This window comes from Scleropages formosus, chromosome 1, assembly GCF_900964775.1.
Source record: "Scleropages formosus chromosome 1, fSclFor1.1, whole genome shotgun sequence".
Lineage (NCBI taxonomy): Eukaryota > Metazoa > Chordata > Actinopteri > Osteoglossiformes > Osteoglossidae > Scleropages > Scleropages formosus.
This window is the reverse complement of record NC_041806.1, coordinates 13,778,424-13,849,417: the sequence shown is the minus strand read 5'-3', so window position 1 is coordinate 13,849,417 and position 70,994 is coordinate 13,778,424. Positions and strand designations below refer to the sequence as shown.

The 70,994-nt window shown below is 44.6% G+C and overlaps 4 protein-coding genes across 6 annotated transcripts; all 4 read left to right on the top strand.

Moving 5' to 3' along the window:
- Positions 1–20,753: 20,753 nt before the first annotated feature.
- On the top strand, positions 20,754–40,705 carry LOC108937945 (adhesion G-protein coupled receptor G5-like). 3 transcript variants are annotated; one of them, XM_018758186.1, is made up of 15 exons: positions 20,754–20,946; positions 26,934–27,016; positions 27,519–27,596; positions 27,731–28,177; positions 29,099–29,147; positions 30,305–30,419; positions 30,730–30,864; positions 31,064–31,189; positions 32,252–32,294; positions 32,773–32,876; positions 33,717–33,835; positions 34,440–34,705; positions 35,209–35,308; positions 36,795–37,066; positions 39,860–40,705. In XM_018758186.1, the coding sequence occupies exons 2-15, from the start codon at positions 26,986–26,988 to the stop codon at positions 39,982–39,984; spliced, it is 2,010 nt and encodes a 669-aa protein (XP_018613702.1). In that variant the 5' UTR covers positions 20,754–20,946; positions 26,934–26,985; the 3' UTR covers positions 39,985–40,705. The 3 variants fall into 3 exon arrangements, with proteins under 3 accessions (XP_018613702.1, XP_018613701.1, XP_018613700.1); XM_018758185.1 differs by having other exon boundaries at positions 20,755–20,879; positions 31,061–31,189; XM_018758184.1 differs by having other exon boundaries at positions 20,755–20,946; positions 31,061–31,189.
- Positions 40,706–47,465: 6,760 nt separating this feature from the next.
- On the top strand, positions 47,466–57,420 carry LOC108937842 (receptor-interacting serine/threonine-protein kinase 2). The gene is made up of 8 exons (XM_029257099.1): positions 47,466–47,991; positions 48,970–49,123; positions 49,845–49,994; positions 50,263–50,405; positions 50,703–50,752; positions 52,415–52,552; positions 56,143–56,334; positions 56,671–57,420. Exons 1-8 carry the CDS (start codon positions 47,567–47,569, stop codon positions 56,973–56,975), a joined length of 1,557 nt encoding a protein of 518 aa, XP_029112932.1. The 5' UTR covers positions 47,466–47,566; the 3' UTR covers positions 56,976–57,420.
- A 2,034-nt stretch (positions 57,421–59,454) lies between these two features.
- LOC108937843 (uncharacterized) lies at positions 59,455–63,343 on the top strand. Its single transcript, XM_018758016.2, has 2 exons — positions 59,455–59,739; positions 62,925–63,343. Exons 1-2 carry the CDS (start codon positions 59,502–59,504, stop codon positions 63,341–63,343), a joined length of 657 nt encoding a protein of 218 aa, XP_018613532.1. The 5' UTR covers positions 59,455–59,501.
- Positions 63,344–63,681: 338 nt separating this feature from the next.
- LOC108937915 (serine/threonine-protein kinase pim-1-like) lies at positions 63,682–66,717 on the top strand. Its single transcript, XM_018758136.2, has 7 exons — positions 63,682–63,790; positions 63,933–64,244; positions 64,354–64,448; positions 64,669–64,719; positions 65,154–65,517; positions 66,261–66,434; positions 66,534–66,717. Exons 1-7 carry the CDS (start codon positions 63,685–63,687, stop codon positions 66,623–66,625), a joined length of 1,194 nt encoding a protein of 397 aa, XP_018613652.2. The 5' UTR covers positions 63,682–63,684; the 3' UTR covers positions 66,626–66,717.
- Positions 66,718–70,994: the final 4,277 nt, after the last annotated feature.

Genomic DNA, 70,994 nt, shown 5'->3' with positions numbered 1-70,994 from the left:
GGTGATGCTCATCTGTAAAGAAGAAGAACTTGGCCCATTGCCAAACAAAAAGGCCATACAGTCGACTGCAAGGCAGTGTATCACATGTACAGCCTCCCACCTCAGACTATGAGAAGTGGCACAAGTGATGAGGGAAGTGGTGAAAAGTGGCAGCTATCAGATTAGCAAGAGCGGAAAGAGTCAGCTGATTTTTTGCTTTCTGTGCCATTTATGACCATCCATGTTTCCACCTTCTATTCTGATAAAGGAATTGAAGATGAAACTGTAAACTTTCCTAGATCCATCGGGGGACTAGGGGCATAGTGACACACCAGTCGAGTCAAATGCAAGAGCACAGCGCCAAAGGGTGGGAGCCTTCCCAGAGTGCTGTGCTGCACTGCAAAACCTGCCTTTTTACCCTTATTTTTTACTCTTGACATAACACGCAAAAACACTGGTAACTTGCAGAATGTTTGGCACTGACACAACAGTAACAGCAGTCGTATTCTGCCCAATCCTCTCAGATTAACTTCCCGGAGCAAACAATAGACAAGGCATGAAAACCGAGCAAAAAAGGAAAGAAACAGAACATACTGTGAAAGAAGCATTTGAGAGGCGATTTTGTCGGATGTGGACATTTGCATCAGCTGCCCTGTAACAAGCCACAGCAGCCTGGGGAAACATAAAGGGGAAGGAGTCTCATAATGGCATCAGCGACCAGATAGATCGAAATTAATTTGGTCCCAGAGGAAAGGAACAAAAAAAAAAGTAACAGTAAAATGTTAATTAAAAGCAGAATTTAAAAAGCATTTTTGAAGCAGCTTCTTAAAGGTATCCACAGAACGTCCCTCTCTAATATGCAGTGGGATTTTGTTCCATAATTTCAGTGTAACCGAAAGCTGTCTCTATAGTGCCATCCAGGGCTGTTTATCAAATTCAGTTCAATTCAGTTTTAATTCATTTACATTTACATTTATTCATTTAGCAGACGCTTTTCTCCAAAGTGACGTACTTCTCATAGAAAATACAATTTGTGCATTACCTTAGAAAAAAAAGACATAGCTGCAGATGTGTGACTCGTAAGTATAGTTAGTTTGTTTCCTTCACCATATGCACTGACGTTCATCACACAAGGAGATGCATAAAACTTAACCAGAATATTGCCAATTCCAAATCACTTTCCCAGAAGTGTTTTTTTTTTGAGATACATATAAACATTTATGTTACGTGGCAAGAGTGGCTCTGTAAAGGATTGATCTGTGCATGATCATGAACAATTATACCTTACATGAACTTAATAGAGCAGGGGGTGCAGTGGCGCAGTGGCGCAGTGGGTTGGACCACAGTCCTGCTCTCCAGTGGGCCTGGGGTTCGAATCCCGCTTGGGGTGCCTTGTGGTGGACTGGCATCCCGTCCTGGGTGTGTCCCCTCCGGCCTTACGCCCTGTGTTGCCGGGTAGGCTCCGGTTCCCCGTGACCCCGTATGGGACAAGCGGTTCTGAAAATGTGTGTGTGTGTGTGTGAACGTAATAGGTGAAGTGAACCCGGAAGAGAGGACTTTTAAGAACCTTTTTAAACGTGGACAGAGATTCAGCAGTTCTGCGAGAGGGGTTGGTCATTCCAGCACAACAGAGCCAGAACCGAGAACCTCCATGCTTTACCTTTTGTGCATGGGACCACCAAGCGGTCAAATGTGGAAGAGTGTAGCAGTCTGGTTTGGCATGTAGCAAATGATCAAGTTTTGTAAATAGCTGGGAGCAGTTCTTTTGATGCATTTGTAGGCCATAACCAGGGTCCTAAATTTGATCCGGGCAGCTATGGGAAGCCATTGCAGAAAAACGAGTAAGGGAGATACATGGGAAGATGACTTGGGCAGCAGTGATCTGTATCAGCTGTAGAGGTTTGATGGCAGTAGCAGCAAGACCAGACAAGAGGGAGTTGCAGTAGTCCAGACAGGATGTCACTGTGGCCTGGACAAGTAGTTGGGCAGAGTCTATATGAGGTAAGGATGGATCCTGTGGATGTTATGCAGGATGTATCTGCAGGTCGGGGTTGTGACTTCAGTGTGCTGAGAAAAAGACTTGAGTCAATCATCACTCCCAGACTCGTAACCGAGGAGGTAGGGAAAATGAGAGAATTGTCCAGTTTGATCGAGAGATCATAACAGAAAGACAGGCCAGTTGGAAGGTGTAGCATCTCTGTTTTAGAGAGATTGAGTTGATCAGATATAAATGCAGAGATGTCTGACAGACAGGCAGCAATGCTTTCCGAAGTGTCTGATGCTCTAGGTGGAAAGGAGAGGAAGAGCTGGGTATCATCAGCATAGCAGTAGTATTTGAATCCATGGGAGGTAATGACAAGGCCAAGGGAGGAGGTGTAGATCGAGAAGAGTAGAGGATCCAGTACCAAGCCCTGCGGGACACCGGTTGAGACAGACAGAGGAGAAGAATGGGAGCTCTGCCAGACCACTTGATAGGATCTGTCAGATAGGTAGGACTCAAACCATCTTAGTGCCGTTCCTTTGATCGTAAGCTGATTAAAAGAGCAGAGTAGAATCTGGTGGTTGACAGTATCAAATGCTGCAGACAGGTTGAGAAGGATGAGGACTGAGGAGAGGGAGGCTGCTCTAGCCTACTGGAAAGCATCAGATACTGCCAGCAGCGCTGTCTCCATGGAGTGACCAACTTTGAATCCAGACTGATCCATCAGGGAGGTAGTTCCAGGTGAAGAAATTCAATTCAGTTTATTCTTACTGAGCTCTTGTTCTCACACAGTGACATAGAAACTCCCAATCAAAAGGCAAGAGAGAAAAAAGAACCTCTGGGGATCCAAGCGCATTTGATTGCACACCCTTCCTGGGCATTCTAGATTAAAAAAAAAAACACTTAAGTGAATTTACAGCTATTTATAACATTATAGTTAAGTGCTAATAACTTGATGTCCCAGTTCACATAAGCATGTCTCATCCACGATGGCATACAGTCATCAGCTTCTGTCAACTTAGAGTGTTAGTATAACAGCAAGCCTGCTGAGGTCTCATCATGGGGAAACAATGTTTTACAAGTAAGAAAGGGTTAGTAACATGATGACGTAATGAGATTAGAGAGTTCTGTGGTGTTAAATTTGACCTCTCTCTCGGCATGGCTTTGCGAACCAAGATTCAAACATAATCTAAACATATGCTTCGATTATACCTGTTTAAAAATTTAAGTATACACTTAGAATGCGTTGTGACTTAACTAAGAAACAAGCTTGTTGTGACACCCAGAAGTGACCAAACATGTGCAGGGCGAGGTGGTGCCTGTATGTGTAAGATATGAAATGAAATGAGGTCAATAGGTCAGCAAGTGGTGGGGTGTTAATTGCTTCTGCTTCTACAGAAAGAGAAGAAATCTATTAAGAAGAAAAGTTCAGAGAACCAAGAAGTGGAAAATTACTAATATGCCTAATTGTTACACCCTGAAGTGAATTATGTATGAGCTTGGCAAATAAAAGCAGGCAATCAAGACTGAGACACCCAAGATCTGGGGCTCTCCCATCGGCCAATGTTGTGAAAAGTCTTAGTGTATCTGAGTATTTCTTTCAGTATCTCCTACGGCTGAACAGCAAGGAGAAAATTTCTTTCACAGTTTTGTTGCCCCGTGTGAGGATGTTAACTTCTACCGTCTGTGGCCTGCTGCTAGAGGAATCCCAAAGAGGAGCTGGTGTCCTATAGGAGAACTAGAGAAACTGATCCTGGGTCAAAGCTAAGGATGGCTTGTTTGCTAGAGTTGTGTGCTACATGGAATGGGTTGGGACTGAACGTGACAGATTTGTATGAAATATTAAGCGCCTATGTACACACACACACACACACATTTACAGAACCGCTTGCCCCATACGGGGTCGCGGGGAACCGGAGCCTACCTGGTAACACAGGGCGTAAGGCCGGAGGGGGAGGGGACACACCCAGGACGGGACGCCAGTCCATCGCAAGGCACCCCCAGCAGGACTCAAACCCCAGACCCACCGGAGAGCAGGACTGTGGTCCAACCCACTGCGCCACCACACCCCCAGCGCCTATGTAGTTTGTAATAATATTATATTTGCAAAAATAAAAATAAGTCAAATTGCTGAATTCGGTTAAGACTCTAACAGGAAAGGAAACTGAAATTGGCAAAAAGTGAAGGAAATGAAAGTTGTTGTCTTGCAATAAGATGCCTTCATAGAGTTAATGACAGGCCTAGCGACGGGTGGGCTGTGCATTGTATTGTCTTGAGTGCATTGAAAGTTGATAAGCCTTGTTGATAAACTTGTACTAGCTCTGGAAAGTCTACAGTCCCACTAGGGCGAAGGGCTCCATGTGCAGGGTTGTTTCTGTAAAGTAGGGGTTTGAGTCCTGCTAGTGAGAAGAGAATTGTGGGGGTTCAAGTCCTGCCACTGAGGTGTCCCGAGGTTTGTATTCTGCGGGTGAAAAGAGGCTCCAGATAGACATGTTTGAGTCCTGTCTAGTGTCTACTCTAGTATGGGTTTGAGTCCCACTACTGAGAAGTGTATAGTGGGGGTTCGAGTCCCCCCCACTGTTTTGAGAACGGGGATCATGCTGAGGTTCAAGTCCTTACTAACTCCGGAGTAGGGGAGCCAGGTTGTCTTTGTTTTTTTTGTGTTTTGTGTCTCTGTGTTTCATGTAATGTTCTACTATGCTGTGTGTCTGGAAAGTGCATGCTATAGGACTTCCATGGGGCAAGAATAAGAACAGGAACTTAATCATTTGATGTACAAGTCACTCTGATTATAAAGACAGATCTGATATTTTATTTTATTGCTGTTTGTAATTGGGTATGCATCTGTGTATTGCAGAACAATTCAGTCCTCTACCCGGGGTGAATACTTGTTTACAAAGTTTAGGATAATAAATTGGATCTTTATTCTACTATGAATTTATTGACACTTCATGCATATTCTTACAAGGAATACTGTAGGTACTGCATGGTGCTGCAAGAGGTATTGGATGAAATGGTATTGTGATCCATTCATCTGAATGTGCAAATGGCAGGAGAATGAATTCTATTGTGCTTGGGCTTTCCTGCTTTGTGTTTCAAGGCTATTCTGCTCTGAAATTAAAAAAACACTCTGCACTAACTGCTGTCGCAATGAAGAATTGCTTTGCTCTTTCTAATGTTTCAGAGGTGTTTGGGTAAACCAGAAATGGTGAGCAGTAAAGAATGCTCCCTGAGAGCACAGGTAATTATTGAAAACTAAAGTATAACAAATTGTACGTGCTAAATTAGCCAAACTCAGACCAAGTATCTAAAGTTTTGATAGAAGAGAAAGAAAAAAAAAATTAGGGGGTTCGTTGTTTGGATCACACAGCCAAAATCACGAAAATAAATGAGTCAGGATCGCTTCAAATTGTCCTGACCAGATCCGGCTTACGATCTGGATGGAATGACAGAGTTTGAAAAACAACTGAGAAATAAAGATGGACATAAACCCAAAGTGGGTTCTGAAGCAGAAAGAGGAATACTAAAATTAACCCCTAATCAAATAGTAGAGAGCTTCATGGGTGAAAATATGGGGAAGCAAGTGGAATAAAACTGGGGGGTGTGGCCGAAAGGAAGGAGTTTCAACCCACAGAAAGCAGAGGTAATGAGGAACAAATTACAAGAGAAGCGGGGAGGTTGTTGCTGTTGCGGCAGTGGTTGCAGCAGAGGACAGATGTTATAAAAGTTAGGAGAATGGTAAATTTTGGGTAGGAAAAGAGCATTGGAGGCTGCACGAAAGTGCGCAAATGACCTGATGGTACTTTTGAAAACCGAGAAAGCAAAAATTGAAGCCCTAGCCAGTGCACTAAGCATGCTCGCTCAAGTGCCTAATACAGGAGAAGAAAAAGGAGATGCCTCTGTATCCAGCGATGCTGCAACCCCCTCCCTACAATCCTGACCACTGAGCTGTGGGTGGTGGAGAGGATGGAGACCTAGTACGGGGAACATTGTTCTCACCCAGCACCACCAGAAGTGGGTGAGAGGATTGACTGGTAGGCCTTCCCCCTCCTTCACTGTATCCCTCACATCACTAGATTCCACTGATTCAGATGCCTGACCCCCCCTAGGCCCTGATCAAGATGGGAGCTCCTGGGTGGTCTTGGTGCAGAGGAACTGATCATCTGCAGTAGCCCCCCTGACCCCACAGGAGTGGGAGAACAGTGTTTCTGGGAAGCTATAAAAGATCTGGACAACATCAATCAACCCAGTGGTGGTGAGTGATCCCAAGTTCTGAGATGTAAGCTCAGGAGCAACTGGAACAGCGTGTGAGAGAAGTGAGCTAGCTTGAATTGAGACACAAGTGGCATCAGCAGAAAGAGTAACACTGACGGAGACCATTGACATGGGCAGAACTGAGGTCAAGGGAACCCTGGAGGAGGCAGAGGATGATCTGGGAGGTGCCTATCTTGAGGCAACGGCGGTAGGTATTTCTGTTGTGGAAAGCCAGGGTACTGAAGCAGAGAGTGCTCCAACAACCAGTGGACTGACCAGAAAGATTGTACATGCCCTGGGCCCCCGCTGAGGTGAGTGACGGCATTTGACCACAGCACCTAGAATGAGACAGGGACGGACAGTGAAGAAACAGGTCAGTTTGCTGCTCTAACCTGGTGCCCCACATCAGACCCAATGACACAGCTGATGGTCTCACATTGACTCGTTTCCTTCCTGGTGGACACAGGGATAACAAGATCCACCATCAGGACACAGGAGGTGCTAGGGGTCCACACAAATGGAAACCAGATCCACATCAGGAATAATGCAAAGCCTCAAGGAAACTGAACAATTTCTTACTAGGTGAAGACTTCCTTGCAAAGCTTGGTGTGACTGTCTCAGTAACTAAAGAAGGTAACATCATGTCTCCAATATTGACATTTATTCATTTAGCTGACACATTCCTCCAAAGCAACTTACTGTGTTAACATTACAATTCCCTCCGCGAACCGCCACCTTACCGAGGTGGAGGGGTTTGAGTGCCTGAATGATCTCAGGAGCTATGTTGCCTGGGGCAAACAGGTCCTGGGTGACAGACGAGACAAAGCGCGGTTTAAAATCCCCTTATGACTATTAAATCAAGGATCTCGTTTACCCCGCCCGGTATGGGGTCACCGGGGCCCCACCCTGGAGCCAGGCCTGGGGGGGGGGGGGGGGGGGGGCTCGCATGCGAGCGCCTGGTGGCCAGATCTATGCCCACGGGGCCTGGCCGGGCTTAGCCCGAAGCCAAGACGTGGAGCCGCTCTTCGGTGGGCTCACCACCTGCCGGAGAGGACATAAGGGGCCGGTGCGTTGTGATTTGGGCGGTGGTCCCAAGGGAGACTGGGGACATTGAGTCCGAATGGACTATGTTACACACCTCCATTGTCGGGGCGGCGGTTCGGAGCTGCGGCTATAAAGTCTCCGGCGCCTGTCGCGGCGGCAATCCTTGAACACGGTTGTGGACACCGGAGGTAAGGGATGCCGTCAAGCTGAAGAAGGAGTTCTATCGGACCTGGTTGGCTTATGGGACTCCTGAAGCAGCTGACGGGTACCGGCGGGCCAGATGGAGCGCGGCTCTGGCAGTCACCACGGCAAAAACTTGAGCCTGGGAGGAGTTCGGTGAGGCCATGGAGGAAGACTTTCGGTCGGCCTCAAAGAGATTCTGGCAAACCGTCCGCCGACTCAGAGGGGGGAAGCAGTGTTCCACCAACACTGTTTACAGTGGAAGTGGTGCGCTGCTGACCTCAACTGAGGATGTCCTCGGGCAGTGGAAGGAGTAGTTTGAGGATCTCCTCAATCCCTCTGACACGCCTTCCGTAGAGGAAGCTGAGGCCGGGGACTCGGAGGGGGACTCGTCCATTACCCTGGCTGAAGTTGCTGAGGTAGTCAAAAAACTCCTCGGTGGCAAGGCTCCGGGGGTGGATGAGATCCGCCCCGAGTTTCTCAAGTCTCTTGATGTTGTGGGGCTGTCTTGGCTGACACCCCTCTGCAGCATCTCGTGGAGTTCGGGGACGGTGCCTCTGGACTGGCAGACCGGGGTGGTGGTCCCTCTTTTTAGGAAAGGGGACTGCAGATTGTGTTCCAACTATAGGGGGAATCACACTCCTTAGGCTCCCTGGGAAAGTCTATGCCGGGGTACTGGAGAGGAGAATCCGACCGATAGTCGAACCTCGGTTCCAGGATGAGCAATGCGGTTTTCGCCCTGACCGTGAAACACTGGACCAGCTCTATACCCTCACTAGGGTGTTGGAGGGTTCATGGGAGTTTGCCCAACCAGTCCATATGTGCTTTGTGGACCTGGAGAAGGCATTCGACCGTGTCCCTCGTGGCATCCTATGGGGGGTACTTCGGGATTATGGGGTTCGGGGCTTGATGCTACGGGCTGTTCGTTCCCTGTATGACCGGAGCAGGAGCTTGGTTCGCATTGCCCGCAGTAAGTCAGACCTGTTCCCGGTGCATGTTGGACTCCGCCAGGGCTGCCCCTTGTCACCGATTCTGTTCATTATCTTTATGGACAGAATTTCTAGGCGCAGCCAGGGAACGGAGGGTGTCAGTTTTGGTGGCCGCGAGATCTCGTCTCTGCTTTTTGCGGACGATGTGGTCCTGTTGGCTTTATCGAATCAAGACTTACAGTGTGCACTGGAGAGGTTTGCAGCCGAGTGCGAAGCAGCGGGGATGAGAATCAGCACCTCCAAATCCGAGACCATGGTCCTCAGTGGGAAAAAGGTGGATTGCTCCCTCCGGGTTAGGGGGGAGCTCCTCCCTCAAGTGGAGGAGTTTAAGTATCTCGGGGTCTTGTTCACGAGTGAGGGAAAAATGGAGCGGCAGGTTGACAGACGGATCGGTGCGGCATCCGCAGTAATGCGGTCATTGTACCAGTCTGTTGTGGTGAAGAAGGAGCTGAGTCGTAAGGCAAAGCTCTCAATTTACCGGTCGATCTACGTTCCTACCCTCACCTATGGTCATGAACTCTGGATCATGACCGAAAGAATGAGATCGCGGATACAAGCGGCAGAAATGAGTTTCCTCCGCAGAGTGGCTGGGCGCACCCTTAGGGATAGGGTGAGGAGCTCAGAGTAGAGCCGCTGCTCCTCCGCATCAAGAGGAGCCAGTTGAGGTGGCTCGGGCATCTGTTTCGGATGCCTCCTGGACGCCTCCCTGGGGAGGTGTTCCAGGCATGTCCCACTGGGAGGAGGCCTCGGGGCAGACCCAGGACACATTGGAGAGACTATGTCTCCCAGCTAACCTGGGAATGCCTTAGGGTTCCCCCAGAGGAGCTGGAGGAGTTTTGCAGGGAGAGGGAAGTCTGAGGGGCTCTGCTTAGACTACTGCCCCTGCAACCCAGTCCCAGATAAGTGGAGGAAGATAGATGGATGGACATTACAATTATTTACCAAATTACACAGCTGGGTAGTTTTACTAGAGCAACTTAGGGTTAGTACCTTGTGTAAGGGTACTACAGTCAGAGGTGAGGCTCAAACCTGCAACCTTTGGATCCAAAGACAGTAGTACTAACCACTACTCTACCAGCTATCCCCTATGTTATCAGCTGTCTGATCCCAACAGTCCCAGTATTGGGATTGTTTCCCAGCAGATGTTATCGCAATACACCGCTTGGTTGCTGGATGATGACACAGTGTTGCAAAGTAAAGTGCCTCCTAGTTTGACACAGCCTACATGGTTGTACTGCATATTTCTTTGCTGAGGAAGCTGCATAGTATCGACAACAACTAGAGTTTATGACAAACAAACTGGAGAAAGAGACAATCATTCTGTCTGATCTGTTCACAGCAAAACATTATATTGCAGAATCTGTTGTTCTGACTCTGGCCCAAAGTAAGTGGTACACAGAGGATTCAGTTCCACACATATCACTGGGGAAGACAGGAAACTTAGAATGTTAAGATTTAGGGCCATAGGTACAAATATCTTGTGTGGGGAAAGACTGGGTCCACGTAAAAGAAGGTAGATAGGTAGCTCCACACGAGGAGATGGAGAGGAACAAAGTTCAGACTGAGGCTGGAGTGAGTACGAAATAGTAGAATGGTATGCGGAAGTAGGGAAAGAATTAGAGGAGGTGACAGGAAAAAAAAAGCAGCTTACTTGGTAAACATTCAAAATCTAGTTTTTCACATAGTACCTAAGGGCGGTGAATCAAACAATACATCTAAGAGCTCCAGTTGGTTTGAATCGAGCTACCATTTTGTCCTCCAGTCACAGTTTCAACAGAATTGAAAAATACAGCAAACCAGAACTAAACTGGTCAAGGGTACACTAGTGTGAACATATAAGGCTGAGACTGATGGGGCATTCCTGACAATAACAGGCAGACTATTGCAAAGTTTAGGTATTCTATGGCTAAAGGCACACTCTCCAGCTGAGATCTTATTGATCACAGGTACTTTAAGGAAAAGCATATTCAATGATCGGAGACAACATTCTGAAACACAAGAATAAGTATTCAAACTAAGGTAAGCCAGAGCAATGCTATGTATTGCCTCATAGGTCAACAGTAAGGTTTTATAAAAAACTGTAAACTTAACTGGAAGCCAATGCAGCGATTTAAGTACCGGTGTTATATGGTTATACTTCCTAGTTTTTAAGTGTACTCGAAATAAAAGCATGAACCAGTTTCTCAGTGTCCTGCTTTCATAAAAATCACCTTAATTTAGTTATATTTCTCAACTGAAGGAAGCAGACCTAATCAGTGTAGCAACATGAAACACAAAGGATCAGTTTCCATCCAGCTAAACACCCAAGTCCTTAACACATTCTGAATGCATGAAGCTTAAACCATGGGTGGTAAAGATTACCATGACTATGTCTAAAGTTTCAATACCACCACCCACCATTGTTTTATTGGCCTAAATTGGCATTGTAATGACCACATCCGCACCTCAACCAACAGCACCTGGCATTAATTGGAGCACTCAGCTACAAAAACACCTCTTAGGCTCTTTGCAGTTGTGAAATGTCATTGAGACAACCATTCCCTCTGCATCAACAATACATCCCACATCCCACATCCCACATCCCACATCCCACATCCCACATCCCACATCCCACATCCCACATCCCACATCCCACATCCCACATCCCACATCCAAGTCCCCTTCGTCTTCGTATCCTGTTTTTTGTTCCCTGGCCCCTGACCATTTGCTTCACCTCGCATCCCGACTTCAACTATGGATTTTTGCTCTTTCCCTGACCCCCGATGAACCGACTTTTCACCAGTCCCCAACAACGAGAACACGTCTGATCCTTTGGTTCTAAATAAACAATCCTGCACTTGACTCCAGCCTCCCCCATGTTTTCTGTTCTCCATGACACAGAAATAAAAAATACTTTTCCATAATTTTCTATTAGTAAAACAATTTACTAAAGACACAGTATTTGACAGTTCATCAGACTTAAATGAAACATATAAATGAGTGTCATCAGCAGATGAGTAAAAACTTACATTACGCTTACAAATACTATCATCCAATGGTAACATACACTGATCAGCCACAATTGTCAGGTTTAACAGAGGACCCAGGAAGGCAGGACCCAGGAAGGCAGGATCGTTTATTCGGAACGGAAGGATCAGACTGGTACTCGTTGTCAGCGAAGGGCAAATGCTAGGTCAATTGGCAGTCAAGGTGAAAGTGAAGTTCCATGGATGAGGTAGGGAGATGAGACGAATGGTCAGGAGCCAGGGAACAAAGATCAGGATATGAGGATGAAGGGGAACAGGACATGGAATGTGATGAGTGCTGTAGTGCAGAGAGGACGGTTGTCTCAATGAGATTCTGCTAGTGAGAAAGGGCTGAGGCATGTCTTTTAAAGCTGAGTACTCCTCTCCTACAGACCATTTTCCCGGAACTCTCTACCTTCATCTCTAAGTGTGGCACGCCGGGGCAGATGGAGAGGGGAGAGGGGAGAGGGAAGGATTTGCCACACCTGGGCCTAATAACAAACCCTATTTCTACTCCTGTGCACGACAGTGAAGAGAGGAGACGGAGAAGGAGACCCAGAGCAGGTACACCGAGCATGAGACAACGACAACCTCGTCCAGCCCCGACCAAACCCGAAGACCCCTCCTTGTCATACCAGTTCCCAGTTCCCCCTTTTCCTCCCCTTCCTTCCAATGCACTGTTGGCCTGACTCCGGGGACCAATAAAAGAACACAAGAACACACACCTAGTCTCTGGCATCTTGTGTTACAGTGGTACCAAAACCCAGAATCTCTTGCACCGATGGACGGCAACCACATGGAACATGTCCTGCAGCACATGCAGCTACAGCAGCAGGAGTCACTGGACGCCCTGGTAACAGCCAAATTGGCAGAACGCCACGCTCTGGTGAAAGCCCTGGCAGTGCTCGCGGACCGCCCCGCTCAGCAGGTGACCGCCCCGATCCATTTGCTGAAGGTGGCTCCACAGGATGACCCGGAGACCTTCCACAAAGTCTTTGAGCATGCCACCCGGGCTTGCCAGTGGGCCCCTTAGGAGTGGGCCTTGCAGCTCACACCTCTCCTTACTGGCGAGGCTCTGATGGTGGCCCAACAGGTTCCTGTTGTAGTGGCAGCCGACTACGAGGCCCTCCAGAAGGCCATCATGGATCGGGTAGGGTTTATGTCGGAAGGGCACCATCAACGCTTACGCAGTCTCCGATGGGGATAGACGGCCCGGCTCTTCCTTTTCACCCAGCAGGTCTTCAACTCTGTCTGGAGGTTGCTGCAATCGGACCGCCAAGACTTAGAGAGGATCGTGTAGTAGGTGGCCCTGGAGCAGTTTATGGCAGCCATGCCGGCTGCCACCGCCAACTGGCTCCAGTGCCACAAACCAGAGACCCTCGAGGAAGCCATCCGGCTGGCCAAGAACCATTTGGCCACAACCCTCGTCACCCCTTTGCTGTCAAGACCCATGCTCGGACACTGACACCGCCCGAGTCCTGGCATGCGACCCATCCTGCCCACACCGCCCCTTCCTCTGCCCACCCCTCCACTGTCTCTACCTCTTTACCTTGGAAGTCCCCCATCCTCTCTCCCTTTAACTCCTTCCTTCTCCTCCCTGCAGCGGCTTCCCCGGGCCAGCAGAATACAGGGACCAGACTGCTGGCAGTGTGGTGAACAAGGTCACCTTCAACAGGAGTGACCCGTCATGTATGTAGGGGCTGTGGGGCCCGTAGAAAATGCCGCCAACATGACCGTTCTCGGTTCAGAACCACAATACTAGGTTCTGGTGAGGTTCCAAGGGGGTATCTGCTGGACTTTTGTCCACTCTGGGTGCCAGCAAATGATGGTCCAACAAAGCCTAGTTCCTCCGAGGGCATGGCATAGACGTTGCACGGTGAAGGTTTAGTGTGTTCACAGGGATGCGTACAGCTATCCAACCCCAAGGATTTAGTTTCATATAAGGGGCTGGAAACAGTGTGCTGGCAACAGTGCTCCCCAGCCTCCCTTCCTGCTAATTTTGGGTGCCGACTGGGAGGGCTTCGACAGGGGTCTCGCGCAGGCTGAAGCAGAATGGAAGCACACAGAAGAAGAGGTCCGGTGTCTCCTGGCAACGATGGGGACCGATAGCCCAGACGTCGGTGCGTCAGACTCCCCACCTGGCGTCACGGGCAGCCAATCACCTACCCATACCTCTGCGTTGTGGATGACCGATATTACAGAGCGCACTGCAACCTGGACACTATGGAAGAAACACTCTAATTGTTAATGCCGCAGGGCTGCTGGGAGTTGTTGTTCCATGCAGCCTATTCACACCCTATGGCAGGACACCTCGGGCATGATAAAACACTGTGGCGGATACAGGCATGGTTTTATTGGCTGAGGGTGTGGGACCGGCAGTGGGGGACTGTGGCATGCTGGGGGGGATCAGCGGGGGCGAGAGTGGGGGATTTGGTGGAGGGAAAGATTCTCCACATCTGGGCCCAATAACGAACCCTATTTCCACTCCTGTCCCCCGACAGTGAAGAGAGGAGACAGAGAAGGAGACCCAGAGCACGTACACTGAGCACGAGACAACAACCTTTCTCAGCCCGGATCAAACCCGAAGACCTCTCCTCGCCGTACCAGTTTCCAGTTCTCCCCTTTCCTCCCCTTCTTTCCCTGTGATCCAGTGCACTGTTAGCTGTATTCCAGGACCAATAAAATAACACAAGAGCAAGCACCTGGTCTCTGGCATCTTGTGTTACACTAAGATGATCAACTCTTCGCTCTCCTCTGGCTGCTTCTCTTCGATGGATATCAATCTGGATTCAAAATTGGTCACTCCACAGAGACAGCGCTCCTGGCACTGTCTGATACTCTCCAGTCGGCCAGAATGACCTCCCTCTCCTCAGTCCTCATCTTCCTCAACCTGCCTGCAGCATTCAATATTGTCAGCCACCAGATTCTACTCTGCTCTCTTAGTCAGCTTGCATGTTCCCGGTTAATGAGCAATTAGTTCAGGATCCAAAATGTCACAAGCGCTCACCCATGATTGTTCCTCCGGGCTGTAGCCCTTCCAGTTGACCAGGTACTGAAGCCCCCTTCACCATCTTCGGGAGTCCAGCAACGCTTTCACCATGTATGCCGGTTCCTCATCTACTTACAATGGAGAGGGAGGAGTGCTTATGGCAGAAGGTTGATGGAGCGATGTTCCACAGGGCTTCAGCAGGAACTCGTGGAATGTGGGGTGGATCCACAACCCCGGAAGTAATTGAAGCCTGTAAGTCACAGGGGTCACCCAATGGAGCACCTTGTAAAGCCTGATGTATTGTGGGCTGAACTTCTTGGAGGGCAGGTGTAACAGGAGGTCCCGGGTGGAAAGCCAGACATGCTGTCAGGGCACAAAGGACAGGGTCCGCCGTGTCGATTGGCCTGTAGTTTGTACTGTGCCATGCTTTTCCCGAGATGTTCCCGGACCAACCACCACGTGTCGCCACTCTCCCACTGCCAGTCCTCCACCACCAGCACTTGAATAGGAGGGTTCTGCCAAGGAAATAAGGAGGGTTGATACCCCAAGACACATTGAAAGGGCGACAAATCTGCGGCGGTATGGGATAGCGCATTGTGAGCATATTCGGTCCAGGGGAGGAACTGGGTCCACTGATGCTGTTTCTGGGCGCAGTAGGGTCACAGGTATTGGAATATTTCCTGTTGTGGGTGTTCGGTCTGACTGTTAGCTTGAGGATGGTATCCTGATGTAAGGCTTACCTTGACCCCCAGCCTGTCCCAGAAAGCCCTCCACAACCTGGACGTGAACTGGAGCCCTGGTCTTAGATTATTTCCTCTTGCAGGCCAAACAGCCAGAACACATGGTTGAACAGGATCTCGGCCATCTCCAAGCCGGTTGGCAACTTGAGAGAGAGTCAGGCGACAAGCCTTCAAAAAAAACGGTCAAATAAGGTAAGTATCATGGTCTTACTGTCTGACACTGAGAGGTCAACTAGGAAGTTGATTGCCACATGGGACCAGGGATGAGTATTGGCAGCGGTTCCAGCAGGCCTGTGAACTTCAGTGTTGGAGTCCTTGCCTGGGAGTACACGGCACAGGCTTCTATGTAGTCCTGGAAGTCATTCGACGCGGAAGGCCACCAGAAGCATCCCTTTAAGAGGGAGAGAGTCCGTCGGAGACCAGAATGGCCTGAGGCAGGGGAGTCATGTGTCCACCGTAACAGAGAGCTTCTCATACAGGTAGGTACATAATCCTTCCCCTCGGGTTTTCCGGGGGAGGGCAGCCTCGGATGCCTGAGCCTCCTGAAGTTTCCGGAAGAGCTGCCATCGTATGAGAGCAGTCAAGCATCCTTTGGGGAGGAATGGCTCCCAAACCTTATTTAACACCTCTTAGAGGTCCTCATATTTGTGCACAATGTCCACCGAGGGGGCCCCAGCCACCCCCTCAATCAAGGTGGTGCAGCACGAAAGGTGTAAGCAGGAGTGTATACCCCACTCTCCCCAGGAGATCAAATTCTCTGTACTCCACTGGAATACTGGGTCATGCCACACCCACCACGGGAACCCTAGAATGACCAGGGTATTTGGGGCTTTAATAAGAAAGAACACAAAGTTCCCTCCATAGCACACATAGAATGAAGGCAGATACATATATTAATTCACTTAGCAGACAGTTTTCTCCAAAGCAACTTACAATGGATGCTATGTAGTGTTACTAGCCCACACACCTTATTCACCAAAGTGACTTACACTGCTAGATACACTATTTACAATGGGTCACTCCTCTATACATCAGTGAAACTGACTCTCTCTGTGCCATTCACACACTATGGGTGAACCTGAACAGCATATCTTTGGAGTGTGAGAGAAAACCCACACAGACACAACATGCAAACTCCACACAGCCTGAGTGGGGATAGAACCCATGTTCTTTCATTACCCAGGTGCTGTGAGACAGCAGCACTACTCACTGTGCCACAATGCCACCACATAACACTATGAATATAAATGATAAGAACACTGAAAAACCTGAACCGAAGCCCAGGGTCCAAAAGCAGATCTCACCCCCTCCGACTTAGGTCCCTCCTTGTACTCATATTACACTATTTATTTATTGTACTCTTATTGCCAATTTGTACTGTTAACTGCACTTTAATAGTTATCATTTGCTGTCAGTTGGCACATTATTTTGCACTTTATATGCTCATTACTTCAGCTGTAAATATTTGTCTTACTGAAAATTTTATCATTCTATTGTCTTTCTCTTGTACTTTTGTATTGTATTGTCCTGTACTATTTGTCGAGTACTGTTGTTGTTTGTTTTTATGTTTTTTCACTGCCCTCCTTTGTAATCCCACACCCCAATGTATATTATTTTGGTAAGAGAGGATTGTAGCACAGGAGCTTCATTGTGTTCATCAAATACATACGACATATAAATGGTGTGTTTTTAATTTGGTCCCAAAGCCGAGATAGCATGGGGGTTGTGGATGCTGTGGGTTTTTTTGGGGCTTTCGGCATTCTTCTGGCAATAACTCAGGTACACAGAATAATCCTACATGTCCCAACATGTGTGTGTGCATATGGATGCATGCGTGTGTGCGTCCATCTACATTCCTTTCAATCACAGGAGCAAAGACCACTTCAGTCTGGAAAAAGATGATTGAATAAGAGGTATACATGGGTTTGGAGTGTTTGGGCTCCATGAGGAAAAGGCTCCTTAAATACACTATACCAAAGTGTTACCGTGGGATTGTGTTTGGATGTAATTAGGAATCACTTCAGTACTTCCCATTGTCTGTGTCCTTCCAGTAGGAAATTTTTGAATTTTTCATTGTGCATCATTTGAAACATGTAAGTTAGAAACAAAGTCAGTGTTACATATTTGACCCAGGTTAAATATGAAAGATGCTGTTCCTGCTGCCCCCAGTGGTGTTTTTTGCAGGACTGCAGTGCGCTGTTAGTGCCAATCCAACAGGTGGCATCTCAAATCCCACTTTTGGGAATATTCATTGTTTAGGGCATACCTGTTAAACTACTGCAGGGAGCCGCTACTCTACCAGGGCAGAGCCCCAGAGCACAATACATAAAAATGGAGTAGGGCCTCTGATGTGATGGCTCTGCAAAAAAGCATCTCATTGAGGAGACCGGCCCACACACACCCATCAGAAATGTCCATGATTCGAGAGGACGTCCAGAACGCACCAAAATGTCCTGTTCAGTGGGCAGAAAGCAGAAGCAGCTACATGATGTCTTATCCCAGGCAGAAACAAAACATTTGAGGGAATTCCTTGAGGCCTGGTACTCTTCAGTCAATTCCATAAACAAACATTTTGATCTGGACCCCATCTACAAGCCAATACATTGCAAGGACCAACAAGGGTCTAACTAGTATTGAACCGGTTCCGGTTTGAAACTGGCAACCGACCAATCAGAAATCAGAAGAACCGCTCGTGCTCAAAGTCACATGAAACCAACCAATCACTGCCAAACTTCAGGCAATCCCACCCATCAAACTATATATAAAGGAGGAAGTATCCAACACAAACCACCTAACTTGTGCACTGCTAATGTCATCCTGACTGGTGATAAAATGTTTGCAACCTAAATGCCAAGCTCAGCGAACAACCGAACACTTCAACCATCAACCCTAGCTATGAAGACCACCAATATTCTCTTTAATCTACATGTCACATTTCACACACATCGTGGGCTGTAGCTGGATACGTGGTGGCCAGAAACACCTGTATTTGTTCGGGGCAAGCACTGAGTGTGTAGTGACCAGTGAGAAAAAGATACTATGCAGTGTATGGCGGGGCAAGGGAAGGAAGGAGGATGGTACCCTATTCTTTGTTCCATATTTGTCAGTGCTTATGCAGTATTGATGTGGTACACACTGAATAGAGGTGTAGATGTGTGTTTCCACTATTTTTAAAGTCTCTGTTGGGGCTCAGATTGACCTGTGGTCAATTTGTCTGAGTTTGTCCACCCAGTAGTTTCCACAGGTCCAAAAAGGTAGAGGAAGACGAGCCCTAGATTCTCCTGGAAGAATGGCATCATTAACGGGTGAATCCCAGCTCCAGTGAACAGCCTGGTTTTCAGCACCACTGCTCTTCTGGACACTCTACTGACCTGGAACATATGAACCTGGTTCCAGTTACTATAATGATAACTAGTACGGCGGTGCAAATGACTTCCTGTTTCTGCCTGTATCAAGTTCAACATTCTGGTTACAGTCTACAAGTTGGGCAATGGATCTATTCCCCAATACTTAAAGAACCTGATCACTCCCTACAGCCTAGTGAGAGCACTGAGCACCTCCATCTCTGGACACCTGGTGTCCCTCATAGCTGATGAATCCTTCCCACATTCAAGAGATGTCTCAAACCCATTTCTTTCATAGCCATTTATGTCTTGCTTTCCTGACAGCTGCTGTACGTAAATGAGTCCAACACCATCTGCTACGATTATCTATGTATTTATTATTTGAATAATCTAAATAATCTAAATTTCTAGTTTCTGGTTTGTAAACAAATGACATTTCACACTTAATAATCCACACAGAGCTTTCTCTACCTTCTCATTCTTATCCTGCCCTCTTCCTCCTCATCCATCCTCTCTCACCGCCTGATTTTGCCTGTTTTTCAGAGACAAAGTCAATTCCATGATGGGCAAGTTCTTGGCATCCACCTGCCACAATCATTTCTGCAAAGTCACGTTCCCCGTATTTAATCCACTGTCAGAAATTGAAATCTCTGCCTTCCTGCTGTCATGCAGAGCCACCACCTGCTCCATCGATCTGATCCCTTTGCCTCTCCTACAGGACATTTCCCTGCAATTTTTCAGTTTTATCTTTCAAGATCCTCAGCTCCTTGCTTTTCTAAGGCTTCTTCGCACTTGCCTTCAAAACTGTCCTAATTTCATTGCTGTTAAAGCACCCCTTTCAGGATACAGACTCAGTCCAGAACTATAGGCCAGTGTCCCTTCTCTGCGCACTGGCTTCGTATAGCTGCCCAGATCAAATTCAACATTCTGGTTATGGCTACAAGATCATCAATGGATCTGCTCCCTGATATCTACAACAACTGATCACTACCTACAGCCCAGCAAGAGCACTATGCTCTTCCACCTCTGTCTGCCTGGTGGTCCCACATGCAAGAGATCCAAAAGCCTGAAGGTTTTTGGTTCTTGCTCCGACATGGTGGAATGACTTTCCCCTTTCACTCAGAACTGCTGAATCTCTCTGCAGTTTTCTTTACTCTGAGTGGTACGTTACTGTGGAGAAAAGTATCTCACAGATAAAAGAACAAATGTAAATATAAGGACACGTGTGGACACATATAGTCATTTAGCACTTTCACATGGTGTGAACATGGCTCCCCTATTTACATACAAACCAGTTCCAGTGAGTCCAGGCATGGGCAGGCTGCCATATGCATTGTCTCTTCTTTCACTCATTCTTTTGGACTTCCCCATCCTGCTGGTGCCAAGGCAGGGGCAAGGGGGTTAACTCTGTCGGGTTGCCAAATGTGCTCAGGGTAAATCGGTGTAAGTCTGAGTGCACAGTTCACAATTCTGTTCTCAGCCAGCTTTGTTATTATGATGGCACTCGGGGCTCCTGAGGACTGACAAAATAAGCAGGGGTACAGTGGTGACACATTGAGGGAGGGGGGCCTTTCTGACATTGCATAAAAGACAGACCCCCCTCAGTGTAATCCTCTCTCCCATGAGCTCCTTAACACCATGTGGGGGGAACTGGAGCCCTGGGGTGCCACTGTGGGCAACTGTGCTCAACAGCAGTGCCCATTGTACCCCTCCCACTATTGGAGCTGCCAGGTGGTGGATGGGATGTGCCCCACCCCCACGTGTGCATATCCGCTTGGCCGAACAGTGCCGCGCCGGGCCGCAGGGCCTGAATATGAACACATTCCATCTCCATGGAAACCGCCTTTGTAACAAAGGCCCTGTTCTGGAAGTCACACTCTAACAAAGACTGTGTGTCTTTGTGTGTGTATGTGTGGAATGAATTGAGCTGAAGGGCTGTGTGATAAGAACAGTCAGTTCACTTTGTGCAATAAGGAAAAGAACTGGCTCATGACCTTGAAGTGTGTCTAGCACAGTTATTGTGTCCTGGTCTGTGTGCGTGTGGACAAACACACATCATTAACCCATTATTACAACGTTTAACGCATTGTGTGTCTGGGACAGCAGTTGTTAATCACTCGCTATGTTATTACGTTTTCATTTCCACCCAGCACACACGGCGGAGGGCACTTCGCGTGGCTACGGGTGATGTGTAATGCTGAGAGCAGGAGGAGTGGGAGGAGTAATACATAACGCGTCCACGAGTCACTGCCAATAATTACAGAGTTCCGAAAGCGAGCGTGAACGTGTGTGTGTGTGTGTGTGTGTGTGTGAGAGAGAGAGAGGGAGAGAGAGAGGTGTGACGAGGGAGCGTGAGTACGAGACGCACCGCGAGGTAAGCGCAGCGCGCGACCCCTTTTCACTCTTTATTCCACTGAATCAGCCAGAACTGAGCAACGAAGGTAAGAAACCTTATAAACTTTAACGTGTTTCCAAACCCTTGAGTTCAGTAGCCCCACTGACTGAAGGACTTACTACTGTACGCGCTACTGCGCATTTGATTGTTTCCTTTTGCTGTCAAATAACTGTCCATGTTCTTATTATTTATTCACTGTTGCTACACATATTACAATATTATTACTGTACACCTTGTAGACATTACTGACGGCATTTGTTCACCTATGGCACACTGTTGCTCTGTACACCCTCATTTAATTCTACAGCCTTCATAATATACATTACATAAACGTCATCGTTCACCTCACTGCAGACTTTACTGCTATGTGTACTTCATTGTTTACTACTTGTATAGTTATTTATTCCTTTTATTTATAGTGAGCTCTCAAATTCACTGTAACAGACACTGGGTGGTGTGTGTGTGTTTGTGTGTGTGTACGTGTACGCCTGTGGGCGTGTGTACCTGTATGCACTTTCTGTGGGTTTCTTTCCACACAAAGGCATTTTCTGCTACTTGTTTGTTGCTGGATGTTAAAGTGAGAGGTCCCAGGTGGGCATGAGTGCACGACCTGCTGTGGACAAACAGCACAGTCATTTCACTGTGGACAGAGACTATCTGTGCAGTGTGTGCAGCTCGTACCTGTTCAGATAGGTACTGGGGGCCCTTCACACAGCACCGGGATTCAGAGCAACAAGACTACTGTAAAAATACTAGATACCATGTGGGGTGGAGGGGGGTCATAATGTCTTCAGTGTGCAAAACACAGGAAGAACAGGTGAGCCCATCCTCCACAGATGCACCAGGTATCTGCATCAGGGGAGCAACAAACAAATACCATGGCTTTTACTTCTCTTTTACCACAATTCTCTGAGCATTCAGCTGAGTCTTCATCACGTTGCCCCCCCGAACATTGAAATGTTAATGTAGCTGGGTTGTGTTCATTTGTGCTGTGTGACCTCAATAGGTACTGCACTGCTCTATTTCTGTTATACTGTGTGCGCATGCATACACACATGCAGACACACATATACACACACACACACACACACACACACACACACACACACCAATTCTATATAAAGCACTTGAGGGTTCATGATTAAGAAACCAGACTGGAAACTAGACAGGGTTCAAGAGCCTTTAACACTCTCACATGAAACAGTTGTGCAGTTGATGTCAACTACCAAACTCTGAAATAACCCAGAACTTTGGGGTAGCACGTTGTGCTCAGACTTTGATGTAACATGAATGTTGCTTGTTCAAGTTCCTGGAGGAGCCCTGGTCTACTTCTCATTTGCTAAACTGAAAATAAAACTGGCAAAATGTTCCTTCCTTTGTAAAATGCCCATATTATACAGGGAAGTCCCACAGTACATCAGTTCAGTCTTGAGTATCTCCAAAGGGTTGAGACCTGTGTTCCAACAGAACTCAACCCCTGGAGTGCTCCAGCTCCACTTTGCGCCTGTGTTGTTGTCAGTAAGTGTACATGAACATTCACGTTGCTGTCTCTAAATAGACTTGGCCTGCAGCCATGGAGGTATCATACCCAGCGGGCTCTGTGACACAGTGTGTTTTGCTCTTGCCCACTTAAGCTTCTGCTGCATAAAGTGTTCCTTCTGGCCATGTCAGAAAATGTGTGTTTGTGTCTGTTGTTGATTTTAGTCCATTTTCCCAAAGGGGTGTATGGAAATGTACCTGTACCCTGTACCCCCCATTCCCCCTCCTCCTGAACCCCAGCTCAAGGGGGTGTTTCCTGCTCAGACATCTGCAGGTGTTGGTGTCTGTTAGAGCTGCAGGTCCTTGGCAGTGTGGTTACATGAGTCTGGTTTTCCTGTCTGGGTGGCACTTTTCCATCAGACCACCTCTGCCAAACACACACACTGGTCTGTCCTTCTGTCCAGCTTAATATCTGTGCACATCAGCTGCAAAGCTCTTCCATTAGTGTGAGATGTGTATCTAGTGGTGGTGTGTGTGTGTGTGTATGTGTGTAAGCTGCACACAGCCAATCAGAATCAGTAAAGGGAGACTGAAGAACATCTACTCATTTAGCTGATGCTTTTTAGCAAAGCAACTTACAATGTTAGTCTACCAACAATTATTTACCGATTAATACAGCTTGGTGATGTTACTGGAGCAATTTTAGGATAAGTACCTTGCTTAGACGTATTATAGCCAGAGGTGGCAATTGAATCTGCATCCTTTGGGTCTACAGGTAACAGCGCTAACCACTACGCAACCAGCTGTCACCCCTAAGAACAGACCTTCAGAAGATTAACAGGGGGGGAAGTGAATGTGTCTGTCAGTCTTTGGGCCCTCTGGTTTCTTAGTTCGAGTAGTTGGGTAGCGACCTGCAACTGTGCGACTGAACTTGTGTCTGCAACTGCATGACTGTACCTGTGACTATGATTGCATCACTCATGGCTTTTTCTGCATGGTTTGGTGACAGAACCGTGGTAACACCTGGTTGCTGCATCAGTACATCTTGGCCTGGCTCTTGCACAGGCGGTAAAAGCAGGTCAGTCGCCCCCATGCACATTTACCATCTGAGCCACAAGGGGATGGTGCTGGGGAGCGCCCTGTCATCATCCGCACAGGAAACCTTGTTCTGGGTGTGAGGTCATGCAACCATAAATTACCCCAAAGGCGAGAAGATTATGTCCACATGTCAGTGCCAAGGGTGCTGTGTCGGGAGTGCCATGACACCCCTTTTTTTGTGCTCCCACCTCACAAGCCTGCAGCAGTGCCTTGAACTCTCCACAGCACCACCTCTCTGGCCTTTGCCAAGCTCTTTTACTCCCTGCCATACTCCTAGTGGGCAACTTAGCTAAACAGCTTAGTCTAACCTACCCATAGTCTGTGTGAACTGAATGAATCCATACATTCTGGGCAGTTTTACCTTCCCTTATGTAACACTTTTCTCAAAAACAACTTGCACTCATGTACTATTTCATACAACAGAGTAATTTTTGTCCAGTTCAGAGTAAACACTACAACAGGAGGTTGGATTCAAACTTGTATCCTTTGGCTTTAAAGGCTGCAGCACTAGCCACTGTCCCACCTGTGTAGTATATATTTATAGAGCAATACTGCATTAAACACTAAGTGATAATATGGGATAAAAATGACAGCTGAACACTTTGACACAGCAGATGCAACAGAAACTAATGCATATTAATAAACATTAATGATATTACCAGAGTATAAGAATACAGGTTGTGTGCATGCATTTACATTTACATTTACATTTATTCATTTAGCAGACGCTTTTATCCAAAGCAATGTACATCTCATAGAAAATACAATTTGTGGATTACCTTAGAAGAAAGAACTGTAGCTGTAGACTCTTAAGTACAGTTAGTTTACTTCACCATATGCACCAAAGTTCATCACAGAAGTAGCTGCATAAAACTTTACAAGAATATTGCCGATTCCTAATCACCTTCCTAGTATTTTTTTAAGATACATATAAACATTTACGTTACATTGCAGGAGTGGAACTGTAAAGGATTGATCCGAGCATGATCATGAACATTTATACCTTACATGAACTTAAGAGATCATTTGCAAAGTGAGTCTGAAAGAGATGAGTTTTAAGACCTTTTTTAAATGTGGACAAAGATTTGAGTTTTAAGACCTTTTTTAAATGTGGACAAAGATTCACATGCGAACACTTTGGCAAGTCAAACACAACTCGGGCAGCAGCGTTCTGTATCAACTGCAGAGGTTTGATGGCAGTAGCAGGAAGGCCAGACAAGAGAGAGTTGCAGTAGTCCAGACGGGATGTCACCATGGCCTGGACAAGTAGTTGCACAGAGTCAGTTGTGAGGTAAGGACGGGTCCTGCGGTTGTTAGGCAGGATGTATCTGCAAGGCCGGGTTGTGGCTTCAATGTGCTGAGAGAAAGATAGACTTGAGTCAATAATCACTCCCAGACTCTTAGCTGAGGAGGTAGACGAAATAAGGTGAGTATGTGTGTGCATGTAATTTATTATATACATAGATAATTTCTTTGCATGTCTGGTTTGTTCTGCCATTAGAAGAGATGATTTGATACTGAAAGCTCCTTTGGAAAAAGTTCAGTATGAGAGCTGAAACTGCGAGGTGCGACTTTTTCCCCACTGCGTCACTGCACCTGTATTCAGGCTCTGCTTCTTCTCTTTCCTCAAACGAGGCCTGCAGTGACTATCAGTTACTCGGTGGCCTTTGCTGCCGTCCAATGGGTCACATGAGGAGCTGAGGGATCTGCGAGCATTTGGGGGAAGTGGGCAGCCTGTGGCTCCGCCCTCCTCAAGCACCTAGGCACTGGGTCGCTGACTGCCTAGGTCCAGATCTGATTATCACCAGAAAGTCACCAGTTCACAGCTGAGGAGAAAACTAGTATTGTTGCCAAAGAAAAAGAGTATTTAACCTAAAAAGATTAAGAACATATACATAACTGGTCAAAAAGAGCAGGTTCTGTAAGCTGGGAGTGCAGTAGTTAAGCACATGCACCCTGAGGGTTGGTGATTCAAGTCCACTCTTTTCTCCCAGTGCAGTACCCTTGATCAAGGTAAATGAGTTATAACTATAAGTAAAACTTGGCAGCTAAGCTGCAGTTGAATAACAATGAAACTTTTGAATAAACTGCAAAAAATTAAAATTAGGGATTTTTTTGCAGGCGATTCATAACCAATAGAAACCACAAGTAAGCAATTCTGCTGAGCTATGACTCCAAACAACTGCATGGTTTATAACTCGCTTTGCATAAATTTTGACTGCAAAGCAAATAATAACTGTGAACAAGACAAACTTACAGAGGCCAGCAGAAGAGGTCCCACTCCCTTAGCTCAAATGGGCCCTAGCAGCACGGCCCTCAAATGGCATTTTGCAACCTTTGTGAGCTCCACCTCACGGGGTTCCGCTCTCCGAAGCCTGTGGACGTGGGCAACTTCTACTACTGGCTGGTGTCTTTCTCTTTGATGACAGACCACAGCTAGTGTACTGGGCCACACGGTGTGCCTAAGTGGGACGGATAGTAGACCCTGTAGTAATTAGCGTATGAGAGGATGGGTGGCCCTGGGTTAGTATGGCTGCTTCTGTGGTCTTGCTGGTTGAGGTTCAAACCAGTCACACGGTGCTCCTCCCCACACACAGAAAAGGGTATCAGAGTTGCTTCCACTTCATCACTGCTCTCGTACTGCTTTTTGCACTAGTAGTAAGCAGTGAGACAAAGGGTCCAAGATTGGAATCAGCATTCTGAATTCAAGTGTGACTCACCACTGACTTCCTACTGTCTGCTGGTCACCTCCCTGCTTCCCCTTTGAGCTTCTGAGAAGTTTCCTACTGTTGAAGGACCCTGTGTGTGGGTTTGGACTTCATGTCCATCTTCTGTTTCTTAAATCATTAAATACAAACACCACTGTACTATAGTGTGCAATGTGTGTCAGTATGTTTGTACTAATAATCATTTTGGAGCTCGTGGATTGTTATCACAGATTTATGCACTGATGTGGCATGCAGATGTTCATCAGTAAGCATGAAAAGTCTATCATCAGGTCTGATATAATCTGTAGATCTTAACTTTCGTTAGCTGTGTTTGTGCGACTAAATTCCAGCTGAATTCCATCTGAATTCTTAAGGTGTGGTCTGATAACATTGCATAGAGTTTGTTGGAAGTCACTTTGGAGAAAACCGTCTACTAAATGAACACATGTAAATGTAGTGTTGCTGCCTTCAGGCTGCAGGTTTGAATCCCACCTCCAGCTGTAGTTCTCTTGAGCAAGGTGCTTACCATAAATTACTCCAGTAAAAATTACCCAGCTGTATAAATGGTAAATAATTGTAGTAGCTTGAAATTGTAAGTTGCCTTACAGGAAAGTGTGAGCTAAGTGAATAAATATAAAAAATAAACTCAGGTATTATGTTCTATTAACCTCCTAGCTCTCATGGTTGATTCCGGAAGGAAGCAGCAGACCCAAGTAAGTGCAGAGCGTGATTCGTGGTTTTTTTTCAGGGAAATCCAAGAGTGGAGGTCAAAGGACAGGCAATCGGTCTTCGAGGCACAAATGTCGTTACAAGGAGAATCCAAAAGGCAAGGTCAGTACACAGGCAAGAGGTTGATGATCCTAGGGAGGTATAGGAAAGTAAAAGCAAGGGATGGGATCGAGGAAGGTGTCAGGGAACATAAAGGAGTGGAGCAAGGGGCTAGGAGATCGCTAACAACAAGGCTGAACAAGGTTCCGCATCAGCTGCTGGTCTGATGCAGCCTTTTATGCCCCAGTCTGCGCCGCGCAAGGGTGTGGGCGTGGCACTAGCTGCAGGCATTAGTAAACATGGCTGGGTAAAAACCAAAAATGTTCATTTCAGCTGATGGACTTTATTGTATAAACTGTACATTTAATTATGTGTATATAGTGGGTCTTTCAATGTAATTCTGATGCAGGACGAAACACGGTTATTGGGTGTCTCATTGTGTATTTCACATGCTCTGCATTGACCATTATTATTGAGAAAACATTTGTGAAAATGGTGATTGGTAATAAAATGATCATTGGTAATAACAGTACTGTATGAACTCTGGTACTCTTATTTCTAACAGAGGTCAAAGGTCAGAAAATGGGCACACCGACAAGTTGGTTGTGGAACTTGGCCATCCTTCTAATGCTTTTCTGGCCAGGTGAGATATTACTATGACAGTCACGACAACAGTGCACTGAAAAAGTAATAAAAAAGCAGTACTTTTACAGAATGACTGCAAATGACTTGTTGAGATGCTGTGAAGTTGTACCATATTATACTCTGTTCAAACAGCGGAAGGTGAACACAGCCTGACTTTCCGTATGTGTGGGACATGGCGCCATGACAACGGAAATGTGAGCGTTTTAGTGAACGTAATGGAGGGCTGTGATAGGATGACAGTGCAGGCCAATGGCAGCACACTGTCCATCTGGGGACGCTTCACAAGCCACTGCAAGAAGTCCTTAATCACACAGCTCCCCTGTACCACGATAAAGCCAGAGAGCACCTTCTGTCTTCACTGGGACCCATTGCTGGACCTGCTGGAGCTGGACATCTGCGGCACCGTTCTTCCCTTGTGTCCCATGGGCAACATCAGAGAGATGTGCTGCACTCTGTCTCCCTCAGACAATTTGGGCATCAATGTGAACTTCGGGATCCTAAATGGATCCATTAATGGGGACGTGATACAAGAGCGTCTTCAGGAGTCCTACAAGTTTGTGGGGGACATCGATGACTGTGGTGAGAGGTGCAAAAAAGACATGGTCATTGCCTGGTTACCGTCAGGGTCAGAGACTGAACCAGTAATTGTGCAGCTCAGGGACATGCCCCCTCCTTCGACTGATGCCACTTCAGTTAAGCATTTGGGAAGTGGCAATATATCATTATTTCACAATAAATTTGTTATATATGTAAGTTGAGGGGGGGGGGTGCGGTGGCACAGTGGGTTGGACCACAGTCCTGCTCTCCGGTGGGTCTGGGGTTCGAGTCCTACTTGGGGTGCCTTGTGACGGGCTGGTGTCCCGTCCTGGGTGTGTCCCCTCCCCCTCCAGCCTTACGCCCTGTGTTGCCGGGTTAGGCTCCGGCTCCCCGCGACCCCATATAGGACAAGCGGTTCTGAAAATGTGTGTGTGTGTGTGTGTGTGTGTGTATGTGTATGTGTATGTGTAAGTTGTTCATGGACATTATTTTAATGCTTTTAGTCATATGAATCTAGTGATGACCGTTTCATGACTCTAAAAGCTCTGAAAAGTGTATGAATGCTGTCAGTTATTGGTTGTTCACTTATGTAAAATGGTATTCGATACAATTTAGTTTGGTTTCTGGTGGTTTTAACTTGAAATTCAGAAAAAATTTGCTGAAATATCACATTATATATTAAAAATAAGTACTAAATATTAAAATATTTTAAAATAATGTGCAGGATCAGTCATAGATGTGAGTATTAACAATTTCGTACCTATGAGCACGGGTGCTAAGTGAGCACTAGTGAACATTGTCCTAAAAATGGCACGGTTCTAAAAGTGTGCAGTCACTGACGTGTGATGTTAACCACACAATGACAATGTTGAAATATCGACCCCATGGTGGCTCTCTGTGAATAGCATACACACTTGTGTCCTGTTGTTTCCCGCTCACCTGTGTCTTCATTCTGTCTTTCAGTGAGAAACTTCTGCAACAATGCAGGCAGCAGTTTGGACAGATTCCAGATGTAAGTGGGGTCTGGACCCAACTTATCCCTACTCTTCTCTTGTGATATTTGGCCTGGCTGCAGATATGAGCCTTATCTGCCAAGCACGTACCGTAGCAACAACAACAGGAAATAACCTGGTGGCCGGGGCTGTGCTGTCACTCTGCCGATGCGAGTCAGAGTGAAACGCCGAGGTTTTCACAACTGGCAGGAAGTGGAGCTGGGCAGCACAGCTCGCAGAGCGGAGACGTAGATGAAAAGCATGAGAAAGATGCCTGTCCATTTGGGTGTGTGTGCACGTGTGTGCTGAGGTAACATTTCAGCACTTAAGCTACAGCACAGTGAAATGAAGGGAAACACTGTAATCTGTAATGTGTGGTGGGAGAGCGCTGTACTCCTCGTCTGCTCTGTTATACCTGTACATTTACAGTTATTCATCTGTCTCTCAGAAGCTTTTCTCCAAAGTGACTAACTCAGAGGGAACAGAAGGGCATCAACAACAGATGAAGAGCTATAGACACAGACACAGGATTATGGACAGCTTCTGTGTCTGATACCACCATGTTGCTGGTTCGCATCCCCCAAGCAGCTGCCTACAGAAGCAACTTTCAAATAACAAATACTTAGATAGTCATAGCAGATAGTGTTGGAATTAGAAGATGTTCTGAAAAAGATGGGTTTGAGATCCTTCTTCAATGTGGGAGGGATTCAGCAGCTATGAGGAACACAGCTCTTTCCACCATATCGGGGACAAAATCAAGAACTTTCAGTTTTGGACCCCTTTGAGTGGAATGTGGGAGTAGAGGAGCACAGCATTCTCACTGGGATGTAGAGAGTGATAAGGTCCTGTAGGCATCGGGTCCAGATCCTTTGACCATCTTGTAGGCCATAATCAGAATCACGTGACATCATTTGCAGTCCTAGCCGAGTCCTTTGTAAAAAGGGACACACAGAGTGGATGCTGCCAGACCTGGTTGGACATTTGACCCTGTTCACCTGGAGGAAATATACTTTAAAGTGTTGACTGATTGTGTGGGTCTCCCTTGTGGGATGTGAACCAATCGGTGGACAGCCTACAGGGACACCCACACACTCAGTCAAAGGTGCAGAACCACGGTGCTGAACAGGGGTGTGCACTTGTGCTACTGAGCCAGTGGGTTGCCATACTCTTTCCACAGGATCGAGGAGCTGGTGATGAGGTCAGCCCTCAGCGGGAAGGTGAACCACAACTGCATTCAGAGCTTCGTGCTTGATATTCAGGAGGAGTTCCAGGGAAAGAAGATCAGCTTCAATGTAAGACAGACCCCCCTGCAGTCTATTGCCACTGTACTCCAGTGCTGTACTTATCTGTAGCAGACACATATTTTACTATTTTTTATTAACTTTGGAGTGCATTAAAAATAAAGCTCATTTTAAATTTCTGCTGATGAGATGTGTCACCTCCACTACTTGCTACTCTTGCCTGGTTGATGACACATTCATCATATAAAAATGTTCCTCAGCTTCGGGCACTTTAAGCTTTCTGTAGCCATAACAGTGGTGTAAAGCAGTACAGTGTCTGTAGGGGACGCACTGATTGCGTGCTGTGGTTCAATATTCCCAGCTGCAGAAGAACACACTCTCATCCGTCACGGCTCCACAGCCCCCCATGGTGTACTTGCCCCCTTCCCTGCTGCCCCAGGGAAATAACTCTGCCAAAGTGGTCTGCACCTTCTTCAGCAACGTCACGGATCTCCAGGTGAGAGCGTGGTTTGCCATAGGCGCTCTTAGTCATCTAGTTTCACCGCAGTAGCTCATTTTTAGTCATCATTTTTTTGCACTAAATTAAGTAGTGTACGGTTTTTACAGCTCTGGAGCTTGTTATTGCTGCTCTTTATATTAATAAGTTTTCCACCTGTGACCACGAATGAACTTGTCTCTCTGTGTGACCCCAGAAGGGCGTGAAAGGGGACCTGCAAGGGACGCTCATCGGCAGCCAGGTGGTTGGCATCACCGTGGAAAACGAGGTCGTCACAGATCTTTCGGAGCCTGTCCGAATTCACTTCTACCACCCAAACATGACCGTGAGTGCTCTCTTCCTTGTTCCTGTTCCTTTAGCCAGTGGACAGTGACAGTGGTTCATTATTTGTCATTAACCGCATGCCATTCAACTTAACACAGAGGGAACTGTGGACCGTTTCTCTCATAGATCTGGGCACTCCAGCAAAACGACTCTGATTTGCTGTGTTCTCACAGGTGCAAAAGCAGTTCTGTTCTAGGCGCGTAAAGGAATAACCTTTGAGTGACAAGTTCCGTTCTGCAGTTCCTGTGGGCCAGCAGGGGGCGTAGTGGTTACAGGAGTCTTCTTGCAATTGTGAGACATGGGTTCAAATCCCACTTCCTGCTCTAGTGCCCTTCATCAAGGCTATTACCCTGAATGATATGGAAAAAGTACCCTGCTGTACAAATGGGTGAATCGGTGTAAGGAGCTGAGTGTAAAAAACTGGCACGGCAAGTCACTTTGGAGAAAAGTGTCAGATCAGGGAATAATAATAATAATAATAATAATAATAATAATAATAATAAACAAAATGAGCTAAATGGGTGGTTTTTGGTAGCTTTGCAAACAGAAGAGTGATTAAAGTCAACTGTCAGGCTTCCGTTTCTAAGAAATAGGATGTGCCATAATTAAGGAAGTGTTCTGTAGTCGGGATTTTGTGAGTATGTGTATTTAATATTGGAAGCAGAGCACACGCCCTAAATATTGAAAGCCGCAGGGCAGGGACACCTGGCACCAGCCTGGTGGACCTGCCCAACAGGAAAAGGTGGGAGACGTACAGGGGCAGCACCCCCTAGGGGTCTGCTGGCTAAAGTGCTGAGGCCTCCAGTGGGAAACGGCACCACGGCTCTGAAACCACTTCAAAGGCCCACAGTTCTTCCTGCGTGAAACATGTAGCTCACATCTTAGTGTGTTATACATACTGTACTGTGAGGACAGCTCCAAGTTTCGGTCTTGCTCGGATTGCACTGCATGGGTGCCACATTACGTGATGTGCAGGTCTCGAACCTGGGTGGGCAGACACACTGATTCTGGGATCTGTGCTGAAGGGTCACTATGTCATTTTTCTGTCATATCTGTCTTCCAGGCAATTGCGTGGAGACGGTGTGTTTACTGGGACACACGGAAAGGTAAACTTTTACTGTGCTTCGTAGTAATATACAAATATTTCTCATTTTGAACTTTGGATGCTGTAAGTGATACAGTCTAAGGGCAGAGCAGTGGCTTAACAGGTAGCGCTGGTGCCTCACAGCTCCTGGACAGTGCAGTTGGATATGGGTTTGAATCCAGCTGTCTTTCTTCTTGTGTTCATGTGGTTTCCCTCCACAGTCTAAAGACATGCATTTTAGGTGAACTGGTGACTCTAAATTGACCTGTGTGCGTCTGTGTGAGACTGCCCTGCAATGGACTGGCGTCCCATCCAGGTTGCTACCTGTTTCACACCCTGTATTTCCAGGATAGGCTCTGAGTCAGCACAACCTGCACCGCACAAGGAAGTATTAATGGATGAATGGATGATTGTATATGAAATAGCTCTTAGTGCCAAATGTCAAAAGAAGATTTTATGAGTCACATGGGGTGTGAAATGAAGGATGTGTGTCTTTGCAGACCCTAAGGTGCAGTGGCGGGGGGACGGATGCAGTGCAACCACGACATCCATCAACGAGACCGTGTGCAGCTGCAACCACTTGACGTACTTCGCACTGCTGCTGGTCTGCCAGTCCTCCCCTTCCACCCTCGTTCACTTACAGCCTGATTATGATCACACTTTCTAGGGCTTCATGGAGTGTTTGCTAGTATCAGTATGACAAACCCACAACAGACCTATTATCATATACAGTGGCTTCTCAGCTTATGAACACAACTGGGAACGCAAGTCTGTAACTCGAAAGTCACCTTTGCCGCTAAATAACAAACAGACATCTCTCAAATTTTTTACACATTACAGTCTGTATAAACTTGAGACTTAGCTATAACAAATACAAATACTCATTTTAATTATGTATTTTTATTCAGTTTGAGCAAAAAATTAATACATCCAGTTTAAAATGACAATATGCCATGTCCACATTGCTGTTGGGTGATTCATCCCATAAACGTGAACAATGTTCCTTATTTTGTGATTGGTCACAGACACACAGGAACAGCAGACTGTAAGCACCATGGCAGTGAGTTTAATTAAAGATTTGGGTTGGTGTTCCTTAGGGCCATTTCTCAGTTCACAGGGTAAACACAGGTCACGTTCACTGCTGCAAACAATTTAAGAAGTCGTATTAGTGAAAAATTTCAATAAAAAATAAACAAACTTATTGAAAATGTTTGTTTTTAAAAAAATTGTAACTGAAGCATGTGTGAACCAGTTTTTCAGTGTACCCTGTCACAGAAATTTGTATTTAATGAGAGTAGTGAGTAATTTTGTGTTTATCTTATGAATATAATGTCTAACATGTCAGCATGTTTCACTGAGCCTCAGCACTCAGAATCGCAGACAGGCTGCGCCCCTGCTGGCTATGCTGAGCACAGCCTCACTGCTTGAAATGTCTGTTTCCCAGGAGGTCGAGAGACGTGACATTGTTCGCCACCTGGAGGCACTCACGTGGATCACGGGCCTGTGCTGCGCGCTCTCTGCCGTCAGCTGTGTCTTGCTTATCGCGCTCATCACCAAACAGAGGTGCTGATGCCCTGCTAGGGTTGCTCTTTATTCCAGGGGTGGGGCTTATATGATTCATGATCCAGATCGACTGCCTGGTCTTTAGTAGCTCATCCACTCCTCAGCTTACAGGCACAGGTGGACACTGCTTGTAACTGCACTAAATCCTCCAGTTTACTGTTGGGTCACCATCTGCAAAAGTCTTCCAAACAGCTGTAATATATGAACAACAGTTTGTAAGATTTTCTTGTTCAGTGCTGACTGCTGACTGATTGAGCCTGTAAACATGCAAAGCATTCATCAGGTGGTTATTGATCACTGACACTCAGGAACAGCAGACATGAGTGGAACTAAGATGGTCCAGCTGTCTTATCCTGTTTAGTTGCTCTTTGACACCTATTGGCCAATGTGGTAAACACTGGTTGCACTGACCCTGCGACAAAGAGAAATTTTAGAAAATTGATAAGCAAAAATGAACATTAAAAATAACAACAGAAGAAGTCTGAATCTTGAAAAATGTGTAACTTGACCACTTGTAACATGAGGAGACAGTGTACATGACATGTCCTCAAGGGACGAGTGTAACCTTCAATGTGACTGGGGTTTCCTGGCTCCAACACCTCAGGAGGAAGAAGAGCTCACACCAGCCGACGTCGGACCACCGTGGCTTGGCTGTTTCTGTTCTCCTGCTCTGCCTCCTGTTTGCCTTCTCAGGCATCGTGGCCAACGTGGCGCCAGAGGGGACATGCACGGCATATGGAGCAGCTGTGCACTGTGCCCTGCTTTGCTCTGCCTGCTGGATGACCGTGGAGATCCTTCACACCTTCTGGCTCGTCTACATGGTGCTCAGGCCGTTTCTCCGGCAGTGGACGCAGATGCTGCTGGGCTTCGGTGCGTCAGGCCACAAGCACACATCATCTGCACCACATGTTTCACTTCTACTGTCCCCAATTTTACTGTACTTACAGTGACTCACCCTTCTACCCGCTTACATTGTTTGTGTACTTTACACACACTAGATATTTTATGAAGCATCCTGACATTCTGTGATGGAAACTGCATGAAGTCCTTCTTTTTTACAGTGATCATATTTATGTAATTAGTCCCTCTGCTTACTTAATACAAAATGCAAATCTGCTGTTCATGATTGACTGGTTGGATGACCTTACCTGAATGCAGGTCAGTTTGTGTAATATCTTAATGCACCAAAATATATTATTGATAGTTTGCCTTCCTGAAATTTTTTGTACCATTTCTCACATTCTGAATCAGAGGCTGATGATGAAGACCATTAACCTCCAGCGAAATAAATTTGCTAAAGAGATTCAGATATTAAAGCTAGTAGAACTGTAAAAATGGCTCAGCTGGCTAACAGGCCTTTTCCCTGCTTGTAGGTCCTCCAATCCTAGTCGTGTCCATTCTTTCCTTAACCAAGGATGTCTATGGCAAGAGAGAGCTGCTGCCCAGTGCCAACACAGACACTCCTTACCGGACGTAAGTCAAGCAGAGTGCTCTCAACATTTCTTAATTTTCCATAAATGTGAACAAATGCTGCACATTGCACTTCAGCATAGCAAAAATGTGCATTAAGCATTAAATTCAGGTAACAAAATAATTCATATCATATAAATCAACTCATCATTCATAGTAGTGAAGGCAATTGTTTGTTTAGACAACTTGTCTATGTCAGACTGCACATATACTGTAAGCCCTAAATAACACAATCACTTATAAAATGGTGGTACAATCAATGGTACAGCAAGTAGCGTTATTGTCTCACAGCACCTGAGTGGTGCGAGAGGATGTGGGTTCAATCCCCAGTCAGTCTGTGTGGTGTTTATATGTTTTCTCCATGTCTGTGGGTTTCCTCCCACAGTCCAAAGACAAGTTCAGAGTGTGTTTGTGTGAGTGATAGAGTGTATTCCACTAGTGTATGGATGAGTGACCCATTGTAAGTAGTATACAGTATTCTGTAAGTCACCTTGGTGAATAAGGTGTGTGGGCCGATAACACTACAGAGGGTTTGTTGGAAGTTGCTTTGAAGAAAGTGTCTGATAACAGAACAAATGTAAATATCAATTTTAGATATTCAGACCTGCTTTTTCTTTACATATATTGACTGAAAATGTTAATTTGATCAGGAATCATGGATATTCTGGTAAAGTTTCATGCAGCTACTTATGCGATGAACATTAGTTCATATGGTGGAAAGAAAGAAACTAACTGCACTTACATTTACATTTACATATATTTAGCAGACACTTTTTTGAAAAGCGACTTCCAATGAACTTCTCTGGGGTGCCTTGCGACGGACTGGTGTCCCGTCCTGGGTGTGTCCACTCCCCCTCCAGCCTTGCACCCTGTGTTTCCGGGTTTGGCTCTGGTTTGCCGCGAGCAGCTTCAGCGCGTATGTTTGTGTCCATTGTTCTGTGACTGATGGGGGTGCGGTGGCGCAGTGGGTTGGACCACGGTCCTGCTCTCCGGTGGGTCTGGGGTTTGAGTCCCGCTTGGGGTGCCTTGCGACGGACTGGTGTCCTGTCCTGGGTGTGTCCACTCCCCCTCCAGCTTTGCACCCTGTGTTTCTGGGTTTGGCTCTGGTTTGCTGCGAGCAGCTTCAGCGCATATGTTTGTGTCCATTGTTCTGTGACTGGTTAGACAGCGGTTAATGAGCGCCACCTCCAGGCCTTGAGGAGAAGTGGCGCTCATTCTATTTGTGCACTATCATTCATATAAAGCATATGTAGAAAATAGCAGCAGTGTTGCAACCTATAGGCCACGAGAAGAAACGCACGGTGAAACTTAGTCGCTCTCTCATTGTGTCTAATGTAAATCATGAAAATGATTCCAAACAAAGTTCATAATTTAATTTTAATAAAGATACCAGTTTTGCAGCTCTGCACAGTTGTTAACATTATTTACTGTACTGATGACGACCTCTGACTGTGTGTTTTGACTGTGTGCTGTGGGATTTGTTGGGCAGGTGCTGGGTTAAGCTCACCGACGACGGTCACCTGGCCATGAACATCACTCTGTGCTTCTTCGCGTTTGTCTTCTGCTCTGGAGCGGTCATGCTCATCCTGGTGCTAAGGCAGGTGCGGGACCGACCAGAGTGGAAGAAGAACAGGGTCACCTTCTTCAGTATCTGGGGCCTCAGTCTTCTCTTTGGCTTCACGTGGGGTCTGGCCTTCCTCAACTTTGGGGTGCTCACCAACGCCATGGACTTCCTCTTCACTATTGTCAACTCGCTGCAAGGTGAGTCCGGTTGCTCTCAAACACACACACACACACACACACACACTCTTTCTCTCTCTCTCTCTCTCTCTCTCTCTCTCTCTCTCTCTCTCTCTCTCACACACACACACACACACACGCACACACACACACACACACAACTGCAGGTGCTTTGTGCATATTGGTAAAGGTGAACAGCTGTGAACTGTGGCACCTGACAGTGTGTTGTGGGAAATTGACAGTAATCACTACAGGTAGTCCCTGGATTACGAACGAGTTCCGTTCCTCAGTCTGTCTTTAAGTCGGATTTTTGACATAAGTCGGAACAGTTAGGTACGGTTGGTATCTCACGTGGGGGGCGCGGTGCCGCGGGTCCTGCTCTCCAGTGGGTCTGGGGTTTGAGTCCCGCTTGGGGTGCCTTGCGACGGACTGGCGTCCCGTCCTGGGTGTGTCCCCTCCCCCTCTGGCCTTACGCCCTGTGTTGCCGGGTAGGCTCCGGCTCCCCGCGACCTCGTATGGGACAAGCGGTTCAGAAAATGTGTGTGTGTGTGGTATCTCACGTCAGTTAGTCAAATGTTTGTCTTAGTATATATTATATCGTGTACTTTGTTATGCATATAAAGCATTACAGAAGCACTTCTGGCTACACCAAAACATCTTTAATATAACACACACACTGGCAGAAACTGCTTGTCCCGAGCTGGGTCGCAATGAACCAGCGCCTAACCCGGCAACACAGGGCGCAAGGCTGGAGGGGGAGGGGACACACCCAGGACGGGACACCAGTCCGTCGCAAGGCACCCCAAGCAGGGCTCGAACCCCAAACCCACCATAAAGTAGGACCCGACCAAGCCCACTGCACTACCGTGCCCCCTGTAATACAATGCTACAGTAAGATAATAATTAATAATAAATGTAACTGTGGTATTTATAATGGAGAGACATAGAAACAGATAATAATAAATGTTACTACTTTCAAGATGAACAGAGGACACGGAGGAGGCTGGACCCAAGTGCAGGATTGTTTATTCAGAATCAAAGGACTAGATGTGTTCTTGTGGTCGGGGGATGGGTGAATGGTTGGTTGATCATTGAACTAACAGGCGAGGATCTGAAATCGTGATTGAGGGACAAGGCAAGCGGTCGTTATCATACAGATGTAGCGTGGGACTGGGGAACGATGAGGGACAGGTCTTGAAAGAGCAAAGTGAGGTAGGTTTGAGAACGCAGAGCAGGGGTTGTCTTGAGTGAGATTCCACAACTGGGAAGAGGTTGAGAAGTGTCTTTTATAGCTGAATGCTCTCTCAGAGAGAGTATGCGTGTGTTCGTGCAAAACATTAAAGAAACTTGAACGTTCGCTTTTCCAGTGTTCTTTGGCGTTTCACCTTTCGCTTTATTATTTCCACTTTAGTTTCAATCTTGGTCGTTTCCCTTTTTTTGATGCATCACCTTAACTTGCATCACATTCATGCTTTGGTGTCATGATTAGGAGGGTAAAAACAAAAAAAATAAGCCAAATACAGTAACACACTAGACACTTAACAGGAAAAGAAGAAAGTCTGTCCTACCTTGGGCTAACACACCTGCCGACGCGCTGACAAACCGCTGTAGATACGCAACATTTTTGATGCACATCGCAAAATAGTTTCCATTTGTTACTACATTTATTTACATTTGTTCATTTAGCAGATGCTTTTCTCTAATGTGACGTGCATCTCGAGATGTGTTCAATACATTAGGAGAGAGACATAGTTACAGCCATGTGATTCTTAAGTAAACTTAATTTGTTTCTTTCCACTTTATGCACCGATGTTCATTGCACGAGTAGGTGCATAAAACTCAGAATAAACAAATCCTGATCACATTTTTACAATTTTTTTTTTTTAAAGGTACACAAACATTTACATACAATACAGGAATAGCGGCTGTGTAAAAGCTTACTACAAACCATTGTAAGAACACACACACACATTTTCTGAACCACTTGTCCCATACGGGGTCGCGGGAAACCGGAGCCTACCCGGCAACACAGAGCGTAAGGCCAGAGGGGGAGGGGACACACCCAGGACGGGACGCCAGACCGTTGCAAAGCACCCCAAGCGGGACTCGAACCCCAGACCCACTGGGGAGCAGGACCCGGTCCAACCCACTGCGCCACCACGCCCCCTATATCATTGTAAGAACAGTAACTCAAATTTTTTATATAATAGGCTTTATCATGAAGTTTTCATTTGATTGTTACTTAAGGGTGACAAAAAAATTAACTTCTAGTCAGTAAGGGGGTGGTTCATAACTATGGGTTGTATGTAAGTCAGACGTTTGTAACCCGGGGATAGCCTGTACATTGACAGTAACTAGTTCTGTGGAGCGCTGGCAGTGGAACAAACACACACACTACATCTGAACTTCTGACAAAGGGTGTGTCCTCATGTTGCACGCTTCACTGTCAGCACTTTCATATCTACACATTGCATAATAATAATGCTGCTTTTCAGGATTATTTCAGGAAGTAGAGAATATGCAGAACATAACTAAATACAGTAAAAACATTGGCGTTATTATATTTATTTTAAATATACATTAAATATTGATTATAAATATATGTATAGACATTTAGTATATTAATTATATTTATGTTTAAAAGTTATTCTTGTGAGCTGCCACTGGACAACCAAGTGAATAGTGTTAGTGTTGAGGGGAAACGGCTCAAGTCCAGATTCTCTTTCCACTGAAACCAGATTTGCCCATTAGACAAAGGGCCTGATTCTCAGTGCTCCCAGCTCTGACTAGTGATCCCCTCGCTGTGTCCCACAGGGTTCTTCTTACTGGTGCGGTTCGTCGTCCTCGATTGGATCCGAAAGCAGGGCACCAAGTCGGACACCTGTAGCAGCTCCTCTGGTCAACAAATGCTGACAGCGCCAGAGAGAAGTTACAGGTGAAGGGAGGAGCACTGGGATGTGGAGGACGGAGGGGTAGGAGGACTGAGGGAGAGGGGGTGAAGTGGACCAACAAAGGGGGCCACCTGGGGATGGAAATGGTCTTTGAGATGTTGTGGTCACCATGATTAAAGAAAGGTTGTTGCTGAGAAGAGCATGTGTACATGCACCTACTTTTCTTTCAGTACATTAACTTACCCTTCTTTATAAGCATCGCGTGTGGGACTGACCATGGCCGGTCGGTAGCTGGTAAAAACGGACCTGAACAGAGGCTCAGGGCTAGGCTCCACATAAGCTCTGTTAGACATATTAATGGCTTTTTCTCCTGTAAATGTGTGATCTACTGTATCTCAGCTGTGTTAAATGGCACTTTATTATTTCTTTAATATATTCTGTGGCATTTGACATTCTGGACATCCAGGATGTGTCAGAAGTTGTGTGTAAATACTGTGTGGTCCCTATCAGAAGATATTTTTTTAAGTTATGTTTTTACAATGAATGAGATTTTTTAAAACATTTGATTCTTATCATTTCTTACACAAACCAAGCTGCCATCAAGATGTATTTTTTTTTATGCTGCACTCATGTACAGTGGCTCAGGTTTAGGGAAGCTTTAGAACTAGGAAGTATTTCCACATTTTGTGGCATTATTAATCAACTGTTGTGTTTTTACCATGTGTTCGTTTTAATAGTGTTAGGGACCTGTGTTTTTTCACTTTGTAGCTGGAAGTTCTTTTTCACTGAATAAAGCTTGTTTTAAATTAAAAAAAATGTAATGCTTTTCTCTTTTAATGATTTTAAACAGTTTAACTTTTACTATTACGATTTCTATTGAGATAGTCTATAAATTAAAGTAAAATTCAAAGTGAACTCAGCATGTACCCATCAAAATCAGTCAGAAATGTACACCTTGGCACTGCTTTGTGTTTTTTGTTGGTGAATGTTTTTTTTTTTTTAACTACTGCTTTCCCCGTGACCCCATATGGGACAAGCGGTTTCAGATGATGTGTGTGTGCTTTCATATCTTTGAGGAAAGGTTTTTAAATGCCACCCAATTTATTTTTACAGTGCTCTTTTAAACTGTGTGACTCAACAGTGACACATGAGTGACGGTGGTAAGAAAGCAAACCGTGCAAACAGGAATGGCTGCTGATATTCTCATCTGAAGTGAAACATCTAGCAACAGAGGAAAACAAAAAAACTCAGATGCCAAACAAATTGGGGAAAAATTAACCCCTGGGGTCCAAGCACCAGCCCCCCCCCAACCTATGCATAGTAACATATTATAGTGGTTTGTTATTCTTAAATGCTATTGAGTCCATCTCAATTTGTTGCCCACAGACCTAGAGTCCTTCCATAAGATTCTGTGCTCCACTTGTGTCCTTAATGTTAAAAGGCTGTGTCCACTATTACTGTGTTTGAGTACAACCTGCTCCTGTTCTTCTTTTCCCTCCAAATTTTCCAGTCTTCACCATCTTTTTGAGAGAATCCAACCTGATCATGAAGTGTCCAAATCATGACAACCCTAGCCTCATCATTTGTGTTTCCAATGAGAATTTTGGCCTGATTTGATCCAACATTTATCTGTTTGTTCCTCTTACTGGCTAATGTGCCCTTACCTCTGACCTATAAGGCAGTAAATAACATTGCTTCGGTTTACCTTTGTGAGATGATTGATTCTTATATTCCAAGATGGTGTCTTCATTCATTGGATGCGGGTTACATTAAAGTAACTGTTATCAATAAGATCTCAGTAAGAGTGCACGCCTTTAGCTATAGAGCGCCTGAACTCTGGAATAGTCTGCCAGTTATTGTGAGGAATGTCCTGCCTATCTCAGCCTTTAAATCTTGGCTAAAGACTTACATGTTCACTCTGGCATATCAGTAACCAGTTTAGTTGTTGTTGATTGTGCTTTTTTTCTTTCTGTATTAACCTCTCTGATCTCATTAAGGTATTGTTCACTGACAATTTCTTTCTTGTTGAGCATTGTTCCCCCCACAATAAGACCTGAGGAGGCTGGCTGGCTGTCACACAAGCACCCCTTGCTGACTAAGCTAATGACCACTTGCCATGATGGACGAGACATGCCTATGTGAACTGTGACATCAAATTACACTCATATACAATGTTAGCACCCAGGAAGGGTGTCCAGCCACTGGCACTGGGAACCCCGGAGGGTTTTTTTCTCCCTTGACTTTCAGTTGGGAGTTTTCTGTTCCTTTCCTCTGTGGCCAGTAGGCATACTTAGAGCTTTAATAACTGCATGGATAATATATTACTCTAGTATATAGTCAATTATCTTGTTTATTTGTCTAATCTCTTTGTTCAGTGCTCTGCATCACTGTGTGAGAAGAACACTCTATAAAAATAATTTCATTGAATTGAAAAGTGGGAGGGTGTGGTGGCGCAGCGGTGCAGCAGGTTCAGCTAGTGCCTACTTTGTTCTCGTGGTGTCATCAGCATGTTTGAGGACATTTTCCAGATCTTTCAGTGCAGCTCTGCCAACTACTGGTCTTCAGCACCTCTCCTGACTCTTGGATCCTTCAGTGTCAATTATTGAACCAGAGACGGAAATTGTCAACGACTTCAGTGTCTTTCCCATCTACACTAAAGTTTGTTGCTGTTTCAGTTTCTATTACTCGTTTCCTATTTATTTACTTATTGTGTACCATTTGAAAGTCTTCATCCTCTGCTGTTAGTGTGGTGTCTCTATTCTAACAGTATTGAGGACTGTTAATGTTCCTTTTACCTACATTTTTCTCTTCTCTTGGTCCAACATCTGTCATAATGTGTTCAGTGCACAATTTAAGAAAGTTGCAAAACAAAACAAATTATTGCTGACAGTGCTGTGTTAGAGGAAAAGGAACTTGGTTTGAGAGCAGTATCCTAGAAGATCCTAACTCAAATCTTGAGTTGAAGATTTATGATCAAACAAACTCCACCATAATCCCCCACAGGACACTTGTGAAGATTATTTAAGAAGCATAGAGTTTTTTATGTTACTATCATGTACTGTTACTTTTAACAAAATACTTTCAATGAGTTACTTGTCTCCTGCTTCTCTACACTTTAACAACAAGGAGCAAAATCATTAAACTTAAAGGGCATAATGCTAAGAACACATTGTACCTCCATCCTGGAGGTTCATAAGAGAATCCAAAGTCATGCAGCAGCTCTTTCCATATTAATTGTGCTGTTTTGTCTTTCTAATGATTCAGCTTTACTGTAAATTGTGTCATAGTTCAAAAAAAAAAATGTTTCCAAAGCCTGGTCACATGAGATGGTATTGCATTGTCTTGGAGGAAAATTACACAAAAGGGTTTTTACTCCAGTGGGCTGAGAGTTGGCCAAGGGGATACCCCTGCTTAGCTCAGAGTCTGCCAGCCCGCCGGCTGTGTGTGACCATGTGACTCCACTGTGCTTCCCCCCTCCAACACCAAGGGACACATCATATCTGCAGGATGACAACCTTTTGCTTTTATTGATGGGAGTTTATACAAGTAAAGAGACTATTTTTGCATCAAAAGGGCATATTAACACAAAATGCATTAAGTGTAGTGACAATATAAAATAAGTACAACAAAATGTGAGGAAATGTTTCATTGCAAAAGTACTTTTAGTACTAATATTTTGTGCATCTTTATGAAACATGCAACAGGAATTATGGAAGTCAGATGAACACTTACTGCTGTAAACGTGGAGAGAAAAATACCACTTAATGTATTGAGGATACAAAATGTATTTCAGAAGGGCCACAGTAAATACCTTTAAGATATTTGCACTGCTATAGGACATAGAGGAACATAACGAAATTCTAAGCTGTTCATGATTCATCAAGTCTCCTTGTTTGAAATACTGTATTTCCAGGCTACAAAATAAGTTTATGGGAGAGGGTTGCAGTTCCCTGTGATTCAGGCCTAAAAGGAAATAAAAGGTAAAAGGGAAAACTGAGGTCTTTATTCGCCATTTCAGAGGCTCCTGTTAAAAGTGCCAGATTACTTACATATTATTATTTTAAATCATTAAGAACAAAACAGAATTATGAGACATAAACAGCACACCAAAAATCGCAAATACATAAACACACTTAAAACAACAGCAGGACACACAGTTGTGGTGCTCGGCAGCAGTGGTCATATTCCAAAATGGTTCCAAAAGGTCCAGAAACAATATTCCATCTATCATTCAAAGTATCATGCAGTTCAAATTTTAACTTTTCTAATGAAAGTGAGACACTTGAGCCTAACAGGTATTTGTAGAGGGAGTTTTGGAACTCAGGAAAAACAGTTATCAACCTTCATTTCCATAGCTTTGTCAAAAGAAGAATTTGTGTTTTGAGCAGGACAAATGACGTTAAATATTTTTTCAACGGCTCAATGAATGCTCCTCCAGTATATTTTAGATATTTGCTATATCCATCCAGATACATGTCTTTGACATCAGACTCAGACACACTCAACACATTTCACTCACACTGTCTGAGCCCTGAAACAACACAGTGATGCAGCAGAACCCACTGCAGTGCCCCTTGGAGCCTTTACTGTAGTAACAGAGGGACATTTTCATTCCACAGCCTTCACTGAAATGAGTGTCAGTAATCCATTTCACAAGACACCCATCTGATGACATCAGTCCTGTAGCCCCCCTTGTAGATCCAGTTTTAGTAGCTGCATCAGTACAAACTTAAGTGACAAAAACAATACAACCAATGGGTTAATTTTCCCATCTATCCATCCACTGCAGCTCTTCACATACATTTCAGCGTTGCACTTCTGACAGTAATACATGTAAAACTGGTGTAAAGTGATGTTCACAATCCGAGTCCTGGAGCTTGCTGGGTTCACTTCAAGCAAGTGGTGTTCAATATTATTCTACAGAACCAGTGTGAAAATACTGTATGACGTTCAGTTAATATACAAACGTTTGTATAAATTATTTCTTTTTTTTTTAACAAAGAAGTGCAGTTACTGCGTTAACGAGTGTGGGACACTGTCCACCGAGCACAGACCACCCAAGCCTCACACTCTGTATTGCCAGGATAGACTCTGAACCACCACAATGTTGTGCTGGACAAGCGTTCACCCCAGCATAAGGGATGGATTTTGTTCATACTGAAAAGGCCTCTGTTTGTGACAAAGGCTCAACATTTACCATGACGCACTTCCTCTCATCTCTATGGCTTTATGTTGCTGGCATGCATGACTTTACAAACCATAGCGTGCATTGCAGAACAGTCTTCCGTTCCAAAGGTTCAAGTATCACAGAAGTATTGGGCTCTGCATCATGACCCTGTGGTCATCCACTGGATTTGTCCACACGTGGGATACGTCTCACTTCCTTTCATGTGGGAGGGACTCGCTCAACAGGGGAAGGAGGTCTAGATGACCCTCATCACTTTTATGAACTTCCTACTATTCACTTTCATCTGTTGTCCTCAATGTTTCTGAGAGGAAGTGAAAGATAAGCCACAGTGTTCCATTACCGGGGCTTTCATACGTTTTATTAGGAACGTACCTCACACACTGCTGCTGACTGGAAAATTTCCTCACAGTAGAAAGTGACCGGGTAATAAAATATACAGACTGGGAGGGACGGCCTCACCCCAGTGCCTGTAGGACAGCTGTTTACTTATGATGGAAAATGGGCAGTGCTCAGCTGGCTTGGGGATTAGACGGCACTTTGGCCCCTGGTTTCAGGGTTCCATGCCTCTAAAGTTATGCCACGTCATTACAGCTTCTCATGAGCCAGAAATAGATGTGGCTCAAGGGGAAATTTATATACTCACTGACATTTGCCTCTGGGAGTTTCATCTATACCAACAGCCACTAATACATGTCATTATTCTGTAACAATAGGCAAAGGCATGCTCAGGTGTTTTCCTGCTGTTAGAGCTCACAGAATTGTCATCAATTTGTTTACATTTAATTTTCATCACATTAGAAAAGATATGTTTTTTAAAGCAGAAAAACAAAATGATGGTGCTTAGTACTGCTTTTTAGAGAGCAAAGGAGGAACTTGTCAGGCCTATTTTACATGTAACAGAGATGTTGTAATCACAAGTGAGTCACAAATACATGAAAAGGAAACTACACAGATGCATATTATAATGGAAAAACACAATATATAGAAACGTGTAAAACAGAATACACAATGGGGTACAGAAGGGTCTCATTAGAATACTAATAAGAACAGAAAATCATTTTATTAGTGTCTGCTGTGTCTATGAAGATTTCACTAGTGTTTAATGGAATTATACTGGTCTCCAGTGGTATTTGTGCTGCACAGGTGTAGCAGTGGCGAACTGGAGGTCCATGTAGGAGCACTCGTCTTCAACTGGAGAGGCGTGCTTAGCAAGAAGAGCCTAGACCTCCTAAATAAACAGGTTGGGCTAATGAAGGAGAATGTGTATTTTCTTGGAGTCAAAGCCTTGGAGGGAAGTGTTGTGATGGTGGAAACTTTCAATCGGAGAACGACTAGGACTGGATGTCGGATAGAAGGGTACAGAAAACATAATGAAGACTAATGATGGTGATCACCTAAACCCTTCGGGGGTAATTACCGGAATGAGGAGGGGCTTATTCTACTCTTTGTGTGCCGACTGCGCTTTAAGCAGTCAAAATATTGTCCAATCAGGCTGGGGTTTTAGTCGGTAAGGGTCCGACAGTACGCGTATATAAGTTTTTTCGGGTCGCCTTGATGGATTTCCCCAGCCTTGGCTTGACCAAAAAAAAAAAGGGTCCCAGGCTTGGCAGCAGGTGGCGCAGTGCTTAGGGGCTGTTGCTGTACAATACAGGGACCCACATTTCAATCACACCTCATTGCAGTACTCTTCAACATGGTACTTATCCTAAACTTTTGCAGTAAAAATTACCCTGCTGCAAATGGGTAAATCAGTGTAAAGTTTATTAAATAACCCTGTGTAACATTTCATAAATAAAATAAGAATAATATAAATAAAATTAGATAAATAGAAATCGGTAACTGGTCATATAGTGGTTCTACTAGTGGCTCCTGTTTCAGGGCACTGAGAGACATCAGATGGAATGGATTTAGCGAATAACAGCAGGAATATGGTAAACCACTGAGACTAAATATGAAGAGAACCAGTTCGCAGCAGGGTAGGGAAACAGTCGACGGCGGTCTGCAGAGGACCTGAACGAAAGCAGGCTGGGGAAAACTTCTAAGGGTTTAAGACAGAAAACACTGCACATTCATCATGTGGGCAGGGATCAGAAATGACACTGTCTGTAAGCACAACCCAGATGTGGAGATCACAGAATGAGAAACAGGGGTTCGCGTGTCATATTCACACTGCACGTTTCATGACAACTAAACAGCCTTAAGTAAAATATTACACAAAAAAAAAAACAATTCACATGGGAACTTGCTGTTCCAACAACCACTGACTGGGTCCTAAGTTGAGACTGATTTCTGGAGTGTGAGCAGTAGTAAGGAGCTCTAAACACGCGCAGTGAGTGTGTGTGGCTACGGAGTTCTCTGTCATTGTCATTATGCAATTAGTGGTTACCACGTCGCGTTCCCGCCGTACAGTGTGATTATTGTGTTTGCGACGCGAACCGCGTAATGTCCCAAGGCGGGACTTTCCAGACTTTGGCCTCCGCGGCTGCGCTCCTCCCTCATCGCCTTCACTCTGCTAAAACTTTCTACGGAGTCGAACCATTCCCCATACTTTCATTTTTCACCGCGCCGCGCTGCGTTTCGCAGCAGCTCCGCAACCCCCCCTGGCCTCGGCGTTTCCCCGCCTCGCCTCGCGCTGCACGGAGTGACCACCTCCTGCCCGCCGTGGCACCCCCTCCTCGTACGTCCCATGAGCGCACTGACGGAGCGAGGATGACCGAGTCCGACTCTCCGCTCACCATCCCGGAGTGTGATCTCGTGAACCTGGTGCTCAGCCGCACGAGCGCTGGCGCGTGTCTCCGTGGCTCCTGTCGTGCGGACGGCCGGCGCGTGTCCGTGCGCCTGCTGTGCGTCACCTCTGGCCTGGACAGGTGAATGAAGCTATAACTGCGCTATTGGAACAGGTCACTGGTGCAATGGAAATGCCATGGTGCGGTATGAAACGAACAAGCTGCGCTAGCCTATGGCATATGGTCAACGCGCGCGTGTGTGTGTAACTGTAAAGTCTGCGTTGTCCGTCGCTTTGGGAAAAGTGCCTGTGCTGTGTGTGTGTTGTTGGCTTCTTATTTACGTTTACTCACAAATAAGGGCACGAAGTACTCAGTCTGTTACAGACTACTCGCCTGGAAAGATCCAACATCGAGGCATAATTTGGATTTTAATGCTCTATTTCTTATTCTGCGGGTTAGAAGCATAAAAGCAGAAGTTATGATTAGGTAAATGAATCTTACTGTGTCATTGATTGAAGGTTTAATTCCATGCAACACGTGCACGTGAATTTATGTGCATTTTTTTGTGGTGACCTTGCCGTTTTACTTAAACAGCACGTGGACGTGGTTTAAATAATAATCACGAAACACACCCTGTGTAAACAAGATTTTAATATTTTTCATTTTACCATACAATAGAAATTAACAGTACTGACGAACTGAAAGGAATCATCCTTCTTAGGTTCCAGACCATCGTGGCCCTGACAAGGAAATGTGGTCAGTGAAAGCCAGTGAGAAAAAAAGAATTACAGGGTGACAGAAAGTACACTTAACATCACATGAAACTGCCAACATCAAAAAAACACACATGCAAGTGTGTTAGAAGTTATGGCTTGACAGGCCAGAAAAAGTACTTTGTTTCCTTGTTCATGTTAAGGTAAGAAATAAAAACCCAAAGCAGTTCAGCAGTGACTGTGGTCGTCAGCGAGTTTGGCTCAGTTCCATCTCATCTGAGCTGGACAGAGGCGGTACACCTGCTGAAATATGGGTCAGTAGATGCCCACTTGGCACAAGCGGTTGTTGACGATGGATGGAGGGACACATTCTCGCTTCAGCATGCGTGCTTCTTCTGCATTGTAGGTGGTGGAAGGAGCATGTTCAGGACTTGTTGCTGGTAAGGCAGCTCCGTTCAGAGCGCTTGCTCGTTCCACTGGGCCTGTACAGGGCTGGGCCTCAAGTTGGACTGGTGTTGGAGTGGATGCAGGAGGGATCGCTTCACACCCTGCTGCATGAGGTAAGGGGTGTCAGCAGCTTTGCAGGGAACTTTGTTCTTCTCCAGGTCTCACTTCCCGTAAAACTGGCAACTTAAAATACCAGTATCCTCTGAGGCTTTCACTATTTAAGTCAATCAACCTTCTATCCGCTTAATTATATTTACATTTATTTTACAGACGTTCCTCCAAAGAGTAAAGAAGAGTGTGTCAGCAGTAGACAACAAGCTTTAGATGCAGACACCATGTTGCTAATTCACATCCTTCCAGTAACTGCCCATAGAAGTGACATTCAAACAGCAAATGCATAAATAATCATAGCAGGTGGTGTTGGACTCATTTGTGTAGCTGTCAGGAAATCAAAAAAGAAGTGACTCCAAAAGAGATGTGTTTGAGACTCTTCCTGAATGCTGGGAGGGATTCAGTACCTCTAAGGGTCAGAGGGAACTCATTCCACCACAGTGGGGTCAAAGTAAAGATCTGAAAGGGGTGGAAATCCTTTGACCATCTTGTGGGCCATAAACAATATTGAACATTCATTCTGAGTTGTTCAGAACATCTTACATGCTTTGAAGAGCTCAAAGTGTAGTATATGAACATCTACACAACAGGACTTACTGTGCTTCATACAATATGAAGGCACTGAATGGAAACAACATTTACCCCAGAAATGATCTCAGCATAAATTACCTCGACATCAGTGACTTAAAGGGAAGCTGACAGAGCTCTTGTTTCTTGTCCCAGACACAGCTATATCCTGAACTGCCCATTCCTCTTCGGCTCAGGATCCTACTGGATGTGGCAGAGGGCCTCTCTCACTTACATGCTATAGCCCTCCCTCACCTGGCTCTACGACCTACCAATGTGTTACTGGATACACAGTATCGGGCCAAGGTACTGACCCATACTAATACCCGAATCTGCTTCACCTGGATGAACTGGTACAGGTAGTCTAATTAAGACCTTGATTAATTGAGACTTTTTAAAACATGTTTTCATTCATAGTGGTTGCATGTCTAGGTGGAGTGTGGTTTGATGGACGTGCTCCAAATTTCACAGTGTTGTGAAAATATTGAAGTGTAATTATCTTACCTGGATCTCAGGTGTGACAGAGGCTCCACCAGCTAGTGTGAGTCCAACACACTTTCATCTTTATCCCCAGGTGTGCGACTGGGGCCTACAGTGGACCCAAAGCAGTGGGTCTGCTGTTTCAGCTGGATGCATGCCCTACAATAGGGACCTGGTATACATGTCTCCAGAACTCCTCCAAGGGAAGCCACCTTCGCTGCAGGCGGATGTATATAGGTGAGTCTACCTGATAAGTTGGAACCTCCTGACAGACCAGTTCATGGCATTGTAACCTTCTTAACTCACATCTCTCCTGATTTTTCTTAAAACTGATCTGTATGCTTTGACGGGCAGTGTCTCCTGAAAATGATAACAGATAATATCCTTTCAAATGTTACGATGATACAGAGGGCAACTTCAAGCTATAAAGCATTTTATAATGTGAAATTTCAGGCAGTTTGACTTCTTATAAATATTTACAAAGCCAGAGGGATAGACTGATTTTTAAATTCAGATTACATTTCCTCTTTCTAGCTTTGGCATGATGTTGCTGCAGACACTGAACAGAAGACTTCCCTCTAAAGGTATGCTAGTGAAAGAAATTTATGAGTTGAGAGGCTTTGCATGCAACTTCTTTTTAAATTATGAATTGGATTGTGAAATCTTGTGCGTATTTCCATGCATAATTGAATTTAGTGCAGTTTACTTCAGTTGAGTTGAACTGAAGCACTCCACTTTCAGAATATTACAGAAAAAGAGACAAAAAATATGAGAACTGAGAAACTGTGGTTTTCACCCTTCAAGTGGAAAGAGACCTTTTTCTTTCCAATGGGGTAACATGTGAATCTTGCACACTCAGAAGGTTCTTGAGGGAGGGGAATAGTGATCCAAAAACATGACGCATCACATTTTACATTCACATTTATTTATTTAGCAGACGCTTTAGCAGATCACCTCACCCACCAGTAGGCAGACCAGTTAGACCAGCTGGAAAACAATATCTAGAAAATTAACCAACTTACTATCAGGAAGAGGGCATGTTTTAACTGCATTCCTGCTTACATACCTGAATGCCACCACAGCAGTGACAGTGAAACTGTTGACTTAACATAATAGCAAATATAAGCACCTGTGTAGAACAGCCAATCCATCACTGTAGTAGGTATTATGAGAACACACTATAACAAGTTTGTTATCCACTTGTCTCAAACCTGTACGGCCATACTGAGCGATTACAGCTGATTTCCCCATGTAAAAGACACCTTCTCCTTGATTACAATGTATTTAGACTGGGTGGATATCACATGACTTTCAGAATCATAATGCTTGATAGCAGAGGGCGCAGTGGGTTGGATCGGGTTCTGCTCTCCAGTGGGTCTGGGGTTTGAGTCCCGCTTGGGGTGCCTTGTGACGGACTGGCGTCCCGTCCTGGGTGTGTCCCCTCCCCCTCTGGCCTTACGCCCTGTGTTGCCGGGTAGGCTCCGGTTCCCCACGACCCCGTATGGGACAAGCGGTTCAGAAAATGTGTGTGTGTGTAATGCTTGACAGCCACTCACATTTAAGATTTTTTTCCTGTACTTGATTTAATACACTGTGTAAGTGGGAGCAGTAAGCAACAAGATGTATAGCAGACTAAAGGCACACAGAAGACCAGCACTTGGTAGAGCTGCAGTGAAAGCTCTGGGAAGTGAGGTCTCAGTGGGACTTAACAATGTATTACTAAAATCAAACTATTCAGGATTTAATCAATGACACTAAGACTCAAATGTAAGAGCTGCAGTTTTGTTGCTGTTCTTCTCATGTTAGTGCTGGCCAAACACTTGCAATGCACACATTCTATCTCTAACCCAAAACTCTTAATTTAATGTCCACTTGGCCTTAGCTACGCAGTCATCACTACCACAGCCAGTGGTTTGTTCATTCAGGGAATCCCCAGCTGCAGATCCTCTTTATTGCCTATTTATAAACCATGCGACGATCCATCTGCATGACTCAGTTGCAAGGTCTAGCCACAACAGCTGTAAAGACAGATATGGAACTACACTGACAATGACACTGGTATTAGTGGATACAATGTAGATATTTTTTTAAACAGTTTAGTAAGTACCTTTTGCAGTGCTATTTTCCCTTGAGGGAATGTGAAAGCTCTTGGTCAGAAATAAAGTTCCATAACTACTGCTGCCTCAACAACATAAAGATCTGCCTTTGTGGTAGTCCCATGTAACCTCCCCATTGCACCTGTACAGATACCTGTAGCTTGAAGATACAACAGTCCCATGCCATCTGTTGGCCAGGAACTGGCACAGAACCCCTAGACCACGCTCTTAAACACCTGATAGTGCAGTCCTGCAGCAATGACCCGCAAAGTCGCCCAGCAGCTGCAGGCAAGTAACCAAGACACTATACTTTTTGATTGTCCCTCTGCAACACATGTGCTGTTTGTCCTGTTCAAGTTTTTAATGTTGAGCTTAAACCTTAAACCTCCCAACTAACTTAAAGTCTAATGTTATGCTGACAAGTGCACAAGTGCTTAACTGATAAAAGGTCATTCTTCAAAGCTCTTGCTTTGTGTGATGTTCTAATTTCTACTTGCCTCACTTATGGGACTCCTTTCTACTGGTAACCTTCCTGCATAACCCAAGGCATTGTGGAAATCTAACAGTAACTATTATCCACAAGTCACTGACTGCTCGACTGTGGTATCTTATGGTAGTTTAACCAAATTTTCTGTGATCCTTCTCTCTATCCTCAGAGTGTATGCTGGAGCTGAGGAAGGCACTGTTGACCTTTGACCCAGAGGCCCCAACAAGGGCAGTACTTCAGTTAATGGCATACAAGGTACTTGACTGAGTTCTGTGGAATACACACACACACACTTTCTGAACCGCTTGTCCCATATGGGGTCGTGGGGAACCAGAGCCTACCCGGCAACACAGGGCATAAGGCCAGAGGGGGAGGGGACACACCCAGGATATTGTGTTCTAAACCCTCTCCTTCAAACACAGTGAACTTCCATTCCTGGGTTTAATACAAGCTCTTTGGCATTTACCATTGTTTCCATATCAACGATAAGAAAGTGCTTCCAACTTACAGTGCCGTGAAAAAATATTTGCCTCCTTCCTGATTTTTTTTTTTGTATATTTGTCACAGTTAAATGATTGAGATCAAATCAATTTTAATATTACACAAAAATAACCAGAGTAAATACAAAATGCAGTTTTTAAATGATAATTTCATTTAAGGGAAAAAGCTGTCCAAACCTACCTGGCCCTATGTGAAAAAATAATTGCCCCCTAAACCTAATAACTGGTTGTGCCACCCTTGGCGGCAGCAACTGCACTGAAGCATTTGCGATAACTGGAAATGAGTCTTTCACATCGCCGTGGAAGAATTTTGGCCCACTCTTCTTTACAGAATTGTTTTAATTCAGCCACATTGGAGGGTTTTTGAGCATGAACGGCCTGTTTAAGGTTATGCCACAGCATCTCAGTCGGATTTAAGTCCGGACTTTGACTAGGCCACTCCAAAACCTTAATTTTGGTGTTTTTGAGCCATTCAGAGGTGGACTTGCTGGTGTGTTTCGGATCATTGTCCTGCTGCATAACCCAAGTGCGCTTGAGCTTGAGGTTATGAACTGATGTTGCCGGACATTCTCCTTCAGGATTTTCTGGTAGAGTGCAGAATTCATGGTTCCATCAATTATGGCAAGTCGTCCAGGTCCTGAAGCTGCAAAGCAGCCCCAGACCATCACACTCCCACCACCATGTTTGACTGTTGGTATAATGTTCTTTTTATGAAATGCTGTGTTAGTTTTATGCCAGATGTAACGGGACACACACACCTTCCAAAAATTTCAACTTTTGTCTCATCAGTCCACAGAATATTTGCCCAAAAGTCTTGGGGATAATCAAGATGTTTTTTGGCAAATGTGAGCCTTTGTGTTCTTTTTGGTCAGCAGTGGCTTTCACCTTGGAACTCTCCCATGGATGCCATTTTTGCCCAGTCTCTTTCTTATTGTTGAATCGTGAACACTGATCTTAACTGAGGCAAGTGAGGCCTGCAGTTCTTTAGATGTTGTTCTGGGTTCTTTTATGAGCTCCTGGATGAGTCGTCGTTGCGTTCTTGGAGTAATTTTGGTAGGCCGTCCACTCCTGGGAAGGTTCACCACTGTTCCAAGTTTTTTCCATTTGTGGATAATGGCTCTCACTATGGTTCGCTGGACTCCCAAAGCCTTAGAAATGGCTTTGTAACCCTTTCCAGACTGATACATGTCAGTTACTTTGTTTCTCATCTGTTCTTGAATTTCTTTAGATCGTGGCATGATGCATTGCTTTTTGAGATGTGCTTCACTGTGTCAGACAGGTTCTGTTTAAGTGATTTCTTGATTCAACAGGTCTGGCAGTAATCAGGCCTGGGTGTGGCAAGTGAAATTTAACTCAGCTTTCCAAAAAATGTGGTTAATCACAGTTCATTCATAATTTAATTTAATAAATTAAATCATCATTTAAAAACTGAATTTTGTATTTACTTGGGTTATCTTTGTGTAATATTAAAATTTGTTTGATGATCTCAATAATTTAAGTGTGACAAATATGCAAAAAAAAATCAGGGAGAGGGCAAATACTTTTTCACGGCACTGTAGGTGTAGCAAGGGGATATGTGTCATGGAAGCCTAATTTGTCATGCTAGTATTTCTGTGTAACTCATCTTAATACTAATATTTTTGGTGCCCCAGTAGCTGAAGTGTTATTAAGCCCTAGTCTAAATAGGAACCAGTTCTGTGGTTATGCAGATTAAAAAAACGGAAAGCATTATGTCTGCTGTCCAGGAGAAGGCGCTACTGGGATGCAAAGACCAACAAACTACAGAACTAAAAGTAGACATCAATAATTTGGAGGTAAGAAAATGAATTTTGATTTCTCAACCAATGACTAGGAATAGCATTGTATGAGTACTGTCCATTGTAACCTATAGCATTTTAGTCCCCTGTTCTTTGAATGCCATACTCATGTAATGAGCTCATTAGACAGTAAAAATGGCATGCTTGCATGGGGACAATTGGTAGTATATTGGCTCGAGCTGCTGCCTGTGCACCCAAAGATCACAAGTTCAATCCACCCCCCTGGCTGTAGTACCTTTGAGCAAGGTACTTACCCTAATTTGCTTTAGTAAGATTACCTGACTGTATAAAGGGGTAAATATTTGTAATCTTAACACTGTAAGTTGTTTTGCAGAAAAGTGTCAGCTACATGAATGAAGTCACTGTTCTCCCCATGTTTCCTTGCAATATACAAAGACATATTTCAGGTTAGATGATGACACGTAATATTGCTCATTATGTGTATCTGTGTCTCTTAGTCTGATGTATATATGAGTGAATGACTTGGGAGTTCAGTGTACAGTACCTAAAATAGTAATTAAGTTTGAGTAAAAGTGTCAGTTAAATACTAGATAGTAATAATTGAATGTTGTTTTGGAAAAATGCATCTCCTACATGAATAAATCATTGCCAGACTCATTCCCAGCATCCCATGTCTGGGGCTGCCAAGATCTTGTTTAGTTTATAACAATGACATTACAGGTGTTGTGTATAAAGGGTTTTCATCCTAGTGCACTGAAGTGATTGCAGATATATCATATTAATGTTACTGAGACTGTTTTACATCTCTTCGGGACAAGAACATAATACATCTGTTTCTGTCATCAACAGGTATACAGTTGCTGCAAGGACACGAAAAGCACCTTCACAAAGATGGGCATCCTGAACTTGGTCCAGAAAGTCACATTAACGCCACATCCTCCTACAGCTGGTGTCACTGGCACAACTCAGCAAAACCCAACACGGCACATGTTATGTTCAGGCAAGACATCTTTACAAATGGATGAAATTACAAAAAATATAAGCATTTCATGCTAGGACACAATGCTAAAGAACACCACGTAAATGATGTACGCTTCACGTATATTATTGCAGATAAGCACCTAATAACACAGCATGCTTCTGAAGAAACTGCAAGCAGCGTACTGCAATCTTTTGGACGACTTAGAAGTCAGAGTGTGCCAGAGTACCAGCAACAGAACGAAACTGGGAGGGCCAGTTTTCAGCAGGGTTCTTCTCCCCTTCCCACTCCAACTCTCCCCATGGGGTTCAGACATGGTCGCCATAGTAAGGCTTGCTGTCGATGCCCAGGCTTCTTTTTCTCTCTTGCGTGCTCTCTCACTTTCTCACGTAGCGCTGCAATGCTTCTTCATTTACATTCGTACTCTATTCTGGCTACAGCTGTGACTGTGTTGCCCAGCACGCAGTGTACTTACACCCACATTCACCTTGGTCTTAAACCCTTTGCGATTTGGTTACCGAAAGAACAGCAGAGCCCTTCATAAGTGTATAAGTTCTTCACATAGACTTTTTTGCAACTCCAAAAACAAGTTAAGCATTCTAGAACTGCAGATGAATGAGAGAAGTAAAGAAGACTATATTGCTTTTTTTCTTCTTTGGCAGATGTACCTCTGTGCTTTTTGCCGGGACCAAGCTGCTGTCGGATATTGCAAGAGAGGCGGGAGGCCATTGTGCGGGGTATGACTGAGGGTCGTCTTAACAACCTTCTGGACGTGCTGAGGTCCAGGAAAGCCCTCAGTCAGGAGGAGTATGAACTAATCACAGCTGCATTGACACTTGCTGCACGCACACGATCTCTGCTGGACACATGCCTGTGTTTGGGGGAGGGTGTAGCCAGGCTGGTTGCCTTCACCCTGGGCCTAGTCTCCACACCGACTATCCATGGCCCCTCCCGTCTTTCATACTGACAGGGGCTACCATTGAACACTGGTATTTCAACTGTGAATAGAATAGAACCTAACTAATATGTATTTATCAATGAGGTCTTTTGTTTTAGTAATAGGTTCATTTTCATTGAACTGCCCTATACATGTCTTAAACCAGTGTATATCGCAGAAGAAGGGCACTGCCAAGTCTTTCTAAAGGAGATGTCCAAGAACAGTGTGGATTAAGTCTGATATGTATAGGAACTGTGAATTGCTTCTCTCTACCAAGGAATGCAGTATTTTGCCATGCACTGTGCTTTTCTGCAGTTGCTATTATTTTGCTATTTAACGAAAAGGAGAACACCCAAAAACAGTAGGTAAGGTGTATGGTAAACACCCTGGGAACAGGCCAGGGGACAACCACTCTTGAGTGGTGAATATTACTGGGTAAGTTTCCTTTTAATTATTTATTATGTAGGGTTTTAAGTGAGGGGGTGCAGTGGGCTTGACTGGGTCCTGCTCTCTGGTTCAAGTCCCACTTGGGGTGCCTTGCAACAGACTAGTGTCCTGTCCTGGGTGTGTCCCTCCCTCCCTTGGCTTTGTGCCCTGTGTTGCCAGGTGAGGCTCTAGCTTGCCACAGTCCTGCTCAGGACAAGCAGTTGTTGACAAGTATGTTTCATCTTTCTGTATTTTACAGAAAACTTTAATTTATGGTAGTTGTATGGTTCACCAGGTGTTTTTTTTTTTTGTTCTTCCTGGTAGTATCAACATACATTTTTTCCTCAGTATTCCTGAAAGCAGCATGTACCCGAGAAACCTGGATTTGTTAGAAATCTAGGTTTTATGTGGGCTTTATTGTATATTTTTGGATTTATCCTACTTCTTGTTGAGTATCAGAACTTACTGGCTAAGTATCTTGTATCAAGAACAATGATATATTGTCCTTGTTCATCTTAAATAAATGCTTCATGTAAAATGGTTAACTTGCTTTTTTTGACTTTCCACATTAAGAGGACTGCTAACCTTGCAAAATCTCACATTAGTGATAAGCAGGTCGGTATTCTAGAACCTGATATGGAAATTCAAAATACAGCATTGATAAACACGGAAGAGACATAAATACACCAGAGACCCACAAAAAAACTACTGTAAAGTATCAATAGTTTTAAAAAATACACTTGAATTGTCTTACTGACAATGAATGGTTATGAGATGTACAAGACAGTGCAACACAGACGTTAAGCATCCTTTCCGTAAATTCGAAGAACACGCCTGGATCTTTAAGCGGTAAAAAACCGAGAAAACACGGGCAAACTGTAATAAACAGTCATTAGCATACAGTGCTGTTACTGGCCCGATGGAGCAGTAGGTGGCCCTAGTCTGCTGGTAACGTAGTGGTTAGGCTTACTGCCTTTGGAGCCAAAGGTCGTAGGTTCGATCTCCAGCCGTAGCACTCTAAGCAAGATGCTAACCCTGAATTGCTCCAGCTGTATGGGTAAATGATTACAAGCACGTAACAGCTGTGACCTCGACCTTGTAAATCGCTTTGGAGAAAAGCGGCAGTTAAATGAATCTCCGTAAATCAGACGTCGAAGCTGCTGCAGGTAGGGCTAAAGTCCGTATCGTTCTTCTAAAAATAATTACACCAGAGAGACCGAAACATTCGTCTTTCATGAATGGTATGAAAAAATAAATTGCAAAAGAAGTGAAGGAAATAAACTATATTCGGAGATAATCAACCTGTTACTGAAAAGAATATTATATACCCATCTTTGCTTGGAGATCGTTAGCAAATTGAAAAATTATTCCTCAGAACTAATGAACAGCATGATGAGCTCAGGTACGTTCAACAGTTCATCACACTTTTCCTCAAACTCTGAGCTAAGGATTTAAAGTTATCCCCGGTAAGAATAAGGCGGGACAATTGGTAAAACTACTTCGTCAGAGGCTTGCGATTTAATAAGTCCTCGGGAAAACTGCTTGTAGATTTCCAACACTGCGGTAAAAATACTAAAAGTGTTTTTTAATATCAATAGTGACAACAATGTATGTGGTAATAAATTTTAATTTACCGGCTGCAGTCCAAAGCCATAACAATATCGTTTTCATTCATTGTCATTATTAATTGTTTTTGGCCACACCAGTGCTAACAAGGTATTCCGCTATAAACCAAATAGTTTTCAGGGCTATAGCAAGGCTAAATTTTTATTTTTTTTTTCTGTTCCAACAGTTAGCAGAGCTCGTCAAAAATCACCTCAGGAGCCATTGGCGCGCACTCTCTGTGCTCCCACCATTTCTCCGACGCTCGCGCTTTGTTTATAGTCACGTCATCGCTCGTGAAACCTAGCAACAGTAGTATTTGGTTTAAGAAAGGGTCCAAGGGTATTTGGAACAACAGCGGACTTGACTGACCCAGGAGTTCCTAGTGTCCTTATCTGGACTTGTAACATATTTCAGTTTATTTCAGTAAGCAGTTTATTTTTTATATTACTTTTAAGAAAGTTTTAGTTTGTAACTTTAAAAAAAGGATCATTAAGGAACTGGTTTTTTTTAAAAAAAAACTTCAGGATGGGTCAAACTTCAAGTAAGGGAGAGCAGTTTAGGTCAAAGAAGGTATTGCCTCTAAGTGCAGACCTGTCAAACATCTCGGGACAGCAGAAGAGAGGAGGGAAAGTGGCCCAGGCTTTCCAGCGAGCCATGGCACTGCTTAATAATTACACAAGCAAAACCAAAGTGAAGCAGCTGAAAACCCCACATCTTGAGCAGGACATGGAGAGTAGCGGCCATGCCAGCTTCTTTTCTACAGGTAATAAATTGCTTTAGGACTGACTCATCCAGCACTTCTATTTACATGTACTCATTCAGGTAAAGCTTTTCTCCAAAGCAATTTACAATAACCTAACCATTTATACATTTTTTTTTAACTGGAGTAATTCAAGGTAAGTTTGTTGCTCAAGGGTGCTATAGCACTAGTCAGATTTGAACCAGTAACATTTGGATCTAAATGCAGCAAATGAGATGAAATAGAGCAAATGTCACGTGTGTAGGGAGGCAAAAGGGCTATATACCCTTGTTAGATTTACTCATCTAGCTGATGCCTTTCTCCAAAGTGACTTGTAAGCTTCCTACAAATATGTACCCATTTATATAGATGGATCATTTTTATTACAGCAATTCAGGGCAAATACATTGCTCAACAATACTGAAACAGGAGGTGGGATTTGAAACTGACCTCTGAGTTACATTCAGCATTTATTGATTTACATTTACATTTATTCATTTAGCAGACGCTTTTGTCCAAAGCGACATACATCTCAGCAAAAGTACAATTTATGCATTACGTTAAGAGAAGGAGACATAGCTGCAGACATGAAAGTCTCAAGATCATTTAGCTGACTCTTTTTTCCAAAGCAACTTACAACATTTATCTCCGTACAATTATTTATCCATTACACAGCTGGGTAATTTTACTGGAGAAATTTAGATTAAGTACCTTGCTCAAGGGTACTACAGCCAGAGGTGAGATTTGAACCTGCATTCAAAGGCAGTAGCCTTAGGAACTGGACTAAGTGCTGCCGCCCATCACTAGTACTTATTGATTCTGTAGCTGTGCCTCACAGCTGTCGTGCTGTTATGTAACATTCTGGAACTCTTGTTGATTATGGACAGAGCAGTTATTGTATGATTTTCATTACCAAGTTTTTAAACATCAGCAAAAAGCAAAGCTACCTAGGGGAACCATGCCATCAAATTATTTTGAACAAATTTCAAGCTATCAATACTACTGTACTATCCTTAAGTACGTTCATGAGAATTTCAGAGGTCCAGCAGCATTTTCAAGGAGTAACAGCTGAATGATTTCTTATCCTGTGTTATATTCTATTTAGCTCAATTTACTATTATGTATTATAATTATTATATAATATTTTTATAGAGTACTTTTGTCACACAGTGCCACAGATCGCTGAACAAAATGTCAGGAGATATACACACACACTGGCTGAAGCTGCTTGTCCCGAGCTGGGTTGGGCAAGCCTGAGCCTAACCCGGCAACACATGGTGCAAGGCTGGAGGGGGAGTGGATGTCAGTCCGTCACAAGGCACACCAAGCGGGACTCAAACCCCAGATCCACCAGTGGATGGGACCCGGCCAAGCCCACTGCGCCACCGCACCCCCAGTCAGGAGATATAATACAAATAAAAGGTTATTAAGAAGTTATAAAATTAAAGTGCAGTATGAATTACAAGAACTGTATTAGTTATAAAAGCTATAAGTAAGCAAATAGACCATGGAGGAAAGGAACAAAAAATTCCAACCAAAAGGCAAGGAAGAAAAAAAACTTTGAGGGTCCAAGTGCCAGTGGCTGTCCACCCCTCCTGGGCATTCTACATAGAAAAAGACTTAAGCCAACTTAAACAGCTATTTGTGACAGTGAATAGATGCAAATAAATTATAGTTGCTTTAAATAACCTGTATTTCCATTTTTAATTTTAGTTTATTTTTATAGAGTATTCTTCTCAACACAGACGCAGTGTACTGGACAGTAGATATAAGCAGGAAAGTTACAGAAACACTGATAACATTACTGAGGTGAATAAGTGGGGCAACTGCCAGTTGAGGAGAGAATAACAAAAAACTCCCAGTCACACAAAGAGGAGAAAAATGAGTGACACAGCAATTACCACTCTTTTCTCAAAGTGACTAGGTGGTGTGAAAAGACATGGGTTTGATCCCTGCTCAGTCTGTGTTGTGTCTGCATCTTCTCCCCATGTCCATGTAGGTTTCTTGCCATAGTTCAAAGATATGCTGTTCAGGTGGTTTGGTGACCCTAAAATCACCAATAGCACGACTGACTGACAAAATGTGCTTCAGTGGTATATGGATGAGTGACTCATTGTAAGTAGTGTATCCAGCATCGTTAAGTCACCTTGGGTGAATAAGGTGTGGGCTGATATTACTACATAGTGCTCATTGGAAGTTGCTTTGGAGAAAAGCATCTGCTAAATAAATAAACATCAAAATATATACCAGTACCATTGGCAGCTCATCCCTCCTGGACATTGTACTGGGGTGACAGAGGATGTGTGTAGTTGTCTCCATGGTTAAAGCACACTAAAGTGAGCAGCGCAGACCTGCAATTCATGGAAGCGGAAGTTATGGTCCAGTCCCAGGTAGCTGATCCAGTGGGATATTGAGTGTCCTTTCCTGGCTCCAGGTGGCACTCAGAGGGTGTCGGTATTTCCGCTGTATGCATTCTGCAGTTTTGCTGATAAGTTTTATTTCTGTTCTGTAATAGACCTGTCAGAGCAGTTGTTCTGTTATTTTGACATAAAATTTTCTGCAGATGTGCTAAAATTGGCAATGGTGACAAATTGCAAGTTAATCATCTTGACCGTTCATTAATGCCTTTAGTAGACACTGAAGACCCTAGTGAAACCATTATTAACATACTTAAAACAGCAACTTCTCGTTCACTGAAATTCCTCAAAGGTATGAAGCAGTACGAGATGTTGCTTCCTTGAGCAGCTTGGTGTTTTTGCACAAAATGTCAAACTTCAAGGACCATGTCCATGGCCAACCTGGGAAGCCATTGAACACTGGCTCACATGACAATGATGCTACGAGTGGGCAGGCCTCAGGGCTGACTGATGCAACTCCTGTGGTCCCTGCTTGTGACAAGAAGGGGGCTGAAAGGTCTTATCCTTTTTGAGTAGAAGAGGAACCTATGAAGGGAAGAAAGATCAAGATGGGGAACCCCCAGACATCAGTGGCTGAAGATCCCAAAGGCCTGGACAACAGTATGGTTTCCTATGATAAGGATTCGGAACAATAGCTAGTAGACTTATAGTACATTTGGTTTTTTAAAAAAAAGAAAATAGATTGTTACGTATGTAATCCTCTTCAGCTTCAGTGGCACATATACTGTAGGTCTACGGCCACAAGAGTGATTTATTATTTGTTCTGGGACCCTCTGCATGTGTTCTCTACAGCATCAGGTTTTCTGGAGCAGGGTGAGGAGGATGCTTCTGAGAGCTCTTTGGAGATATGGTGCAGAAAGCCAGTCTCCGAGAACCAGGGCCATGCCCAGTATGAGACTGGAGGGGAAGAGCATCCATCTTTAGAGGACAGTGAGACTGACAAAGGACAGGTCTCAGGTCAGACTGAGACACATCCTCTGGCACCAGTTTATGATGAAAATGATGCTACAAGCGGGCAGGCCTCAGGTTCGACTGGCACACCCATAGTGGCCCCTACCCATGATGACAGGGAGACTGAAAGGTCTTATCCTGCCTGGGAAGAGCAAGATCCTCCAAAGGACAGACCAGTGGAGATGGGGATCCACCAGGCATCAGTGGCCAAATATCCTGAAGGTTTGGCTGACAATAAGGTTCTCTCTGATAAGGAATAATGTCAGGGGCTACACATTTTGTTTTTCAAAAACATAAAATACCATATGTAATTCTCTTCAAATTCAGTGGTACATATATTCAAGTTTAATAATCAGAAGAGTGATTTAATGATTTGCTGTAGGATTATCTATTGTGCTCTTTAGCAGATGCCCTGGATCACAGTGAAGAGGCGGCCTCTTGGAGCTGCTTGGAGCTGTGGAGCAAACAGTCAGTCTCTGAGGACTGGGCCCATTTCCACAGCCAGACTGGGGTGACAAATGATGCTGCCTCCAATGACACTGAGGCTGAGAGGGGACAGGTCTCAGATCAGATGAAGACATCTTTGGCACTTAGTGCTGAAATGAGGGAGTTTAAAACATCTCCTTGTTGTGAAGCACAGATACCTCAAAAGCAAGTGCAGAAGGGGATGGGAAACCTCCACACACCAGTGGCTGAAGAGCTTAAAGGTTTGGACAATGAGGTTTTCTATGATAAAGACTCTAAATAATGGAAAATAAAAGCCTTGTCATTGTTATATTGTTCTCTTGAGCTTCAGTGATATTTGTACTGAAGATTTATGGTCACAATGGGGATTCTATGTGTTTACAGCAACAGGTGCCCTGGAACAGGGTAAGGAAGTTGCTTCTGGGAGCTGCTTGGAGATACAGAAGAAAAAGTCAATCTTGAAGCATCAGGTCAATGTCCAGAACCATACTGGTTTGAAAGGTGACCTTGCTTCTCAGGACAGTGAAGCCAAGAGGAGACAGACCTCTGGCCCAACTGATACACCCTCTGCAGCCCTTGGTTTTGATAATACAGGATCTGAAAGGTCTCCTCCATATCATGAAGAACAGAATTTTCAAAAGCAACTACGGAAGAGGATGGGAAACCTCCAGGCCTCAGAGACTGAAGATCCTAAAGGTTAAGATGAAAATGAGTTTGTGTGATAAGGAATCAGAACAAACTTAAAGACAGCCTTGTCTGTTACCATGGACATGGTGTTTTAAAAAAACTCTTTCCTCTCTCCTAGCTGCAGTAAAGAGGGTCTATGACCAAGGGGATCTGCTGGGTGAGGGTGGTTACGGGTCTACCTACGAAGGGTTCCGGAAGAGTGACGGACTGCTGGTAAAGTGCAGGAAGCTAGTGTAGCTCACTGTCCACACATTCATACTGCGAAAGGTCCACACATCCTTCCACAGAGCTGTATTCAACAATCATCTTTACAAACACTGCATTTGAATTTAGCCTGTGGTATATTTCTGTGTGCAATGGATTCACAGTCTTGGAAAAACCATTTAAGTGCTATGCATACAGTTAATCTCTTTGATATGTTCATTTCCTGAAGGTGGCTATCAAATATGTCTCCAAATCAAAGGCTGAAATGGTGATGGATACCGTAAGTACCTCTAGATCAAATCTGGCTTTACACTACAGTTAAAGCACAAACATGGAGGCATTAGTTCAGAGCACCTCTGATAACACTGGGTTGTAAAAGGGCTTCACTGCAGTAGTTAGAACAGAGTAATAGTCTTTGTTCTGGGGAATGTAATGTGACCTGTGCTTGTTTCCATTTGTATTACTCCAACGCTGTTTCCTTGTAGGGGGTGCGGTGGTGCAGTGGGTTGAACCACAGTCCTGCTCTCTGGTGGGTCTGGGGTTCGAGTCCCGCTTGGGGTGCTTTGCGACGGGCTGGCGTCCCGTCCTGGGTGTGTCCCCTCCCCCTCCAGCCTTACGCCCTGTGTTACCGGGTAGGCTCCGGTTCCCCGTGACCCTGTATGGGACAAGCGGTTCTGAAAATGTGTGTGTGTGTGTGTGTGTTTCCTCGTACAGGAGGGGCCCATCCCTGTGGAGGTAGCCCTCTTGAGGCGGGTTAACTCTGCACCGTCCTGCCCTTACATCATACGGCTGATAGAGTGGTTTGACCTACCCACTGAATACGCCTTGATTTTAGAAAGGCCCCACCCCTGCAAAGACCTGCTTGATGTCTGCATTTCTCTTGGGGGCAGACTGTCTGAAGAATTGGCACGCAGTGTGATGCTGCATGTGGTCAAGGCACTCATTCACTGTCAGAACCGGGGTGTCATGCACCGGGATTTGAAGCCTGAAAACCTGCTGATGACCACTACAGAGATCAAGCTGATAGACTTTGGCTGTGGAGCATTCCTGAAGGACACTCCTTTCTACCAGTTTTTTGGTCAGTGAGTCAATAAGGAAATCTACATAAACTCACTCGAAGTTTTTACAATGTTGTCCAAACAAACTATTGTTAGACTTTTGAAAGCAACGTAGATAAACTGCAGTGATGTTGCAATAGAATAGTTATGATCTTTTTAAATTTATATTTAATTGTTTCAAAATTGCTTAGTTGCAGTAACAAGTGCAGAGGAGTCAAACATAAGGCCTAACAAATGAAACAATATTGGATCAGTATGCAGTACTACAGTACATAGTGTATAGCCTTAACTTACAGTGACTATGAGCAGCACTGAATCAGTATACAGTACTATAGTATTAATATCTAAGAGTGGCTATAAATACTACTTTCCCACTCTGCTATGGAAAAGGTTTGAAAAAGGTGTTATGAATCTTATTCAGCTTGCTGTATGAAATGAGTTTGACAGCCCTGGTCTAAAGTGATTTGAGGCAAACTATTGGGAAAGGGGGGGGGGGGGGGGGTGGGGAGGTGTGGTGGTGCAGTGGGTTTGGCCTGTGCCTGCTTTCTGGTGGGTCTGGGGTTTAAGTCCTGCTTGGGGTGGTCTGCGACGGACTGGCAGCCTATCCTGGGCATATCCCCTGTGCCGCCGGGGTGGCTCCAGCTTGCCACCACCCTGCTTGGGACAAGCGGCTTCTGTGTGTGTGTGTGTGTGTGTGTGTGTGTGTGTGTGTGTGTGTGTGTGTTGCACAAAAAGAAACTGAATTGACTTGAATCTCTCTCAGGGACGGAGTTTTACTGCCCTCCAGAGGTGTTTTTGCAGAGGCGGTACCTGGCAGGGCCAGCTACTGTCTGGTCTTTTGGAGTGACGCTGTACCATCTGGTGTCTGGCCAGCTGCCATTCAAAAGCAGAGAAGAAATCATTAAACACAGTCTTGTCCTGCCAGAGACCTCGGAAGGTGAGCTGCTATGTGTGAAAGAGCACGTGCTACCTGGTCTCCACCTTTGATAGCTCCTATCGCTTGCTCACAGAAATCCCGTTGTCTGATTTCTGTCAGTATGTAAACTTCTGATTTCCTGGTGCCTGCAACCCAAACCAAAGAATCGTCCAACACTTGAGCAGATTCAGCGCCATCCATGGTTTCACTGACAGATGAGGGATCAGGGGATCATAAACCTGTTTATCAGTCGCTGTGTGAGGCAAGTACCATAGATGTTAGTTAGCTGGACTTGATGGTTATAACCCTGCATAAAACAAAACATGCATGGTTTTTCCATTCCATCTAGCAGGTCACACTGGCAGAGGAGATTAAAAAAAACTCTTAGCTGGAGTGTTTAGTTCTGAAGCTGTTGAGGTGTCTCCATGATGACACAAGAACTGCCTCTTGCGGAAATCCAGCTGTCTTTCCCATGAAGCCTCAGGTATACAGGTAAGAAGTGTCCTTTACTGCCACAACTACCAGACTGGTATTATTGCTTATTATAAATTGTGTTTGTTTAATTTTCAGCTTTGATTAGTAAAAAGTTGACTGATGAGGACTGGGAGGATAATTCAATGCATATTGCATATTATTACAATTTAAATGTATTAGGATGGAAAATATGAACATTATCCTCTCATGAATACAGGATAGGCAAGTTAGTGTCTTCACACTTACCCTAGAGAGTGTTGCACTGGTTGCATGCCTTCCTTTTCTTAACAACACTCTAAAACTCCTCTTGGGGGATCCCCAGGTGTTCTCAGACCAACCGAGAGATATAACCTCTCCATCATGTCCTGGGTCTGCCCTGGGTTTTTTCTCAGTGGGATGTGCCCAGGTATAACTCCAGTGGGAGCCAACCAGCAGGGATTTTAATGAGATGTCTAAACTACCTCAGCTGCTTCCTCTTAATGTGAAGAAACAGCAGCCCTACTGCTAGAGTCTTGTGGATTGCAAAATTCCTTGTCCTGTTATGGAGAATGGGTGAATGAGTGCAGCAGTCCTGCAGAGGAACCTTCTTTTGGTTGCTTGTAATTGTGATCTTGTTTCTTTGGTCATTACGCAAAGCTCATGGCCATAGGTGAGGATGTAGGGATGGTGATGTACGCTGAATGGTAAATCGAGAGCTTTGACTAAAGACTCAACACCGGCTTCACCACCACAGATGGTACAGTGCCCACAAAAGTGCTGACACTGCACTGATCTGCCTTTCAATCTCCTGCTCCCCTTTTCTATCACTTGGACACAAGACCCTGAAAAACTTAAACTCCTCCACCAGGGGTAATTGTTTCCCCCTCACCTGGAAAGAGCAACCCACCCTTCTCCAGGAGACAACCTCAGACTAAGAGGAGCAGATTTTTATACCAGCCACTACATCCTCGGCAGAGAACTGTTTGAGTGCACGAATGGACAGTAATATTTTAGTGCCCCCCCCCCCCAGACACCCTCTGATCCTTGGCTGTACCTTGATATCGTGTTCCTGAAGATCACAAACAAGAGTGGGAAAAAAATGTGATGTTTTTGGAATCTGACTTCCACAATGAAGAGGCTCTACTTGATGGCAAGAATATGGACATAGCTCACTCTGCATTTACAAGGAACACATGGCACCCATCAGAGGTCCTGGTACCCCATATTCCTGCAGGAACCCCATAGCACATGGTGATTGAGACAGTCATCTGACTTTTCTATAGTTGTATGGCATTCTACACTTTGTAGTTTAGCTGAATAACAAAGCAATTGAGTGTTTTTTCAGTGGCTGCACTGAGATCTCTGCAGGCAATAGAGGTGACTGCTGGAAGTGCAGGCAAAGGAGAAGGTGTGAGCAGACCGTGTTCTGGGAGATCAGACACGGGTACTCAGACAAACATTTCCTGCCTAGTAGGAAAACTGCCTCGTCCCCACTTTTTCCATTTGGCTTCCACTCCAGCATTAGTTGGGCTATCTGCTGAACCTGGCTTTCTGCAGATGACAGGATGTTATTTTTCTACTGTTTTCCAATTGCTGAGAAACAGTCATGGAATAAAGTAAGCAAACTGGGTTGCTGGAATGCAGACCGTGATGGTCAGATGTGCAGATATGCTGCTAACACACTGTCTCAAAACACAGTTGTGCACAGCACACTTTCTGACTATTTATCACTGTGGGTTTATCCTTCCCTGGTATTATGTCATTCTGCCAATAGAATATGATGTACGGATATGATTCTGATTCAAAGCAATGCTACTATATTCCATCCTACTATTTTTAGTTGCTATTGTTGAATATTTCAACATCTTCTGTATTTCTTATTTTTATGTTGTGTATGGCAGTATCTTGAATCAAGAAGACTAGGATGTCATATCTTTGATTTTAAAAACAAAAGATGTATGTATATTGTTGGCTTGATTTTTGGTATCTCCTTGTGATATGGTAATATGACTGTCAACTTTACATATGGGCATAGAGAGCTCAGGTTAGGGATGAGCAGATCAGTACCTGCTGCATATATGATACCAACATCAGCTATGACTCAGAGTTTAGAAAAACATATTTGGAGCTCATAAATATCAATATTTATACTGTTTTACATGGCACTGTGTAAACACTTCAAATTTGTACACCTAAAGAGCAGCTTTCTAGTTTGTTGAAAGTAAATATGTAGCAGATACCTGTTGCACCCATGTCAAACTATTAAGCTGTCACTGGAATCTTAAAAACACATGAAAAGCAGGGGGGCAGCTGGTAGTGTAGTGGTTAGAGGTGCTGCCTTCTTGTATTCAAAGGTCGCAGATTTGAATCCCACCGCGAGCTGTCACACCCATGAGCAAGGTACTTTCTTTGAATTTCTCCAGTAAAATTGGCAAATTGCACAGATAGTGCCAATCTACATACAATTATTTACCTAAGTTGCTTTTGATAAAAGCATTGGCTAAGTGATTAAATGTAAGTATGTATATATGTAACTGGTACTGCTTGTGGACTGAGAGGTTATGGCTCTGCCTTGTGCTAAACTATACTTTTGTCACTGAATATTGTTAAGTTTTCTGATTTAAACATATTTAATGAAATGCTGTGAGAACAAGGACAACCTCTGTCCCATCCTGCACATTCCAAATACAATGAAACATCTCAAACTCTGTGCTATCATCTGCACTTTATCATTTGCTGTCAGTTTGCACATTGCATTTATTAATTTAGCTTATGCTTTTCTCTAAAGTCACTCACAATGTACAGGTTACAGTTATTACAAGCTTATAATTATTTACCTCTCTAACCACTACACTGCAAGCTGAACATTACCAAGTTGCACTTTTTGTAAATATTTATGCCACATATTTTACATTCTTACATTGTACTGTCTTGTTCTGTATTATTTTGTCAAACACTTTTAATTGCATTTTACATACTGTGGTGTTAAAATTTAGTAGTTACAGTGTTGTGAAAAAGTATTTGCCCCCTTCCGGATTTTTGATTAAGATCAAACCAATTTTAATATTACACAAAGATAACCCGAGTAAATACAAAATGCAGTTTTTAAATGATAATTTCGTTTATTAAGGGGAAAAAAGCTGTCCAATCTACCTGGCCCTATGTGAAAAAATAATTGCCCCCTAAACCTAATAACTGGTTGTGCCACCCTTGGCGGCAGCAACTGCACTGAAGCATTTGCGATAACTGGAAATGAGTCTTTCACATCGTCGTGGAAGAATTTTGGCCCACTCTTCTTTGCAGAATTGTTTTAATTCAGCCACATTGGAGGGTTTTTGAGCATGAACGGCCTGTTTAAGGTTATGCCACAGCATCTCAGTCGGATTTAAGTCCGGACTTTGACTAGGCCACTCCAAAACCTTAATTTTGGTGTTTTTGAGCCATTCAGAGGTGGACTTGCTGGTGTGTTTCGGATCATTGTCCTGCTGCATAACCCAAGTGCGCTTGAGCTTGAGGTTATGAACTGATGTTGCCGGACATTCTCCTTCAGGATTTTCTGGTAGAGTGCAGAATTCATGGTTCCATCAATTATGGCAAGTCGTCCAGGTCCTGAAGCTGCAAAGCAGCCCCAGACCATCACACTCCCACCACCATGTTTGACTGTTGGTATAATGTTCTTTTTATGAAATGCTGTGTTAGTTTTATGCCAGATGTAACGGGACACGCACACCTTCCAGGAATTTCAACTTTTGTCTCATCAGTCCACAGAATATTTGCCCAAAAGTCTTGGGGATAATCAAGATGTTTTTTGGCAAATGTGAGCCTTTGTGTTCTTTTTGGTCAGCAGTGGCTTTCACCTTGGAACTCTCCCATGGATGCCATTTTTGCCCAGTCTCTTTCTTATTGTTGAATCGTGAACACTGATCTTAACTGAGGCAAGTGAGGCCTGCAGTTCTTTAGATGTTGTTCTGGGTTCTTTTATGAGCTCCTGGATGAGTCATCGTTGCGTTCTTGGAGTAATTTTGGTAGGCCGTCCACTCCTGGGAAGGTTCACCACTGTTCCAAGTTTTTTCCATTTGTGGATAATGGCTCTCACTATGGTTCGCTGGAGTCCCAAAGCCTTAGAAA

Bases quoted from the DNA above. Each gene is read 5' to 3' on its own strand.
- LOC108937843 (XM_018758016.2), top strand. From the start codon at position 59,502: ATGGGTCAAACTTCAAGTAAGGGAGAGCAGTTTAGGTCAAAGAAGGTA. The intron at 59,740-62,924 runs GTAATAAATTGC...TGTTCTCTACAG, and splicing joins TGCCAGCTTCTTTTCTACAG to CATCAGGTTTTCTGGAGCAG.
- LOC108937945 (XM_018758185.1), top strand. From the start codon at position 26,986: ATGTCGTTACAAGGAGAATCCAAAAGGCAAG. The intron at 31,190-32,251 runs GTGAGTGCTCTC...TCTGTCTTCCAG, and splicing joins TCTACCACCCAAACATGACC to GCAATTGCGTGGAGACGGTG. The intron at 37,067-39,859 runs GTGAGTCCGGTT...TGTGTCCCACAG, and splicing joins TATTGTCAACTCGCTGCAAG to GGTTCTTCTTACTGGTGCGG.
- LOC108937915 (XM_018758136.2), top strand. From the start codon at position 63,685: ATGAGGGAGTTTAAAACATCTCCTTGTTGTGAAGCACAGATACCTCAA. The intron at 64,245-64,353 runs GTTAAGATGAAA...CCTCTCTCCTAG, and splicing joins AGAGACTGAAGATCCTAAAG to CTGCAGTAAAGAGGGTCTAT. The intron at 65,518-66,260 runs GTCAGTGAGTCA...AATCTCTCTCAG, and splicing joins TCCTTTCTACCAGTTTTTTG to GGACGGAGTTTTACTGCCCT.
- LOC108937842 (XM_029257099.1), top strand. From the start codon at position 47,567: ATGTCCCAAGGCGGGACTTTCCAGACTTTGGCCTCCGCGGCTGCGCTC. The intron at 50,406-50,702 runs GTGAGTCTACCT...TCCTCTTTCTAG, and splicing joins CTGCAGGCGGATGTATATAG to CTTTGGCATGATGTTGCTGC. The intron at 56,335-56,670 runs GTAAGGCTTGCT...CTTCTTTGGCAG, and splicing joins GTTCAGACATGGTCGCCATA to ATGTACCTCTGTGCTTTTTG.